At 39.5% G+C, this 60948-nt stretch overlaps 2 protein-coding genes across 2 annotated transcripts in view; both read left to right on the forward strand.

The window, feature by feature from the left end:
• The window catches only part of LOC117983918 (phospholipase A1-like), an 8131-nt gene extending 3949 nt beyond the window's left edge, over nt 1-4182 (forward strand). Inside the window, exons 2-4 of the mRNA XM_034970561.2 lie at nt 1385-1532; nt 2619-2759; nt 3360-4182. Coding sequence (XP_034826452.1) covers nt 1385-1532; nt 2619-2759; nt 3360-4038 — 968 coding nt within the window. The 3' untranslated portion in view covers nt 4039-4182. The remainder of the gene's footprint in view (nt 1-1384; nt 1533-2618; nt 2760-3359) is intronic.
• An 11646-nt stretch (nt 4183-15828) lies between these two features.
• LOC117983809 (uncharacterized) lies at nt 15829-60496 on the forward strand. Its single transcript, XM_069499822.1, has 25 exons — nt 15829-16427; nt 19439-19540; nt 22142-22298; nt 22627-22756; nt 23223-23443; nt 24143-24240; nt 24355-27951; nt 29163-29252; nt 30134-30255; nt 32733-32867; nt 33781-33862; nt 38050-38207; nt 38510-38606; nt 39121-39200; nt 40261-40380; nt 40939-41035; nt 41509-41705; nt 42002-42214; nt 42641-42811; nt 43772-43885; nt 44802-44946; nt 47233-47347; nt 48245-48367; nt 50194-50314; nt 51655-60496. Exons 1-24 carry the CDS (start codon nt 16391-16393, stop codon nt 50294-50296), a joined length of 6504 nt encoding a protein of 2167 aa, XP_069355923.1. The 5' UTR covers nt 15829-16390; the 3' UTR covers nt 50297-50314; nt 51655-60496.
• The last annotated feature ends 452 nt before the right edge of the window (nt 60497-60948 follow it).

A 60948-nucleotide genomic window follows, 5' to 3' on the forward strand; every position in this document is an offset into this window, starting at 1 on the left:
CGACATATATATATATATATATATATATATATATATATATATATATATATATATATATATATATATATATTTATGTATTTCTATTATGGATTGTATATATATTGATATTTATAATAGTTATGTATATGTATGATAGTTATGTATGTATTACTGAAATAGTTTATTATATTATATAATATTATACTACTTCATTTTTCTGTATTGCGTGTAAGTACTATCCTACACACCTAGTTTCTCCTTTCTCCAAAGGTTGCCTGGTAGAGATTGCTGTGAGCAATAAGGCCGCCTTTGCATACAATTATTTTTTAGTTTTAGTTTTTTGTAATAGTTATGTAATATTTTTGTGTGCAATAAAGTATTTCTATCTATCTATCTATCTAATGGTTACACCTATCACGTACAAGGTCGTAGTCAGGAATCGTAGTCAGTTTTATCAGTAGCCATAGTAAATTTAAGCGAACTATAGGTACTTCTTTACTTTCATAGGGGATTTTTTTTTGTTCATGGTTCCGGAACAATAGAATTTTATCTTTCAATATTTTAACAGTAAAGTAGAATAGCGAGCGAGCGTAATTTTTTTTATTTTGCAGAAAGCAAAACCTATGTTTCTGTATGTAGGTATATGTAAAATTCAAAGTCCTGACTGACTGACTTATATATATCAACGCACAGCCTAAACCGCTGGTCCTAAAGACATGGAGGGTGTATTCTTTGTAAAGAGTAGGTGTCCACTAAGAAAGGATTTTTCGAAATTCCACCCCTAAGTGGGTTAAATAAGGGTTTGAAATTTATGTAGTCCACGCGGACGAAGTCGCGAGCATAAGCTAAGTAGTTAATAATTGATAATATTTTTACAGAAACGTTTCGGGAAAATCTAAAGCAAGATAGCATAATTATTAAAAAACCGGCCAAATTGCGAGTCAGGCTCGCGCAACGTGGGTTCCGTACTACAATCGTATTTTTTCGACATTTCGCACGATAATTCAAAAACTGTGATGCATAAAAATAAATAAAAATCTGTTTTAGAATGCACAGGTAAAGCCCTTTCATATGATACCCCACTTGATATAGTTATCTTACTTTGAAAATTGAAAATACTAATTTTTAGTTCGTGACCACAATTTAAATTTTTTTGTGTGATTTAACCACAAATTCACGGTTTTCAGATTTTTCCCCAAATGTCAGCTATAAGATCTACCTACCTGCCAAATTTAATGATTCTAGGACAACGGGAAGTATCCTGTAGGTTTCTGGACCGACGTACAGAGAGGCAGACAGACAACAAAGTGATCCTATCAGGGTTCCGTTTTTCCTTTTGAGATACGAAACCCTAAAAAGAGCAATCCAAACTTCTGGAGGTAATTCATGACAATATTTCTTGTAGGTCCGGGATCAGAAAAGCCAGCCTCCATCCCGCGAAGCCAGCTACGGCACCTGTACTTTGTGGTGCAGGGCAAGGGCCGCAGCAGACAGAAGTATACCTACTGGGAGGCCAAGAACATCGCCACTGATCCTAGAGTTGACTTTCGTAGGTAAATATTACATAGAAAAACCGGCCAAGTGCGAGCCAGGCTCGCGCAACGAGGGTTCCGTGATTCAGTCGTATTTTTTCGACATTTTGCACGATAATTATAAAACTATGATGCGTAAAAATAAACAAAAATCTGTTTTAGAATGCACAGGTGAAGCCCTTTCATATGATACCCCATTTGATATAGTTATCTTATTAACCGACTTCAAAAAAAGGAGGAGGTTCTCAATTCGTCGGAAATTTTTTTTTTTTTTAATTTTTTTTTTTTTTTGAAAATTGAAACTACTAATTTGGTATTAGTTTATGACAACAATTTTTTTCTTGTGTGATGTAACCACAAATTCACGGTTTTTAGATTTTTCTCCTAATGCCAGCTATAAGACCTACCTACCTGCCAAATTTCATGATTCTAGATCAATGGGAAGTACCCTGTAGGTTTCTTGACAGACAGACAGACAGACAGACAGACAGACAGCCAGACAGACAGACAGACAGACAGACAAACAGACAGACAGACAACAAAGTGATCCTATAAGGGTTCCGTGTTTCCTTTTGAGGTACGGAACCCTAAAACTCATTACCATACCTACATGACTTGTTACAGACCTCTGCGTCTAAGGCCTCTTTATTAGCACGTCATGTTCTTAGTCATCATCATCATCATCATTATCAACCAATCGCCGGCTCACTTCAGAGCACGGGTCTCCTCTTAGCGTGAGAAGGGTTTTGGCCATAGTCTACCACGCTGGCCATGTGCGGATTGGTAGACACACCTTTGAGAACATTATGGAGAATTCTCGGGTATGCAGGTTTCCTCACGGTGTTTTTCTTCACCGTTAAAGCAAGTGATATTTAATTAATGAAAACGCACATAACTCCGAAAAGTTAGAGGTGCGTGCCCGAGATCGAACCCCCGACTTCCGAATGGAAGGCGCACGTCCTAACCACTAGGCTATCACAGCTTCATGTTCTGTCATGTTGGTCAGATCCATGCAATTCTCCACCGCTGCCTTCTCGATGTCATCGCGTCATCGTGCAGTGAGCGATTTGTCATTCATTTTTTCACACATTTCCTTCGATATTCCAGGAAGACCGTGGTGATCGCGATCGGCTACCTGGACAGCACCAGCTTCCCCATATCCGGGATGTTCGCCAACCAGTACGAGGCCAAGGACTACAACGTGATCCTCGTCGACAACCAACGGTTCGCCACCGTGCATTATTATCTGTAAGTTTTAGTCACTCTCCAGGGTCTTCAACTATACCCATGCTAATCCGTACCTCAGTTGCAGCGTGATTGAGGGAAAAACCAACAAATAAACTTTATAATATGGGTCGAGAGTTCATCCCAACGCTTCTCTTATTCTCGAACTAGCTGATACCCGCGACTTAGGCCACGTGGAATTAGGTTTTTTTAAAACTCCGTGGGAACCCTTTGATTTTCCGGGATAAAAACCTATGTCACTCTCAACGTCTTTATCTATACCTATTACCTACCCATGCAAAAAATCACCTCAATCCGTTGCATCGTTGCGACGTGATTGAAGTACAAACCAACAAACAAACATACTTTCGCATTTATAATAAGGGTACCACTACCTACTGATAAGGGTACCGATTCCCAAATTATTGTTTTGGAAATCTAACCCAAGGTCTTCCACTTATATATCAGACACAATACATGTTAGATGCTAAAGAAATTCATCGTTTTTCTTTCTGAAGACACTATCCTGCCTTAATATTCAAGAATCTTACCGGTATTCTATTACACAGGATCTAGTTAATACATCGTTAGTTTCATTATTGTTAAATAAAATTTTCATTACAGAGCATCGCGCCTGATGCGCCCTGTCGGCAAACACGTCGCGGAGGTCTTAGTACAACTTACTCGATCAGGCCTCGACCCTTGTACGACTGAACTCCTCGGCTTCAGTCTCGGAGGCCAGACCGTCAGCTACATAGCCAAGAACTACCAGCAGATGACCGGAAGAAACATCTCAAGGATATCTGCTCTAGAACCGGCTGGACCATGCTTTAGAACATTATCGCCTAAAGAACGGTTGGATGCTTCTGATGCTGATTTTGTTCAAGTCATCCACACAAATATAGACGGTTATGGTATGGCTACGCGTATGGGACACGTGGATTTCTACGTAAACGGAGGTGAATTCCAACCGACAGACTTAAATTTCCTCCCATGTAGTGCAACATGCAGCCATTTTAGAGTTCTAACCTACTGGTTATCAGCAATGAAGAACCCTGACCAATTTATTGGCATAAAATGTGGTAGCGTTCAAGAAGCGAGAGATGCTATATGCTACAATAAAGCTCTATCGATTAATGTAATGGGTATTCACGTAAACGTTCACAATCATGGGATATTTTATTTATCTACGAGCAAAACTTATCCGTACTATTTGGGGAAAAACGGCTTGAAACCCGAATACGTCTTTTGGAGGCAAATCAGCCAAGTGAATGATGGAAATCAAACAGAAGTGTATACGTGAAGATATTTAGTTTCATATTTATAAAAATGTATGGAAACATTAAAGTGTGGTACAGACGTAGCTCTTTCATGCCCTCTATCTTATTTAAAATATCCTTAGATTTCCCTGGGGACTCAAGTAATATAATAGACTGCATTTGGAATCCAGATACTAAGCTTTACCCCTCATGTCATGTACCAAAATGCAGTTCGGCCCTGGAAAGAACATGATGCTGATGATGATGATGGATGAAGCTTGTGGTTTTACCCAATCTTTAGCTATCTCTTAGCTCTCTAGTCTCTACCTATACCTAATTGCAATCCGAAATCCCAATATCGACTTTCTTTTGTTTGTCCTAGTCCCATAAAAATAGGTAGGTACCTAACTACCATAAAGTCCTAACTCCCATGTGTAATCTTTTTGTTATTCGTAGATAATATTATTATCAATCAAACTACACGAATCCAAATTACCAATCCATTTTTTTTAAAGTAAAAAAAAGTCGTAATGACAACACCGACAAAAGCTGTCAACAAGTGTCCGCCGGCGCCTGCGTCAATTGCGGATACCTCGAAAAGCCTTGGAAAAGCTGCATCATTCATCCAATAGTGAAGCGAGATTGTTGATGTCTGCCAATCAGAGGAAATGGAAATTGCGATCGTCACATCTGTCAAGTGTCAATGTCAATCATTTCCAAAAAGAATGTCACTCACAGGCACAGCTGTCGCCTGTCACTTGGAAAAACCTTGATGGTTTGTCGAACTCGAAGTCGAATGTCGATCTTTTCTCAATCTTTCAAAATGGTGCTTTATTCTCGCGGGTTTCTTGCTAAATTAAATGAACTATTGTGAAAATGAATTGAAATTCAAAATTCTCAAGTGCATTACAACTCTTCCGGAATCTCATAAATTGCCAGTGCCGTGTGTTACATAGTTGCGTGAGCGTGAAGAAAAATATCAGCCTGCAGCACCTCAATTAATTTTCGCCTGTGATGTTAAAAATCTAAATTGTTATTTAAAGCTTCTTACGTAAGTACAGCGCATTTTTTGTTATTAAACATGCTAATTTTCGACCGCAGTCGCCAAGTCTATGTCGCAGTTTGCATCAAATATTATTGATATTCCTGAAGCGATACATATTTTATTATGTTTTACTCGGTCGCGCGTGTGTTTATTATGTTGTAACTTGAAATTGTCGGTAATTATTTGGTCCGATAGCTGAACTAGCGCGTGGAACTGGTTTTCATCAAGGTTGTCGGTTCAATCTCATAGTATTACAACAAAATGTATGATATACTAATTTTTAACTCACTGCAATGCTTAGTATATCACTTTATTTATTTAATACATAAGTACTTGCATAATGTTGCTAAAGTTTTATTAAAATACTAGCTTATGTTCGCGACTTCGTCCGCGTGGACTACACAAATTTCAACCCCCTATTTCACCACTGTAGTGGTTGAATTTTCAAAAATCCTTTCTTGGCAGATGCCTACATCATAATAGCTATCTGCATGCCAAATTTCAGCCCGATTTGTCCAGTGGTTTGAGCTGTGCTTTGATAGATCCTTTTAGATAGACACCTTTTCCTTTTAGATATTTAGATTACTTAACTTGCTGATTTCAATCCAACAGTGTACTTAAAATAATAGGTATGTTAAATAAGTTAGTTTTAAGTAAGTAAAGAAACGTTTAAGTGTGGAAACCTGCCCGTAGAGCAGAAAAGTCTGAGCTAAGTCAAAGATCTATAGATCTCTCTTTAAAATCATTTCCTTTATCTTAGTAATTTGAAATAATCTTCTGTTTACATATTTATTTATATTTATATTGCAAGTGAAGCCACATACACCTGACAGTAATATATTAAGATAAGATAGTTTAGGTACTATATTTGCATAAAACAAGGATGTTGGTAATTATAAGAAGGAAAAAACCTTCATTTTCCTCATTTTCCTCCATGCAAAACAGAAATCAGTCTAACTAAAAATATAAAGAAATCAAGTGTCTAGGTACTACCTACTTACATCCTAACTAATATTTTAAAGTAGGTAATGGGGGCCGATTCTCTTGTACACAATCTCTTAACTAAACTAAATTAACAGGTCTAAATCTAGTGCTATCCTTTTCCGCAAGCAATATTATGAAAGGGATAGCAAAAGATATAGACGTGTCATTTTAGTTTAGAGATTGTGTACAACGGAATTAGCCACAATGCCTGCGACCTTGTACATTTAGGTTTTTGAAAAGCCAGTAGGAATTATTTTCTTATCTGGTTTAAAAAGTATTGGTTTAAATACTAATATTATAAATGCGAAAGTGTGTCTGTCTGTCTTCTAGCTTTTCACGGCTTAACCGTTCAACCGATTTTGACCAAATTTGGTGCAGAGATAGCTTGCATCCTGGGGAAGGACATATGCTACTTTTTATCCCGGAGAATCAATGAGGTCCAGAGGCATCATCTTGTGTGTCTAAAATTACTTAATTCAAAAAAGACAAAGTTTTGTTAATCAAATTATCTAGTCTCTTCTCTTATATATATATAAAAATGAATCGCTAAATGTGTTGCTGATCGCAAATCTCGAGAACAGCTGAACCGATATTGCTAATACTTTTTTTATAGTATTCGTTGAAGTACGAGGATGGTTCTTACAAAGAGAATTTTTTTTAAAAATTGTAAGTAATAAAAAAAATTAAAAAATAAAGAATCGATCGACTGTTAGGCGGTACGAAGTTCGCCGGGTCAGTTAGTTGTTAAATGAAACTGTGCGTCCAGTAGCACTGTTTTTTTAAACTGATGATGTAAAGTACTAGTTATGTCATTTATAAAGTGAATAGAAAGATATACAATTTTACCACTTCACAGAGTTGCAAAAAATACTCTCTTGCAAGAGTCATTATGAAAGTAAAGATATCACTTCTTTTCTATTTTAATAATATCTGGTGTTAGCTAAATATTATTCTTGGCTCAAACTCAAAATTATTAATACTAACTACAGCACTTATCTAATATTTTTACACACCTTTTTGGTGAAATTAAGTATACCAACGCAACCTGAATGCAATATATGATATACTAGCTTATGCCCGCGACTACGTCTGTATGGACTACGCAAATTTCAAATCCATATTTCACCACCGTAGGAGTTGAATTTCAAAAATCCTTTCTTAGCGGATTCCTACGTCATAAAAGCTATCTGCAAGCCAAATTTCAGCCTTATTCGTCCAGTAGTTTGAGCTGTGCGTTGATAGATCAGTCAGTCAGTCACCTTTTCCTTTTATATATTTAGTTTATATAGATTACTAGCTGATGCCCGCGACTTCAGTCGGGTGGAATTGGTTTTTTAAAAATCCCGTAGAAACTCTTTGATTTTCCGGGATAAAAAGTAGCCTATGTCACTCTCCAGGTCTTTATCTATACCCATGCGAAAAATCACGTCAATCCGTTGCATCTTTGCGACGTGATTGAAAAACAAACTAACAAACCAACAAACAAACACTTTCGCATTTATTATAAGGGTACTGATTCCTTGCATTAGCTCACCAACACATTCTAGGTAGGTATTAGGTATTGTGTACAAGTGTAAAGTAAAAACGCAAACAAAAACTAGAATCTCAGCCGTGCATTAGCTACGCACGGCACTTGCAAGGTTTTAGCTCCATGAATCAGGTGTGATGTCAGAATGACATCACTATGTGATAATTCTAGTATTGATGTTGTAAAACTGGCGATTTGGTATGCATAAGAATTATTGTATAAGGCTTAGTAATAGGGCCCCGTTGGCACCATCGGGCGCGGAACCGTTAAAAGAGGTTTTCAATTCAACGCGATTTTTTTTTTGGGTCCATTCCATTTGTGAATAACGTAAAAGTTTGAAATCCTAATCCTAATCCTACTAATATTATAAATGTGAAAGTATGGATGTTTGGATGTTTGTTACTTGTGAAATTTGGAATGGAGATGGATTATACCTTGGATTAACACATAGGCTATTTTTATCCCGGAAAATCAAAGAGTTCCCGCGGGATTTTGAAAAACGTAAATCCACGCGGACATCAGCTAGTGTTATAATAAAAAACCGGCCAAGCGCGAATCAGACTCGCACACGAAAGGTTCCGTACCATCGTTCAAGAAATAACACTTTTAGGGGTCCGTACAATCAAAAGGAAAAACGGAACCCTTATAGGATCACTTTGTTGTCTGTCTGTCAAGAAACCTACAGGGTACTTCCCGTTGACCTAGAATCATGAAATTTAGCAGGTACGTAGGTCTCATAGCAGACATTTCGGGGAAAAATCTGAAAACCGTGAATTTGTGGTTACATCACACAAAAAAAAAATTAAATTGTGGTCATATCAAGTGGGGTATCATACGAAAGGGCTTCACTTGTGCATTCTAAAACAGATTTTTATTTATTTTTATGCTTAATAGTTTTTGATTTATCGTGCAAAAAGTCGAAAAAATACGACTGCAATACGGAACCCTCAGTGCGCGAGTCTGACTTGCACTTGGCCGGTTTATTAATTTCCTAATCTCCTAGAAAAGAAGTTGCGCTTCGGTTGCACTTTGCGTATGCGTTGCGCTTTAGGATATAGCTAGGTAGGTACATAACATTTTATTGATAAGAGGCTTGTGATAAAAAATATCAAATCGCATTGAAATTGAAAAAAATTGGATTAAATGTTATCAAAGATTATTTCTTTACTCCATATTAGTCCATTACTGTCTATACCTGCTAGCTGTGATAGCCTAGTGGTTAGGACGTCCGGCTTCTAATCGGAGATCGGGGTTCGATCCCGGGCACGCACCTCTATTCTCTAAGTTTTCGAAGTTATGTGCGTTTTAATTAATAAAATATCACTTGCAGTGAAGGAAAACATCGTGAGGAAACCAGCATGTCTGAGAGTTCTCCATAATGTTCTCAAAGGTGTGTGAAGTCTACCAATCCGCACATGGCCAGCGTGGTAGACTATGTCCAAAATCCTTCTCACTCTGAGAGGAGACCGGTGCTCTATAGTGAGCCAGTGATGGGTTGATCATGATGATGTACTTCTACCTAAAGGAGACGTATTTGCCGTGCTGGTAAAATCATGAAGGGGGGGAGACAAGATCGAAAACTACCTGAGTACACCGACCCCAAAAAATATTATTATGGTACTATATTAACTCTTTTAAGTCATAATATATTCGGTAGTAAATTAAATTATTTTTTAATTTTTAGTGTTTGTGGCTAGGTATTGAAGTCGGTTTTAATTTTTTTTGTAAAAAAATTTTATTTTACAATTTTTAGTGGCCCCATGGTATTAAAATATGCTATGCCTGGTTAAAAATCTACTGTTTACTAAGCTATTACACTGATCGCGAGCAATTTACTCTTATCCGTTGAGGAGTTCCATTATATATCTTCGAAGTTGTTCATCAGATCTTCACCAAATTTATATGGGACCACCTTTGAAGTATACCCTTTCAAACAAAAAAAGAATTTTGAAAATCGGCCCAGGCGTCTTCGAGTAATCGGGGAACATACATAAAAAATAAAAAAAATAAAAAATCCGACGAATTGAGAACCTCCTCCTTTTATTGAAGTCGGTTAAAAACTACCTGAGTACACATCGAAATATTATATCCTTCTCCTTAGTCGATGTAACTCTGATTTTCAGGGATAAAAACTAGCCTTCAGTGGGGTGATTCTCTAACTCACTGTCTAACACTGAACGATAGCCACCGAGCTCATTTATTAATACCACCCATTGAAACAGCAATGTAGAACCAACCAACCTCGGTGGCTATCATTCTGTGTTAGACACTGAGTTAGCGAATCACCTAGCTGGTCTTTAACTGTATCCATGAAAATAATCGCGCCCAGTTGCTCGGTTGCGGCGTGATTGAAGGATAAATTAACAAACAAACACACTTTCGCCTTTATAATATGGGTAGTGATAAAACACGGATAAGCTAGCAACCTTACGGCGAGAGTCCTACCAGTAAAGAAGAGATCGAATAAAAGTTTAATGACGTCACAAAGGTCGGTGCTGATATACCTAACCCAAAACCTTCTATACTCACGCATTTTCACGACGCGCTCGATACTATGACGTCAGTCATCCGTATTTTCAGTACGTAATGTAGATAACGGGTACATACCACGGTTAATTTTTGTTTTTATTTGCCGATATTTCGACCCGGGTCGTTGTCACGACGGGACTGCGGTGCCGCGAGAGATGTAGTTTTTTTTTTTTTTTTTTTCAAAGAATATTAGCCATGTTAAATGACTAATATTCCCCTTTCCTCTCCAACTAAGCGTCAGGCTTGTGCTAGGAGTAGGTACGACAATAGTGCAACGGGCGGGGTTTGAACCGTCGACCTTTCGGTTTTCAGTCCACTCCTTTACCGGTTGAGCTATTGAGGCTCTAAAATACACTCACAACGTCACTGTTAACTTTCAATTTCGTTCGACGCTGTCTTGGTTTGCATATAAATTCTACCACTGGATTCCACATACTTGCTAGTTTAAAACTATCCTCCCGGAGTAATTTTAGAAGAATGACAAATAGTGGCAAGGGAATTGAGATAGTATACCTTGGATTAACAGATATATACCACTTTTAATCCCGTAAAAATCCACGGTTCCCGCGGGATTTTTAACCGACTTCAGAAAAAGGAGGAGGTTCTCAATTCGTCGGAATCTTTTTTTTTGAAACATACATCCACACGGAGAAGGCGCGAGCATCATTTAGTAATATTATAAGGTGGTTGATGAATAAATAATGATTGATACCTATTAGTTAAATTACCTACCACAATAATTAAGAAATTTTGCTTTTAAAACTGCGTATTGAATGCTTTAAAATATGATTATGAGTTACTTATGACTAATCCGGTACAAATCATCTTATCACACGATAACTTCTTATCTAGTAACGACCTCTCAGTTTTGTATTGACATCTCCACATGCGCTTGTGTTGAAAAATAACACAGGGTTTAAAAATACGCGGGTGTTTATGTTAAAAGTTCCCGAGAATACGCGCGTGTTTATGTTTAAAGTTCCCGAGAATTCGAGGGTGTTTACGTTAAAAGTTCCTGAGAATACAAGCGTGTTTATGTTAAAAGTTCCCGAGAATACGCGCGTGTTTATGTTTAAAGTTCCCGAGAATACGAGCGTGTTTACGTTAAAAGTTCCCGAGAATACAAGCGTGTTTATGTTAAAAGTTCCCGAGAATACGAGCGTGTTTATGTTAAAAGTTCCCGAGAATACGCGCGTGTTTATGTTAAAAGTTCCCGAGAATACGAGCGTGTTTATGTTAAAAGTTCCCGATGGAACTTTATGTTCCATAATAAGAACCTATTTGTTATGTGATAGTGTAATACTTGTGTAAACTGCTGGTGTTTTATTGACGTACAATATTTTAATCCATACTACCATACTAATATTATAAATGCGGAAGTGTGTCTGTCTGTCTGTCTGTCTGCTAGCTTTTCACGGCCCAACCGTTCAACCGATGAAATTTGGTACAGCGTTAGTCCCCGTAAAGGACATAGAATACTTTTTATCCCGGAAAATTGTGTATGGAGAGCGCTGGGGAGTGCTTCTCAGAGCCAAGTTTTAAGTAAGTAATGGTACTGCAAGGACAAATCGATGCGAAAATGCTTAGGCACGTTTTGACTCGCGAAATTAGGTCACTTCACAATAGGTATTCAGTAACTTGGCTATTGCTCTATTTTATTCCGATGTAGAATTTCTATAGGAACCAAGGCCATATAGCCAAAAGTTGATTTCAGGGGTGTTTTATCAGGGCCATTTAAGGGTTCCATATCCGAAGGGTTCAAACGGGAGCCTATTACTAAACCTCCGCTGTCCGTCCGTCCATCTGTCAGCGGGCTGTATGATGCTTCTCGTGAATCGGAATAAATAGAGGAGAGAGGAAATATTTCCAGAATATGTAGTTATATTGCCCCTATAACAACTAATAATAAAAAACCGGCCAAGTGCGAGTCAAACTCGCGCACTGAGGGTTCCGTACTACAGTCGTATTTTTTCGACATTTTGCAGGATAAATCAGAAACTATTATGCATAAAAATAAATAAAAATCTGTTTTAGAATGTATAGATAAAGCCCTTTTATATGATACCCCACTTGATATAGTTATCTTACTAAAAATTGAAAATATTAATTATTTGTTCATGAACACATTTTGTTTTTGTGATGTAACCACAAATTCACGGTTTTAGGATATTTTCTCTTATTTATGTAATAAGACCTACCTACCTGCCAAATTTCATGATTGTAGGTCAACGGGAAGTAGCCTGTAGGTTTCTTGACTGACACGACAGACAGACAACGAAGTGATCATATAAGGGTTCCTTTTTCCTTTCCGTACCTTAGTACGGAACCCTAACAAACTAACAATTAAACACATAAAAAACAATCAAACCTTATTGCACGGAGTAAGGATTATCAAATTCTGATTAGCCTAGCTCAGATTATTTAGTAGATACTTAATCATGTTGTCTTAAACCCAGAAATTATTTACTTACTTAATCTTATCTTAACTAAACTCGGAAAACGTAAAATATTATCTTAAATCTATATATATAAAAGGAAAAGGTGACTGACTGACTGACTGACTGACTGAATGACTGACTGACTGACTGACTGATCTATCAACGCACAGCTCAAACTACTGGACGGATCGGGCTGAAATTTGGCATGCAGATAGCTATTATGACGTAGGCATCCGCTAAGAAAGGATTTTTGAAAATTCAACCCCTAAGGGGGTGAAAGAGGGTTTTGAAATTTTGTAGTCCACGCGGATGAAGTCGCGAGCATAAGCTAGTCTAAATATATAAAAGGAAAAGGTGACTGACTGACTGATCTATCAACACACAGCTCAAACTACTGGACGGATCGGGCTGAAATTTGGTATGCAGATAGCTATTATGACGTACTCGTAGGCATCCGCTAAGAAAGGATTTTTGAAAATTCAACTCCTAAGGAGGTGAAATGCTGTGGCGCTGTGGTCTTATTAGTGGGAGGTCCTGGGTTCGATTCCTGGCAGGGGTTTGGAATTTTATAATTTCTAAATTTCTGGTCTGGTCTGGTGGGAGGCTTCGGCCGTGGCTTGTTACCGCCCTACCGGCAAAGCCGTGCCGCCAAGCGATTTAGCGTTCCGGTACGATGCCGTGTAGAAACCAAAGGGGTATGGGTTTAATAAAAACTGCCATACCCCTTCCAGGTTAGTCCGCTATCATCTTAGACTGCATCATCACTTACCACCAGGTGAGATTGCAGTCAAGGGCTAACTTGTATCTGAAAAAAAAAAAAAAAAAATCTTAAATCTAAATATATAAAAGGAAAAGGTGACTGACTGACTGATCTATCAACACACAGCTCAAACTACTGGACGGATCGGGCTGAAATTTGGTATGCAGATAGCTATTATGACGTACTCGTAGGCATCCGCTAAGAAAGGATTTTTGAAAATTCAACCCCTAAGGAGGTGAAATAGGGATTTGAAATTAGTAGTCCACGCGGACGAAGTCGCGAGCATAAGCTAGTCACATAAAATGTCGTGAAAATCGTAAACAATTTTATGCCGTCTCTTAATTTGTATTTAACGATTTCAAACTAAAATTGAATTGATTGTGGTTAACCGACAGGTACAATTATTTTACAAATTGCCCGGGTTTTATTTTGTGACCCAGTTTAACGCAACTCGTGTATCACAATTTTTAGGGTTTCGTACCTCATTAGGAAATACGGAACCCTTAAATAGGATCACCTTGTTGTCTGTCTGTCGGTCTGTCAAGAAACCAACGGGGTACTTCCCGTTGTCTTAGAATCACGAAATTTGGCAGGTAGGTAGGTTTTATAGCAGACATAAGAAGAAAAATCTGAAAACCGTGAATTTAGAGTAACTTACATCACACAAAAAAAAATTAAATTGTGGTCATGAACTAATAATTAGTATTTGCAATTTTCGAAGTAAGATACATAGTAGCCTATATGTCACTCTCCATGTCTTTAATTATATCCATGCAAAAATCACGTCGACCCGTTTTGTTCCGTTGCGACGTGTTTGAAGGACAAACCAACTAACCGATAAACAGACAAACAAACAACTTTAACACACTTTCGCATTTATAATATGGATAGTGATTACGTAAACCTTAATTGAAAATCCAGTCTCTTTTATTGTGAATGGGCAATAGTGCCATCGCTGGTAGATCAAGCCCTCGGGGAAAGTAAATGGGTCGCCGAATCCCATACAAAGGCTTTGTGCTCTAATATCCGTGCTCGACACGTGACCCTTGCTTGTCGTGTGCCAAATATGCCGAAAGGTTGTGCGGACCTCAATAGGCCAATACTAATCACAAAATATACCAACAAGCCAATACAGTGCGACAATCCTCTCTTGGCACTTGAATGACATTGACAGGGGGGCGCTGTCCACCATCGATGGTAGAATCAAGCCCTTGGGGAAAAGTAAATGGGTCGCCGAATCCCACACAAAGGCTTTGTGCTCTGTAATATCTGTGCTCGACACGTGACCCTTGCTTGTCGTGTGCCAAATATGCCGAAAGGTTGTGCGGACCTCAATAGGCCAATACTAATCACAAAATATACCAACAAGCCAATACAGTGCGACAATCCTCTCTTGGCACTTGAATGACATTGACAGGGGGGCGCTGTCCACCATCGATGGTAGAATCAAGCCCTTGGGGAAAAGTAAATGGGTCGCCGAATCCCACACAAAGGCTTTGTGCTCTAATATCCGTGCTCGACACGTGACCCTTGCTTGTCGTGTGCCAAATATGCCGAAAGGTTGTGCGGACCTCAATAGGCCAATACTAATCACAAAATATACCAACAAGCCAATACAGTGCGACAATCCTCTCTTGGCACTTGAATGACATTGACAGGGGGGCGCTGTCCACCATCGATGGTAGAATCAAGCCCTTGGGGAAAAGTAAATGGGTCGCCGAATCCCACACAAAGGCTTTGTGCTCTAATATCCGTGCTCGACACGTGACCCTTGCTTGTCGTGTGCCAAATATGCCGAAAGGTTGTGCGGACCTCAATAGGCCAATACTAATCACAAAATATACCAACAAGCCAATACAGTGCGACAATCCTCTCTTGGCACTTGAATGACATTGACAGGGGGGTGCTGTCCACCATCGATGGTAGATCAAGCCCTTGGGGAAAAGTAAATGGGTCGCCGAATCCCACACAAAGGCTTTGTGCTCTAATATCCGTGCTCGACACGTGACCCTTGCTTGTCGTGTGCCAAATATGCCAAAAGGTTGCTTGTGCAGACCCCAATAGGCCAATACTGGTCCCATAATGTAATGCCCGCCTCTAGGCTCAGTAAAGTTAGCGATTCATTTGCTCGTAATTCCATACGTTTCTATAATAAGCTTCCAGAAGACATATTGGAGATGTCTCTCAACAAGTTCAAAGTTTTCATAAAACGTAAACTAATTGAAAAATCCTATTACAATGTAAAGGATTATTTAAATGATAAGCAAGCTTGGGAATGAGTTGCTTAACGACTTTGTGATAGTTCTAATAAGTTTCAATAATTTTGTAAAGTGGTGATAATAAAAAGAATACCCGGCTGAGTTTGTTGTGGGCTCTTCTCAGACTTGGGCGCGTTTGGAACCCTCGTAGCTTTAGTTTTAAGTTTGCGTAATAATTATCACCACTATATCTTACAAATGTAACACCATACCAGACTATCAATACGAGTAATTTATTACCTATTTTGAATTAATCATTTGACTTTGACTTTGACTAATGTATACATCGATGCAACAAGCCAATAATTCTTGTGTCTTAGCTGAATTTTTTGACAATATTGGTGCCTCAGTTTGAATGATATTTATCTGACTAAGGGATGATTTATGCCAGCACGTGGCGGGCATCAGCTAGTGTTCTATACGGAGAATGAAATAAACTGAATTTGTGTGTGCAAAGTTCACGCATCACTGCATGTGTGAGTGACATATAATATACTAGATGATGCCCGCGACTTCGTCCGTGTGGATTTAGGTTTTTTTAAACCCTGTGGGAACTCTTCAATTTTCCGGGATAAAAAGTAGCCCCCGTCCCCGGGATATAAGCTAACTCTGTGCCAAATTTCGTCAAAATCAGTTGAACGGTTGGGCCGTGAAAAGCTAGCAGACAGACAGACAGACACACTTTGGCATTCATAATATTAGTATGGATTAGTTCTATATGTTCTATACAGAGAATAAAATAAAATGTATTTGTCTGTGCAATACTATGATGTTCACTCATCATACTATGTGTAATATGAGTGACATATATCATAACTATATGTGTAGAAGTGTGAATATTTAGCTGAGTTATCATGAAATTCAAGAATCCTATCACATGGTCGACTTTAGGTATGTATTTCCAATATTTTAATCTAGCTATATTTAAAAGCTGTGATAGCCTAGTGGTTAGGACGTCCGCCTTCTAATCGGAGGACGGGGGTTCGATCCCGGGCACGCACCTCTGACTTTTCGGAGTTATGTGCGTTTTAATTAATTAAATATCACTTGTTTTAACGGTGAAGGAAAACATCGTGAGGAAACCTGCATGCCTGAGAGTTCTCCATAATGTTTTCAAAGGTGTGTGAAGTCTACCAATCCGCACATGGCCAGCGTGGTAGACTATGGCCAAAACCCTTCTCACTCTGAGAGGAGACCCGTGCTCTGTAGTGAGCCGGCGATGGGTTGATCATGATGATGATATTTAAAAGCTGTGATAGCTACTATGTGATCCATACTAATATTATAAATGCGAAAGTGTGTCTGTCTGTCTGTCTGCCAGCTTTTCACGGCCCAACAGCTTAACCGTTTTTGATAGTATTTGGACCAGAGTTAGCTTACATCCCGGGGAAGGACATAGGCTACTTTTTCTCCCGGAAAATCAAAGAGTTCTCACGGGATTTAAAAAAACCAATTAAATCCATGCAGACGAAGTCAAAAAAGCTACCTATTTCCGCATTGATTACAAAGTTAGTATTTACAGTGATATTTTCACGTCGCGATCATATCTGATACAACACCCGCTCGTATTATCAGCTTTCATCGAACCAGCTGTTAACAATATCATTAGCTGGTGCCAAGATTGGAGACGACGTTACTGTATCAAATATGTGACGTTAACTATTCCGTTTTTCCCTCCCCTCCAATTTTAATATATAGGTACCTTCAAGTCAAGAGTGAATGGGCATCTTCTAGGCAAGCGCGCTCTATCTTAGGCTGCATCATCACTTGCCACACAAAAAACCGGCCAAGTGCGAGTCAGGCTCGCACAATGAGGGTTCCGTACTACAGTCATATTTTTTTCGACATTTTGCACGATAATTCACAAACTATGATGCATAATAATAAATAAAAATCTGTTTTAGAATGTACAAGTGAAGACCTTTGATATGATACCCCACTTGATATAGTCACTCACTTTGAAAGTTGAAAATACTAATTATTAGTTCATGACCACAATTTAATTTTTTTTGTGTGATCTAACCCAAAATTCACGGTTTTCAGATTTTTCCCCAAATGTCAGTTATAAGATGTACCTACCTGCCAAATTTCATGATTCTAGGTCAACGGGAAGTACCCTGTAGGTTTCTTGACAGACAGACAGACAACAAAGTGATCCTATAAGTGTTCCGTTTTTCCTTTTGAGGTACGGAACCCTAAAAATAGTCGATAGCTAGTCGCTTCCTCGTTGGCGGTAAAATAGCCGATAGCTACTAGCTAGTCGCTTCCTCATTGGCGGTGGAATTCACTTTCTCGCAATTCACGAAGGCGAGTGAACTTTACTTGTGGTTACATCGTATACACGGGCATTGCGTAAGTGTGCGTGCATTTCGGACCAATCAGTCGTGAGCAAGCGCTCGCAAACGCACACATTTAGAGCGATCACGCACTCATCCGATCCGAATCCGTGAAACAACGGATGTAAAAATATATGTCATAAGCGACCATACAAATGGTTATATGACAACATGAACAACTTCGGACCGTATTTTCACATATTCGGATCGGATGAGTGCGTATCCGCCCTTAGTGTACCTCGGATACGACTTAAACACAAGCATGAGCCACTCGCCCTTGTGAAATGCAAGAACTTATCTAAATATATAAAAGGAAAAGGTGACTGACTGACTGACTGACTGACTGACTGACTGACTGACTGATCTATCAACGCACAGCTCAAACTACTGGATGGATCTAGTTGAAATTTGGCATGAAGATAGCTATTATGACGTAGGCATCCGCTAAGGAAGGATTTTTGAAAATTCATCCCCTGAGGGGGTGAAATAAGGGTTTGAAATTTTTATAGTCCACGCGGACGAAGTCGCGAGCATAAGCTAGTACCTTATATTTAGTCCGTTCAGGCGTCCAGTAAACTGAAAGCCATACACCGCCGTCAAGTTACTGGACGCCGCTTCAAGTCCGCTGCAAACTTGACGGTAAACTTGATCGTGTATGGCCAGCATTAAGCGGATGTTGCCTTGTTACATCTACTGCAGTTGTAATAAATTATGCGACGCCATAACTGCAAGTGGGTCAATGGCGCACATAATTGCAGTTTTATTTCTTCTTATCTATGCAACGATTATGCGGCCATTAACATTCCATGAAAGTGAGGAATAAGGTATATTTACCTATATTTTTAGGGTTCCGTAGCCAAATGGCAAAAAACGGAACCCTTATAGATTCGTCATGTCCGTCCGTATGTCACAGCCACTTTTTTCCGAAACTACAAGAACTGTTGAAACTTGGTAAGTAGATGTATTCTGTGAACCGCATTAGGATTTTCACACAAAAATAGAAAGAAAACAATAAATTTTGGGGTTCCCCCATACTTAGGACTGAAACACAAATAATTTTTTTCATCAAACCCATACGTGTGGGCAGTGGCGTGCACAGTGTTTGAAGCCAGAGTAAGCATTAGTTAGCTAGGAACCTATTTACTGGCAGGTCATAATGAAAAATATGCATTGAGCCATTACAACTGGGGTAAGCAGTGTATTTATGCCTTTACGACCTGCACGCCACTGCGGGTGGGGTATCTATATGGGGGGATAGGTCTTCAAGAATGATATTGATGTTTCTAATATGAGTTTCTAAACTGCCCCCCAATTGTGTAAGAATAACCATTTCATGGCTATCGCAATCGTCAAGACTTCTGCCCTTTGATTGGCTGTGAAAAAATGTAAACATCGAATCAACCAATCATAGGGCAGAATTCAGAATAGTTTGCGCGAGAGACACTTCCGAAGTGGTAAAGTACAAGTTCTCCATAATGTTCTCAATGGAGTGTAAAGGCAAAGGATGGTGCTCGTCTGTGCAGGCCTTTGAAGTTACCCTATGTATGATTTTTGTGTTGGTTGCAGTGGACTTAAGATGGTTCCTGTCGGGCGGCTGTAGGGGGAAGACCATGTCACAGAGCGGTCTGAAGCATGCCCCTACCGAGCCCACACGCCTTGAGAGCAAACGTGAGTACCTACTCTACCTACCTATTTTTAACCGACTTCAAAAAAAGGAGGAGGTTCTCAATTCTCGACTTCTAAAAAAGGAGGAGGTTCTCAATTCGTCGGAATCTTTTTTTTTTATGTATGTTCCCCGATTACTCGAAGACGCCTGGACCGATTTTGAAAATTCTTTTTTTGTTTGAAAGGGTATACTTCAAAGTTGGTCCCATTTAAATTTGGTGAAGATCTGATGAACATCTTCGAAGATAGATACTGGAACTCCTCAACGGATAAGAGTAAATTGCTCGCGATCAGTGTAATAGCTTAGTAAACAGTAGATTTTTAACCAGTCATAGCATAATTCCATGGGACCACTAAAAATTGTGAAATAATTTTTTATTTACAAAAAAAATAAAAACCGACTTCGATACACAAACACTAAAAATTGAAAAATAATTTAATTTATTACCGAATATATTATGTATACAAGAGTTAATATAGTTCCATAATAATATTTTTTGGGGTCGGTGCCAATGAGGTGCCATTGTGGAGTCTCATAAAAATATGAAGTCTAGACGATTCGCGCAGCTAAAGCTAATTGGCACCGGCACCAAAAAGTATTATTATGGAACTATATTAACTCTTGTATACATAATATATTCGGTAATAAATTAAATTATTTTTCAATTTTTAGTGTTTGTGTATCGAAGTCGGTTTTTATTTTTTTTGTAAAAAAAATTTTACAAGCTACATAGAACAGTCATGGGCAGTCTGTGATCTATAGAGCGCACTTTGACTTTGCTTAGACAGTGGTCCGACCGCCGACGATGACCGAGAAACGAGTAGAACTAGAAACTTAAACGAGTTGGCGATCAGCGGGAAGCGAGTGTGTAGTTTCGATAGTTTTGTCGCCGAGCTATAAGCGAGTGTGCAAGTGCGACGAGCGATTACTCGCGCCATTCGCTCGGGGCTGCTCAGTCCTGTGCAAACCTGCGCGCGCGTTACACGTGTTCAAGCGAGCGAGCATCGCTGAACGAATATCGCTGAGCGAGTTTATTTTCGAAAACTCGTCGCTTAGTTTAACTTAGTAAAGCGAGTTGTCGCCGGCAGTGTGAACAGTCAGAGAGCAACTTTTGATATATGTATCTCTTTCGTTTACACGGAATGTACATTTAATGTGCGTTTCTTGAGAGACAAAACGCCGACCACTGCCTGTTTGATGCAGATTTTACGAAATCTACCTAGAGGTTGAACCGCCATATTGGTACTTAAAGATACAATGGTAGAGCCATAGACCTATAAATACTGATAGAGGGTAGTAAATCCATCAACAGGGCAAAATCACATTATAGAGGGCGCTCGCACGAGGCGGCTAGCTCTGATACCCAATTATGGGACGGCCGTGATTTACTCACTACCTTAAAGGTAGTGTAGGCGTGCCGCGTGACTTCAAAACGTGTAGCTTCAAAAGCTATTATGCCCCCCGCTCTTCAGGGGAGTGCGAATCGCGCCGCGAAAGCCTCTGAACGACGCGAACAATATTTTTCAGTATGCAGTTTAAAAAAAAACATTTCCACATTATACGTGAACAAAATTTTCTTAGTAAGTACTATTTATTACAGTTTTGCTTTAAGCATAATAAACCGTCCGTCCGTCCGTCTATCTGTCTGTCAGCGGGCTCTCGTGAATCGTAATGAGCAATTAAAATTTCACAGAATGTGTATTCTCTATTGCCGCGTGTGTTATTTCTAGTACCTACGATGGTACGAAACCCTTTGTGAGCGAGTCCGACTCGCACGTGGAATTTTTTAGCACTACCCAGTTACAAACCCCCCTGTGCAGACCTTTCTTTATGTTGTTATATGATTTATCATAGGTATAGTATATGTCGTGATCGCGCGTCGCACAGGAAGTAAGCTCGCAAACATCTGTTAGCGCTTGTCTTAACGCTAGACGTGTCAGGCATGTATGTCGGGCGCGAGTGACGTCCTTTTGTTTACTATAAATAATGTTGTTACGTGCTAACCTATTACTAACACTTGCTCGCTTCTTACGACAAAATATGTGGTTACAGTACGCGGCAGAAAGTAATGTACATCGGCCTTTAGAATGACATTTCGGCTTTGTAGAGCGTTGTCTCTGTCACTCATACCTATATGACGTTTTGTCGGTCTTAACGACAGACAACGCTCCACAAATCTGCTATCTCCTTCTAAAGGTCGATATACATTATTTTAAGGTCAACCCCACCACTTCCCATGGCCCCACCAACCTCGCGGTTATACGCGGTTATAAACGCAGGAGGGCGCCCGTTCGGTCCTTGGCATGTTTCCTTGTTCCTACCAATTAGTTCCTCTAGGTACTTCTTTGCCCTTTCTGAGGCAGACGTCACGGTTATAGGAGATTCCCGCAGCCTGACGTAGTGTCTCCTGTTATCACCTTCCTCTTCTGAATCCTCCTCGTTAGCTGTGGTCCCGCTCTCGCTCTTTCGCACTCGTCTCATCTTCCTCCTCTTTTCCGTCATCCTCGCCGTACGTCTGAGCTACTCCTTGTCTTGTGCCACGCGTGCGCGAACTCCCGTAGTGTAAGAGAACTAGAGTCTAGTGCTAATTCCTGATCGCACAGGGGAGAGACGGCGCGGCGCTGCAGGCAGGGCGGCGGCGCTGCGCCGGGCGCCGTCGGACTCGGACTGCTCTGGCGAGACGGCATCTCTGTCCGCTGACAGCGGGGACCGCTCCGTGAGACCCGCACCGCCGCCGCCCAGAAGCGGCAAGACTAGAAGGTAACCATCATCGTCACATGCTGGAGTTTGAGTCACAGGGGAGAGACGGCGTGGTGCTGCAGGTTGACTAGAAGATAAAGACCGTTATAAATTATTTTTCTAGCCCTCAAATACTTCGATTCGACTGGGGAACGAGGTCAAATCTGGTAGAAATCAATTTTTTCAAATTAAAAAAAAATCAGAGGGATTCGTAACATGATCCCCATGAATAATAATCCTGTCAGCGACCATTTTTTATGCGACCGTTCGAGTATCAGAGATTTACTGCCACACCGGAAATTTTGAGTCTTAGAACAAATGAGTATATCACGATCATGTCTCTCCACAGCCGTCGACGTGGCAGCGAATGGGAAGTCCTAGAAGGGTTGAAGGACGGCCAACGATTCGAGAAACGTCCAGAAGTGTTCAACGGGTACCTCCACAAAAAGCGCAAATGGCCGCTAAAAGGGTGGCACAAGGTAAGAGTAGAACATTCATAGAGACATGCAATAATTTTTCTACCAGTAATGTGACCTGATATAAGATTTATTTATTAAAACCTAGAAGAGGGAGTCCATTAAAGTATACTTTAAAATACAGTCTCTCATGGAACCATGTCAAGGCAGTAGCTTAAGACAGGAATAAGCATGCTTTGTGTGAAAATATCGGTTTGTGCTTGGCGACAATCGTGGGTAATAAAAAGCAGTGATACGGTTTGGAGCGCGCTTGCCTAAAAGACGCAAAACTGTGATTGCTGCAGCGCTATATTCCTCGAGGAAATAAAAGAACTGAATCATCATCTGCGTTTTAATAGTCATTTTTACTATAGAATTTGTTTCCTAACCACATTGGACAAACCCCAAACAAAAAAAAACGTTTTTCATGTCGATCGAAAGTCTGGCTTAATTCTATTTGTTTCTTAACCTAAAAATTGTATTTCCACAGCGTTTCTTCGTAGTAGACGGTGGTATATTAGTCTACGCTCGCTCCCCCACGGACGTGGCACGAGGAAGATTACACGGCTCCGTGGACGTGGGGCTATCCGTCATATCAGCAAAAGCCCGACGACGACGGATAGACATAGACGCGGACGAGTTTATATACCACTTGAGGGCCAAGACGCCGGACGTCTTCAGAACGTGGCTGAACGTACTAAAAGCTCATAGGTAATTGTAGACAACTCTTCTATAAAATGTGCAGACGTGATGTTTGAAATTGATGAGGTAGTTTTTGGTTAGGCGACGTTGGATAAATATAGACGCGGACGAGTTTATATACCACTTGAGGGCCAAGACGCCGGATGTCTTCAGAACGTGGCTGAACGTACTAAAAGCTCATAGGTAATTGTAGACAACTCTTCTATAAAATGTGCAGACGTGATGTTTGAAATTGATGAGGTAGTCTTTGGTTAGGCGACGTTGGATAGATATAGACGCGGACGAGGTTATATACCACTTGAGAGCAAAAACGCCAGACGTCTTCAGAACATGGCTGAATGTGCTAAAAGCTCATTGGTAATTTGTAGCCAACTCTTCTATAAAATGTGCTGAGGTGATGTTTGAAATTGACGAGGTACTTTGGTTAGGTGACGTTGGATAGATATAGACGCGGACGAGTTTATGTACGACGCCGGATTTCTTCAGAATGTTGCTGAATGTGTTGAAAGCACACAGGTAAGTGTTTAACTGTAGCGCACACCAGCAGGCATATTCTGGTTTCTCTGCGTGATCAAATTAGGCTGAGTAGTGTAGAGAGTCCTCTAAAGAAGGCTATCTTGACTATGAATTCCAGTATTAATTTGCTTGTCAATCGAATCGTTTAGTCATTAGTCATATGATTAAACAGTACTTAATAACTCTTTGCAGGTTATATCGACAGCATTTGCTGACATTTGGTGCGCGAGAATCAGTCCCTAAAATCCATGCCCCTCTCGAAGATCAGCCCCCTACGGATACATCGTCACGTAAGTATTGTAATATTTACAACCTGCTGGATTGCTCCCTGTAATCGTTAGTGACTGTAGTTCGGTTCCCATTTTTAAAACCTTATTGCCTAATCCTAATTTCGATTTCCGTAGATGATTCCGATTTAAGCACCTTGGAAAGCTCTTTGGAAATCATTCAAAATCATTGGGAAGTACCAGAGACGCTGGCCTATCCACTTTTCACTTTTCCTCCTAACGTGTATGACTTTGCCTCTAAATGTAACTATCTTCCTAATATGAATGAAGCACAAACCCCTATAAAAGCTTGGATTTATAATACCAAAGACAATCAACTTATTCCTATGTCATACAATCCTTTTGAAGATCAATATTTTACAAGTAAAACTCACAAAAGTTTGTGCTCAATGAATTATGCCCAAGAAACATACAAAGAAATTGTTATGAAAAATATTGTTAATAAACCACTGGACGCATCTCCTGGAACTACTGATGCTGAAAAACAAATGCATAGCACCGACCTAGAATTCAATTTTAATTCGTCTGATCATAAGTCCTCTTTGTTGAGCAAATATTCTCTGAACTCATCTGAGCTTAAGACAGATATGGAATTTAAAAATATAAAAAATGATAACGAGAAAGAATCACAAGTAATTGAAAATACCCAAACAGTTTTCTTTTTCTCTCACAAGAATCGAGCAATAGGTAATCCAGGTATCAGAAAAAGTAAAAAGTCTACTAATCTTGTCAAATACAAGAATTTACGAGATGAACCGCCACTTGATAAGACATTAAATAAATTTATGATATTGGGAAAGTATAAAGGACCTAGAGCGATTGAAATAGAAAATATAAGTGAATATGAAGCTCCAATAAAACATATGAACATTCAAGTTAAAGTAGATAATACGGAACATAAAGGACTGCAAAATACATTGACTGCTGCAGAATACGACGCTATTGCAGAAAAACTTATGGTTTCAATTTTCGAAAACTTTAGAAACAGTAATGAATTAAATAGAAACGTTAATATAAAAACCTACTTAAACCAAATAGTGAAAGAGCTTCATGATATTAAATTAGATCGCTTTAATGTTCATCCAGTTAAGAATTTATTTAGATGTTTATTAGAGTATTGGTTAAACAATACTTCATCTGCAAACTTTAAACAAATTAATAAAAAAACTAAATCGATAGCAAGACAATCAAATGATTTTTTTACCAAAGATGAAACAACGTCTAAATCCGTGATGGCGAGTGTCACGAAAGGTGTTCAATTTTATGGCATCAGTAACATGACCAAAGAAAAAGCGAACAAAGTTGATGATAAAGAATATAAAGGCAAGAAATATAAACTACCCCACAAAGTAAATAACAGTTTCGAAATGGAAAGACGCATCCAAGAACTTGAAAGAATCTTGAAAAACACCGTGTACGTGTGTGAAACTGTGCGTAGTAGCCACAATAGAGAAGATGACATTAAAATAACTAAAACGCTTCTTGAGAATCTTGATAAAATATCTAATGAAAAAACAGCAGAGCAACCAAATGAAGGAAGAAAACCCTTTGAAGATTCGAATTCATCTAGTGAATTACCAAAGATGCAAGAAACAATCAATCATCTCATTAGTGAAACATCCATACCTCCTGATTTCGCTAAAGAATTTTTAGCTGCATATTTAGATCTGCTACATGAGAATGAAAATGATTGCTGTAGTGATTCGACTACAGAAGAAGAGCAGGTAGATGAATGTGGACCGAAATGTGACGTTCAAGCTGAATCTGTACAAAAGAAAGTATCAATTAGCATATCAACGAAAGATAATACTATGAATAAAAATGACAAACAGAATACGAAGCAGATGGTTGACCCTGGTCAATTATATTTAAAAAACGTTCTAGACCAAATAACTGCTAATTTTTCTACAGAAAGCAAAAATAAAACAACTAATCAAAAGACCGTTTGCATGGTCAAGAAATGGGATGGTTTGAAACTTCCTAAAACTTCACTAGATGAGTTAGGAAATATTAGAACTTGTAATTGTAATGAAAATTCTGTTATTATTGACATGTCCAAATATAATTTAGAACACATTTCAATGACAAATAACTCGGCTGACAAAGAAATTGCATCAATTACAATGAAATTAAAGGAAACCCCACCAAACGCTGGTGAACATAAACCGATCAATCTGAATTTAAAATTTGCGTATAAAAATCCTAATGTAGAACTAAATATTGATGACAGTGTAACTGATTCTAATGAAATATTTAATTCATATGCTTTTGGCCCGTGTCCTGATGTTCAAAATCCTTTCATTTACATTGATAATTACGTAATAAACGATGAAATAGAATTACGTCCATATAAAAGTAGCATAGATAGTTGTGATGACAATATTCACTTTCACCAAATTGAGTTGAATCCATCTTTAAGTGATGCTACGTCTAAAGCATATCGTCCAGATATACCTTTTATAGACACTACAGCATTCAACGACGATGTGAACTTTGGGCAAATAGGTCAAAATACAATGCAAAATGACGTTTCTAATTCATTAAATAATAATAAGGTCGTTGATGAAGATCCCAAATCAGTTTATATTATGACCTTAAAAAGAGCTGCACTGGCATCTAGATTTCAATCTACCAAAAAGAATGTAAAAGAGTGTAAAAAGAATGTCAGTACAGCTCAATCACCGGAAGAAGAACCTAGTTGTTCTTCACCTAGAGGATATCAAGAAGATATATCCATTTTGGAAAAGATTCCTAAATTAATAGATGAACAATTCATATTACAACTTTTAGAAAATGTGTGTGCACTGTCCAAAAACCTGCCCACTTTACACAAAGATATCAACAATTTATATTTAAAATTGCGCAGGAAACACGACAAACTTATTATGAGTTGCAAAAAAGTTCAGGGTGTAGGCCTTTTAGGTAAAATTTACAATGACGATACAAATATGAAGAGTACAGTAGACAACAAGACACAATTTGATGATAACATCTGCCCTGTAATGATTGCAAATGCAGAGAATAACACTACTAACTTTGAAAGGAATTCCATTGGTATAGGTGTAAGAAGAAGTGCTGTGACAAATAAATTTTTGGATAAATGCACACAAATTGACTTAAGTTCAAATATTAAAGGCAAAGCAAACACTGTAGATCTAGTAAAGGCGTTTGATCAAATTAATTATACAAAAAGTACCCCAAACGACACATTTTCTAGTCTTTACAGCGAAGCAGTAATTAGAAAAATAGAAAGGGCAACTTCGCACTGCGAAAATACAAGAGATTGTGCAGTAGGCACAGAATCAGCAGTTAAAAGCATTTTTGACAAAATCAGTTGGAGTTCAGACAACCAAAACAGAGTAATAAAGATGATAAATCTTGAGAAAGAGATTCAAGTTGATCCGATCAGTAAAAAAGCTAAAAAGGAAAGAAAACATCCGCCTAAAGTTAGGCAGGAATTGATTAAAGAAATGACACTCCTGTCGTCGCCTTTCAATGTGAGCACTCAATCTGAGAATGACAAGAAACGGCGTTGGGTGAAAGACAAGATGGGGCATAAAGATTACAATATATATCCGTCGTTCGTGGAAAAGAACTATTATAAACCTAAAAGATCTTATTCGGTACAAAACGCTACATCTTCCTTGAAGCTGGAAAACAGTGACGATCTTAGAACTATATTCAGATGTTCTAGCGATCCTTCCTATTGCTCCGGTTAGTTTATGCTCTTCCTTCACTCATAAGACCGAGTATTGAAACGCAAGTTAATTGCTAAGTGCACCTCAAATAGCAAGTAGACATAGACTTTCTGACGTTGTCAAATGTTAGCTGAGTTTCCTTCTCTCTCGCACATTCTACCATTCTATGATTGTGAAAGAATCGCTTAAACAATAAAATAACGTTAATTTAAGACGTATTTTTATTGTAATATCGGTAATGTTTCGGTATCGGTAAAACTAGGTATATTACGATTAAAATATGTCTAAAATGAACGTTACTTAATTGTTTAAGACTTGGCCGAGCCGAGCCACATTTGTTAAAAGTGTACTGATTCTTTGACAATTCTTAAAAATTTTAGAATGTGCGAGAGAGAAATAAACTTAGCTAATCACAGCGCCTTCAGCTTCAACAAGCGTTTCAATACTTGGGATTTGTTTATAAAGCATGTCTTCCATTATAGGTACCCAACTGTACTAAACTGATTTATCTGTTTGTTTTTTTCTTGACAACAAAATTAGCATGTATATTAATGAATAGATTGAATTGACTAGTTTGCTAGATAATCCCCCTGTAGTTAATTAGATTAAAATTTAGATGTCTGTCTAGAAATTTCTGGTTTAACCCTTAACCCTTTCCATGAAAAATTTTCAAGTGTCATGGTTGATAAAGATTCTGTTTTCAGTTTTAAATGTGGGCGTGATTCTTTCTCTTTGAAAAGAATTGCCAAATTTTAATAATCTGTATTTAATACTTCAAGCCCTGTTATCAATCATGATATCTTCTTCTATTACTCATGCACAATTTTTTCTTCCTTGGTGAAATTGAGAAATAAGGACTATAAAATATTGATAGATGGTAGGTACTTCAAATTCCAAATATCTTCGTTGCCACTACCTTAGGCCTAAGGCTGAGATCTGTAGAGCGCACTTTGACTTTGCTCAGACTTAAGATTGACTTAAAACGAGACAGATTTATGTGAGAGATATAGCTCTGTCCCGTTTTAACTCTGTCTTACGTCTAAGCAAAGTCAGAGTGCGCTCTATATATCTCACCTTAAGTGCCACGCACACTACAACGATGTGTACGTGTGCACACACAAGCATAGCCAAGCGATCTCGTGAAATAGAGCAATACTTAGCAACAGAATGGTCAGTTGAACCAAAAGTCGGTCCTTATTTGTCAACCCTCCCTGTTGTACCCTATAGGGCTCATGAGCCCCACAACGCCGCTGCGCGGGCCTCAGGCGGGATTCGTATCCGGCACGCCGGGAGGACGGCTAGCGGGATGGAGGATAGGTATTACATTTTATCTAAATATATAAAAGGTGACTAACTGACTGACTGATCTATCAACGCACAGCTCAAACTACTGGACGGATCGGGCTGAAATTTGGCATGGCAAATAGCTATTATGACGTAGGTATCCGCTAAGAAAGGATTTTTGAGAATTCAACCCCTAAGAGGGTGAAATAGGGGTTTGAAATTTGTGTAGTCCACGCGGACGAAGTCGCGAGCATAAGCTCGTTTATTTATAAGCTAATGCCCGAGACTTCATCCGCGTGGACTCAGACTTTGAAAATCCCGTGGAAACAGATTTTTCGGGAAAAAAAATCCTTTTACAATGCAAATGATTATTTAAATGATAAGAAAGCTTGGGAATGAGTTGCTTAACGGCTTTGTGTTAGTTCTATTAAGTTTAAGTGATTATTTAAAGTGGTGATGTTGATAATAAAAATAATACCCGGTTCACTGAGTTTGTTGTGGGCTCTTCTCAGACCTGGGCGCGTTTGAAACCCTCGTAGCTTTAGTTTTAAGTTCGCGTAAAAATTATCACCACTATATCATCATCTTACAAATGCAACAACCGATCATCAAAAACTGTAATTTATTACCTACTAGATGATGCCCAAGACTTCGTGTAAAAGTAGCCTAAAAATGTCCTACTTTGGGACACTTTGTCCTACTTTCTAAGCTATCTCTGTACCAAATTTCGTCAAAATCAGTTGAACGGTTGAGTCGTGAAAAGCTAGCAGACAGACAGATAGAGAGACACACTTTTACATTTATAATATTAGTATGGATTTTGAATAAACCTTTTTGACTTTGACTTTGACTATTGTAAACTACGCCTCGATATATGCAATGAAAACTCTTATGACGTACTCTGTATGCGACAGAATCTGGCGGCCCCCTGGACAGCGTGTCGCGCGAGCTGGGGCAAGCGCAGCTGTCTCTGCAGCAGCTGCAGGGGTATATTGACGCGCTGGAGCTGCATCAGCAGACGCACCATGATACTGACGTGAGTATCATTTGAGATTTTTCTTCTAGGTATCAATATTTCGTCCAATTTCATCTTCGGACTTCAAAGCAAAAACAGTTCGCAAACAAGATAAACTTGAAATCTAAAAGCAGACTACGATTGTCTTAAAAAACGCTGAAATATTGTAGTAAATTGGGTTTCTGTCGCTTGGTATATTTTAATAGTATACTAATTACTATATTTATATTTATGAATACTCGATGCAATAGCAAAAAAAAATTTTAAAGATCCTCACTTTTCTGGATGTAACATCCGTCAGATCGATTTTGGTCGTATAATATGTCTTCGCTTCCGGTATTCTACGCGTCTGCTACTAGTCTCGCGATACCCACCTTGTACGAATCTCGGCAAAATGGCGGATCCGCAGTTTGACATTCACACAAGAAGAATTCTTTGTTTTTAGTAGCATAATGTACGAAACTCGAGTAGTGAACATGTATTCTACTGGCATGCGACTGCGGTATCGTCTCTTGCGAGTATCGTAACGTATGAAGGGCCTAAGCTCTAAAGTTAATATATCGGCGCAAAGTTGCCTGTCTACGGGATATATTTCGCAGAATGTGCTAAGAAACTATTTGATTTAGTTCCCCCTCGCCAATCTACTATGAATTATGATAGATGGTAATTTGTGGTCTTATAAGGCGGAGGTTCAATTTGGTAATCATACTTAATATCTAAATTGCCGGCAAAGCAGTGTCATCGAGCTATTTAACGTTTCGATGCGATGCCGCGTGAGAACGACACCTCGAGCACCTCGAGCACTTTGCACGTGTTATTGTTTTTTCTTCCACTTGCTCGTAATTTGCTACTTTACTGAAGAAAGGATGTCACTACAGCAGGGCTAGCATGGGCGGGGATATAATTTTCTCCCCGGGGAAAGGATAAAATCTTTATCCCCTCCGACAGCTTTATCCACTCTCCGAGCATGGGCTCACGGGTGGATATAATTATCCACAGTGAATAAAACGGGGGACTTTTCGGTTTTTGGATCTTTTCCTTTACCTTTATTGGGTTAATGGTAATTGGTATTTGGGACCTATGTTGGGTTTATGTTGGGGTTCCCAACCATATTCCAAACATAACCCAAACACAACCCAAACATAACACAAACATAACCCAAACACAACCCAAACATAACCTAAACCCAACAGGTACCGCGAGACATGTTTTGATTTTTTAAGTTCTATGAGAATAAACTTAAACCCACGTCTAATGTCGAGGATAAAATTGTCCCCGAATTAGGGATAAACTTCTCCTCTCCCCTGTTGCCGTGCTTTGAGAGGTGGACAAGTAAATTTTATCCCTCGTCAGTGGATATAATTGGGGGATAAAATTTTTGTCTCCTGCCCATGCTAGGGGGGCAGAGGACTGCTATCAGGTCTTTACTGGCCGCACGCCAACAATTCCAAGAGGACTGTAATGGAAATTGCTGGACAGTTTCATACTGACGACGAGGTTCTTTATGGTGTAGACTAAAATAAATTAAGTTTTTTGGGTACTCGATTTTATTACTATTTTGACTTGTGACTAGGTACCTAGTTTTTAATTTTTAATTATTTTTTTGTAATTTTTTAATTATATTTGATCATAGTTTTTTTAATTTTTGTAATGACTTTTTACTCTTATTTTTTGTATTTTTTATTTTGTAAATGTTTTTCTTACTTTTTTTTAAATTTATAACTTTCTTTTAATTTTTTTAACTATTTTTTACTAGTAGATACAATAGGCACACACACTCACATGTATATATACGTAAATCCGTTTAAAATCATAAATAAGTATCTAGAAAAAATACATTTTATAATAATATTGCTTACAGATGAATAAAATAACAAAAGTTGAAGTTGATGCGTTATAATATTTCTTTCTTTCAAAACAACGAAGATGACTCTGTATTTCTGGTAACAAACTTATAATTTTATTTTTCTGTTCTTAAAAATAGTAAAAAATATATATATATTTTTGCGATATAAGCTTGCGCTTGACGAAAAATCATGCTTAATAAAAATGCTGAGGTGTAGGTTAGAACGTGCTTAGAAGATGCCTATTCACTCTGCCTTGAAGGTACTAGGTTAGGTTAGGAAACACTCCCCTGTGGAGGGTCCGCCTCGGTCGACGTCGCTGGCTGGGCGCGGTAGAAATGCTTCGGTGTTCCTGTGACCCAGTCACGCCGTTGGGTTTTAGTGGGTATTCCGGTCGCCGCTCGGCTGGCGAGTCCCACATTTCTTGCTCGTTCACGAGAGGCATGCGTAAATGCATTTCCCAACGCTAAAAAAAAGGTCAGGAAACACGGACCCCGGAAGGGCATTCTACGCCTTAGCAGTTTGTATTAGAAACGTTTAGAAAAAACCTTTCATGCGAGTAGATTGGATGTTGTTGTATATTGTTAATGTATGTAATGTTTTGAATATACGTACCAAATAAAGTGGTTTATTGGTACTTCTTTTTCTGCATAGGTATCACTGGAGGGCGCGTCTCCGAACGTCAAGAAAGACCGCCGCAAGTTCGGCCTGCGCAAGAAGAAGTCCAGCAACAAGTGTGCTTCAGCAGAACTCGCGCCGCCTCATATGGACCCTTCCAACTCTCATATGGTAAGAACATCTACACATGCATCACACAGGAAGGTGCATCTCATAATATGGTAAGAACATTTCTCCACAGGCACAGGAAGGTGCATCTCATATAGTAAGAACATTTCTACACAGGTATCACACAGAAAAGTGCATGCTCATATGGTAAGAACATTTATCCACAGGCATCACACAGAGAGGTGCGTCTCATATGGTAAGAACATTTCTCCACAGGCATCACACAGGAAGGTGCGTCTCATATGATAAGAACATTTCTCCACAGGCATCACACAGAAAGGTGCATCTCATATGATAAGAACATTTCTCCACTGGTATCACACAGGAAGGTGCGTCTCATATGATAAGAACATTTCTACACAGGTATCACACAGGAGGGTGCATCTCATATGGTAAGAACATTTTCACGATATCTTGATCCAATTTAGGTATGATGGCGGTGGATGATAAATAATGCAGAATTCAAAATATTATCTTTATTGAAGCATCATAATTACTAACAAATTATGATCGTGTTTTATGGTCGAGTTAAAGGATTTTTTATTTTATTTTTTATAATTTCATTAAAATGAGTAGGTACTTAGTGCATCAAAAGAATAATTCGATTTTACTTTTCTCGGTAGGAAAGGCATTCCGAACCAGTGGTAGATGCATCCGACGATTCAAAAGTGCCTGTAAAAGTTTAGTTGAATAAAAAATAATTTCATTTCAATACTTTTTCTTGAATTTATTTGTTTTGTTTATTGTTTCCTCGCAAATGACAGAAAAGTACTATACAAGTCTCGGCCGAAATAGCAAATAACGGCCCCGTTTACTTCACTTGGGAAGTGCTCGGCTTCGTCTCGTCCTTCCAATATTACTCGGGCGTAAATTGCTTTATTTCAGGCCTGGACAGTAATGTACTATTTCGTTTCAGGCTCTCTCCGCCCTAACAGCACCGCCGTCCCCGGGGGGCGGGTCGTCATCCATGCCCGCCTCCGCAGCCTCGCTCCCTATTGGTGAGTTTTATTGTCTCTTTCACACACCTCGCCTTCCTTGTCTATATTCCTTATTAATGCTCGTGTTGCCTGCTCATTACAGTGCGACAAAGCTATCTTGGCGCGTGGCGAAAATTGGAACTAACGTTACCGTTAAGTGTCCCCTTTGTTCTTGTTTGAATATTTTAAGCCTTTGTTCTCCAACAGCGCCCCCCTGTCGCACGGCACGTCAATGTCATTCAAGTGCCGAGAGAGCCTTGTCAGACTGTATTTGTATATTTGTAACTGTAAAATGTACGTTCAGTTCAATACGAGATAATTGAGGTCTCAAAATGGATGACATAATGGCAAATCTGAAAAATAAAATAATAGCTACTATATTAGATCATATTAATGATCAAGTTTCAATATTACTAGAAGTACAAAGCTGTTCGCCATTTTAATATATAACATTACGAAGTACCTTTGTGATTGGACATTATTATTTAAAAACCTCTGCTCGTATTGTACTTTTTGTACATAATAATATTGACTTTACGCATTTGTTTCTAGTGCAAAAGAACCCCGAATATGAGAATACAATGCACTGCATAGAATTTACTACCCACACTGAATGTTCAAAAATCTATTTACAAGAATATTGTCCAAGTTAATAATTTGTATATTTAAAATCATGTTAAATTATTATTGTTATTTTATATTTTTGTGTTGAAATAATATTCTTTGATAACCAAAGATCGTTTTGATTTGAGTGGGTAACTTTTAAACATGTCTAAAATATGTCTACTCAAGGATTCTACGAGATCGGTAAGTCGGCCATTTTGATTTAATGTCATCACAAAATGGCGACTGTTGCACGAAAAGCTATGCAATTCAATCGTGCTAACCGCTTTAATAAACAGATATGCTGCTTTCATGTAACTAAAGTTAAATGAAATAAGATAATTATGTAATAGAAAGATGTCGTATCGGCCATTTTGATTTCATGCGATTACACAAAATGGCTTCGAAAGATTGCACGAAAAGCTATGAAATGAAATCATGCTAAACAGCTGATTTGCCATATCATGCAACTAAAGATAAGATATTTAAATTAGTGTAGGTATGTTGGCGGCCATTTTGATTTCATTTAATCATACAAAATGGCGTCGAATTATGCACGAAAAGGTATGCCAATCAATCAAGGCTTACGCAGCAGATTTTTTTTTTTTAAAAACAATAGAAATTCGATCACATTATAATTGCTAATTAAATTATAAAAAAAAGGAAAATGCATTTTTCTAACAAGCTTTTTCTTCTTTTTAACTTTCCAGTGTTTCTATCCAACTTTCTGGCCTCCACTTTAGTTTGTAAGATTTTATTTTTATTTTTGATTTATTTTTGGTTCTTGAATTTTATCCTTTCTTCATATACCCTACCCTTTTTACATTTTGTGCGGTCACTTAGAAGGTGCATGCAAAAATTCAGCATTGAATTTTACATTATAAGTCCCGCAAATTGCTAATGCGCGTGGCCGCCACTTTAATGACGTCAGCACTAGACTGAAGTTTCGAGCTGATGGTATATTTTACTGAAATATACGTCAAATGACGTCATTTCTGTGTTAATGAGACATGGTTCCAGCGCAATAGCAATTTTCGGTACTTATAGTACTTAATTCATTGAACGAATATTACGATTTTTAGTTTTAGCCTTTCTGCATTATCTGAACTAGATATAGAAAGACTCGAAATTTAAAATTTCCAGCAATTTGCACTTCAACGTGCATTATGTGATAATACGACCTTGTCATAGTTATCACAAACTTTCCAGGTTATCTGAGATAAGGCGAGTCTGTTGATTATCTCATAGAACCATTGTCTCGTAAGATTCCAAACAATAGTCTGTGATTATTACGTGTAGCACGATTCGATTTTTTTTTAATAGAGATCGGCGGCGTGACGGCACCAGAGGAACCGCCCGATGCGTTACCGGCCTTTTAGGAATTAGTTGGTCCGCCCCTTGAATAACCCCATATTGTAATCTAGTGGGAACACCGCCGATGGGAGTTGGTTCCACAGTTTGCACGTGCGTGGAAAGAAGGATCTCGCACATTGGACGGTCGAAGTGCACCAGACACCCAGGTTGTGAGGGTGAAATTCATATAGAAAACGGTTAAACAAATACATAGACTGCTAAAAACATAACCATTCCTCCATTAACGGACTCCCTTGAAAAAGGACCCCGTATGGGTTCGAAACTAGTCGGGCTTACGTCGCCTAAACACGTGAGTACAGCCGGGACAGATATTATTTAGAATAACCATTCCTTTTGGCTTCGCCGTAGTCGGGTAAAAAGAAAGATGCACTAAAATCCCTTTACATTTTTATCGGAACTTAATTTTAAAAAATTGCATTGGCAATCAGTGAGGACTGCTAAAAGAATTGAAAACAAAACTATGAAATAACAGTGTTTTTTTAATTTTCAAATGAATATCTAAAATCAAAATTTCATAATTTGTAAATTCAAAATCATTAACATTAGATTAGTGTTTATTCCAAACGTTAAATTCTTGAAAAGACGGCAGATTCGTGGTTCCTCTGGTGCTGCAAATGATAATGGGGCTGTTATCACTTAACAACAGATGACTGACCTGCTCATTTGCTTGCTATTTTTATTTAAAAAATATATATTTAGTATAAACAACTAAAAATCAATACTAATCCTAAAATGTCTAGTGACAGTGGTGGATTTATTGTGCCAATCGGAAGAATGCTGTGTTTTTACATGTTGAGAATATTGAGGGAATGTCAGGAGCAATCTAAAAGTGAGTTATCTAAAATGTAGCTTAAGGCGCTATTCCGTGCCAAGCGGCAGACGGCAGACGGCATCACTTTACAGTATTAATAGGGTCTTGGACTGTAGTAATAAAATGACGTGATTTTTTGTATAGTGGTAGTTTATGGGGCTAGAATTCATTATTAAATAGAAAAATTATAAAAAAAGCGATTAATTACGTCACATGGCGTAAACGACCAATATTTTTTAATATTTTAAATAATATTTTCCCGCAGAAATTACACTACTTTTATGTTAAAAAGGTTTACGGATTTTGACGTTCATGTTAAAAATAAATAAAAATCATGACTTAAAAAAAATCGAAATTATTTTATTAATATATAACCACATCATTTTAATTGTACTACAGTCCAAGACCCTATTCCGACATACAACTGCAACGCGACAGGTTTTGACGCAAAGCGGCAGTTGCAGTCATATGTTGGAATCGTTCTCATACATTAATAAATACTGTAAAGTTAAACCGTCTGTCGTCGCGACACCATGTTGTCGCCGTCTGCCGCGTGGCCCGAAACCGCACCTTTAGTCGAAGATATAGTTAGAATATGACTAAAATTGTTATGCATAATTTTGTTGATGAACATACTGCATTAGATTAGAATTGGTATTCTATTGATTTGATACGGATTTGAATCACTATTCATCATTACATTCTTGTACTCGCAAAATAAGAAATTTGTAGTTGAATCTTTCGTACCGACGCATGTATCCCAAGATATTATTAGATATACGTATCTATAGATTGCATCTTGCATATCGTTCCTTTTAAATAAGTCAGTAGCGTCATCCTTTTTAGGGTTCCGTACCTCAAAAGGAAAAACGGAACCCTTATAGGATCACTTTGTTGTCTGTCTATCTGTCTGTCTGTCGGTCTGTCAAGAAACCTACAGGGTACCTACTTCCCGTTGATCTAGAATCATGAAATTTGGCAGGTAGGTAGGTCTTCTAGCTTACATTCGGGGAAAAATCTGAAAACCGTGAATTTGTGGTTACATCGCACAAAAAAATTAAATTGTGGTCAGGAACTAATAGTTGGTATTTTCAATTTTCGAAGTAAGACAACTATATCAAGAGGGGTATCACATGAAAGGGCTTCGCCTGTGCATTCTAAAACAGTTTTGTATTTATTTTTATCCGTCATAGTTTTTGAATTATAGTGCAAAATGTCAAAAAAATACGACTAGTACGGAACCCTTGCTGCGCGAGCCTGACTCGCACTTCGCCGGTGATTTCATTGTTTTCCCCCTGTGAATAAGGGCAGGATTATTTGGATTATTTTAGATTTTTACGTACTATGAGGAATGATGACGCAAAACGTTTCGTGCGTGTAGATAAATGATTACAATACCAGAAGATGCCATTGTTTCTAGCATGTGCCGCCACCAGACCTCAGTCGTTGCCAAACGCGGAAGCCCTCAACGCGCCCTCCAGTCTGTGTAGCATGACTCCCGACCAGCAGTTGAGGGAGGACTTCACAGTGCTCGCTAAAGACCTGGTCTGCAGTCTCAAGAATGTTGTGGCAACACTGGTAAGACCTCAATCATTGCCGAACGCGGAAGCCCCTCAACGCGCCCTCCAGTCTCAAATTGAGCCCCTAGCTACTGCTAGGGGCTGCTATAATGAGTTTGACATTATTTTGACTAATTTCTTAAACTGGACACTTTCAAGTAAAGATTTTTATATAAACCTGTGAAGATGATATTGTTAGGGGCAAAATATGAATGTCATAAGTCTTATTTGTCGCATAAGTTTACAAATTGTGAAAAACCAAATTAAATTTGAATTTCGCGGGCAGACCCGTGTCTTGGGCCTTAAGATAGTATTTTGCAGGTGCGGGAACGCGGGCGGGCGCGGGCGGAGTCCGAGGGTACTCCGCTGTTGACGGCGCTACGCACGGATCTCTCCTCCGCACTACAGCAGAACTCCGGTGAGCCACTCACGTTACAGTGTGACAAGGCTGTCTTGGCACTTAAATGACATTGACAGGGGGGCGCTGTTGGAGAACAAAGACTTGGAATATTCAAACAAGAACAAAGGGGGTCTTGACGGCAACGTTAGTTCCAATTTTCGCCACGCGCCAAGATAGCCTTGTCGCACTGTACTTTGGTATACCATCTTTGGCATGTAAGGCTAGCTTGTATTTACAAATCTAATCAAATCAAAAAATTTTTTGGAACAGTTTCGATTTCAATTTGAATATTTGCAAGGGGTCACTGCAATACGGCAATAATATCATACGTCAAAACGCGCGCTTAGTTAAAAGTCGCGGGCATCAGCTAGTCCGTATTATAAAAGCGAAAGTGTGTCTGTTTGCTACCTTTTCACTTAACAACATTGTTACTAAAGATGAAGTTTTATATTCTTGTCTCTCTAAATCTTGCCATAAGTCTCGTGAGTACGCAAATAAATATGTCAATAACAAGTGTTAGTGTGTCACGCAGAGTTGCGCTCGCGCCTCACGCGCATCCACGACGCCTCCGACCTCGCAGAGCTCTCTTCCATGGGACACAACTCTCCACCGGTTAGTATCTATGTACGTACGTAATTTTTTTTATTCATCATAGGTAAACGCTTGACCAACAATCACACCTGATGGAAAGTCCTGATGTGGCCTAAGATGGGACGCGTTTACCTAGAAGATGCCTATTCACTCTTGTTTTAAAGATATCCACACGTATCATTACTATTCACGTATTATTTATATTCATGTACAAAGGTAGGAAACACAGATCGTGGAAGAGTATTCCAAACCTTAGCCATGCGTATGAGGAATGATGACGCAAAACGTTTCGTGCGTGTAGATGGGATGTCGACGACATAAGGATGGAAACTCGCGTCTTGCGGTTCGGTGGTAAAATGGTAAACGTAATTTATTATACACGACCTCCCTGGAGTCACTCAGCGGGCGATGGAGAGAGCTATGCTTGGAGTTTCTCTACGTGATCAAATCAGAAATGAGGAGATCCGTAGGAGAACTAGAGTAACCGACATAGCTCAACGGATTGCGAAGCTGAAGTGGCAATGGGCAGGGCACATAGTTTGTACAACCGATAGACGTTGGGGTCCCAAGGTGCTGGAATCGCGACCTCGCACCGGAAAACGCAGTGTTGGAAGACCCCCCACTAGGTGGACGGACGACATCAGACGAGTCGCAGGGAGCCGCTGGATTCAGGCAGCGCAAGACTATGTATGTCTTTTTTAGCGTTTAAACTACCGTGAGTGATTTCCATTATAAATACTATCTGTCCCGGCTTACTCACGTGTGTAGTCGACGTTAGCACGACTAGTTTCGAACCCATCCACACGTGAGTAAGCCGGGACAGATAGTATTTACTATGTATGTCCAGTAGTGGATGTCTATCTATTGATGATGATGATGATGATGACCTCCCTGGAGCAGTGGTAAGCCCTGTGGTCTTATTGGGAGGTCCCGGGTCCGATTCCCGGCAGGGACTTGATTTGATTTGATACATAACTTGTATGAAAATGTCAAAACGATATTGAAAAATTACTACTTTAAGCGGTGGTAGTACGGCCTCTGATCACGGCCAATAACCAAACTTCGCACAAATGTTTGACAGAATCGTCCATTCCAACATTCCCTAAGCTACAGTTCGTCGTGCGTGTCCGCTTCAGAGTTCTTCGACGCGGAGGAGCACGAGGAGAACCACAAGCAGAACCAGATCCTTGACGCTGATGAGGTGAGGACACAGACCACCACCTAAAGTCGCTCAATCGCTAAGCTTAGGCAGTTGCTTAGCATAAAGGTCGGCTCACGCCCGTTCGGTACTCTCATTCCGCACATTGTCTTCATTACGTGACTTTTGAGTCCACCACACAACAAAGCATTCTCCCCTGTCCCCCGCCAACATTTTACGATTTTGTTTTCATGCAAAACCTTGTATATGCGTAGGTAAATGGTAGGCAGAGTTTGAATTATATGTGGGTGAGTATTCTGAGCTTTTTATTTTAAAAAATGGAAATGACATATCAGTTTGATATGTAATTTTCATGTAACTGATATTTTTGAATATTGTTATATTATAAATGCAAAAGCGTGTCTGTCTGTATACCCATATAATCCCAGGGAAGGACATAGGCTACATTATATCCCGGAAAATTAAAGAGTTCCCACGGGATTTAAAAAAACCTAAATCGACGCGGATGAAGTCGCGGGCATCATTTAGTACTATTTAAATGGACTTTTTAAGTAAATCTGCTAGTGTCAAAATGTTTCTAGTTGTATGTTTGTATCATAGGCAGGCGTGATAGAACTAGATGGGGACTCTACGTCCGAAGCTGGATCTCTCAGCAGTGAAGATGGTTCCGCGAGCTCAGACAATTCCGATGCAGCGAGTAAGTATACATTTTTTTACCATTTTGTAATATTTCAAATTTCAATATATAATATTTCTTTGAAAGTTTTACTAGATATAGTAATAGTCAGATTCGGATATCCAAAAGATATTGTTACAGATAAAGGTTTGCAATTCATCTTAAGATCATCTTTTTAAAACGGGTATGTGTCTTCGTTATAATAGCTACATTGTATGCCAAATTTTAGCCCGATCTATCCAGTAGTTTGCGCTATGCGTTGATAGTTCAGTCTGTCAATCACTTTTTCCTTTTATATATTTAGATTGTAAAATCAGCCCTTAGTTAGCTGGCGGTTCCCGCGACAGAGGCATGAAACAGAGACGTTTGTATGACATGTATATGTCTATCATCTCAGTTTCGGCGTAGAGTTGATCCCCGCATGTTTCTGTCGCTCGTCTCTGTCTCCGGTCTCGTGGAACGAACTGCCAGCTAGATAGCAATAACACTATTAGCGGTAATAGCAGAGCAGTCCACGCTGCGGCTGAACGAGCACGGGCCGCACACGTGGGTGCGGCGCACGCGGCTGCCGCACCCGCGGCCGTCTCCTGGCGGCCCCAGCCTGTGGAACCTGCTCTACAAGAACATCGGCAAGGACCTCAGCCAGATCTCCATGCCCGTCACCATCAACGAGCCGCTCAACATGCTGCAGGTGAGTGTGTGCCTTATTTCTGTACAATCATAACTTTCTGTCTAGTGATAACCTGCTGTCTGAACCGTTATAAACTACATGGAGGCTTACCGCCGGAATTAACAAAGTGATAGTGTAACGATCGCAATCACAATATTGTAAAAGATATTTATTTATTATTCAGATCGAAATTAATATGTCATGTTTTTTTAATAGACAGAAACGTTTTTTCTGTGATTTCGAATTATCTTGGAATAGATTTGTAAATACAATACAGGATTAGCGCTGATTTTCCATTTTTGTAAATTGGTTTTCAGAGGCTATGCGAAGAGCTGGAATACTCAGAATTATTAGACGCGGCATCCAAAAGTGTAGACGCCGTGGAGCGATGTGCGTTAGTGGCGGCGTTCGCAGTCAGCGCGTACGCGGCCGCGGCGAATCGTGCGGCATCCAAGCCCTTCAATCCGCTACTGGCTGAGACGTACGAGTGCATGCGAGCTGACAGGGCGTTTCGATTCATTGCTGAACAGGTGTGTTTCACAATACACAACCGCACACATATTCACATACCCTTACATAAATAGGCTATATAAAGATTTTGTACTATCGAACCGCGAAGCATCGATGCTATTTTGTGTGATTGCAGTCAAGCACACGCCTATATAGTTAACAAAATTAAAAGAGCTAGAATACTCGAAAGTTAATAACAGCAGAAACTTACCTGCTTACTAGATCGTTAAAAACAACTATGGATGCCCCAAAGATTTTGTTACAGATAACGGACATCAATTTACTATTTTACAATACTCATCATTATAAACGCTTTATTGTTTTTCCAAGAAAAGAAATGTGAAGATTACTCTACAAACTTTGGTACCCAAAAATTTAATTTAACTTAAGAATTTAATATAAACAATAAATTTAATTTTTCTCAATGAAAATATTTTCTTGCGCAGGTATCGCATCACCCGCCCATATCAGCGTGTCACGCTGAATCCCCTCGCTGGGTGTTCTGGCAGGAGGCGCGCATCAAAACTAAATTCTGGGGCAAATCCATGGAGTTCCAGCCCGCGGGACGCGTCCATGTCAAAATGTTGACCACAGGCGACCATTACAGTTGGAACAAGGTAAGCAAAATGTTTCACACCCGGTTCATCTTTTGAGATAGTATCAGAAACTTTGTGATTTTTGCTCTGAATATAGGTGCCAGTAAAGCCCATCCGCCAGCTATAATATTGGTACTTATATTTAAAAAAAACGGCCAAGTGCGAGTCAGGCTCGCGCAACGAGGGTTCCTAACTACAGTCGTATTTTTTCGACATTTTGCACGATGATTCAAAAACTATAATGCATAAAAATAGATAAAAACCTGTTTTAGAATGCACAGGTGAAGACCTTTCATATGATACCCCACTTGATATAGTTATCTTATTTCGAAAATTTAAAATACTAATTATTAGTTTATGACCACAATTTAAAAAAAATTGTGTTATGTAATCACAAATTCACGGTTTTCAGATTTTTCCCCGAATGTCTGCTATGAGACCTACCTACCTGCCAAATTTCATGATTCTAGGTCAACGGGAAGTACGGAATTCTTGACAGACCGACGAAGAAAGTGATTCTATAAGGGTTCCGTTTTTCCTTTTGAGGTAAGGAACCCTAAAAAAGGGCGAATTGACAGCAGAATTGATAAGCAGGCGCATTCCACCTTAGGCTGCATGATCACTTATTATTTGACGTGATTGCAGTCAAGGCAAACCATGTAGTTAAAACAAACTGTGCAGACGATACTGCCCAGGGATCTAATCACTACGCCTATTATAAATTTGAAAGTGTGTTTGTTTGTTGGTTTGTGCTTCAATCACGTCGTAACGGAGCACGGGATCGACGTGATTTTTTGCATGGGTATAGTTTAAGACTTGGAGAGTGACATAGGCTACTTTTTATCCCGGAAAATCAAGGAGTTACCACGGGATTTTTAAAACCTAAATCCACGCGTGCGAAGTCGCGGGCATCAGCTAGTTTCCTATAGATTTGTCTTTAGCCTCAGTTTTTTATATAAGGGTTATTGTAATTATTTGAAGGTGACGACGTGCGTACACAACTTGTTCGGCGGGCAGCGCTGGGTGGACCAGTACGGCGACATGCTCATCACGTGCCACGGAACCGACATCGGATGCAAGCTTAACTTTATCAAGGTAAGCTGTTATGAGAGCTAAAGTGTAGCCCATATTGACAACAGTTTTATACTTACCAGAAATTCCTAAACTAAAAACTTAAATCCAAAAAATTTGAAAAGGTAGTTAATGTATGAAATTTTTTCTAAAACATTCTGAAAATCCAGATATATAAACAGACTTCCATTAGCGTCCTGTCTTGACTAAGGATCTTTGGTAAGGTTAAGACTTATTGCCAGATACCTGTCCTACAATACCTGTCTAGATATTGACTAGCTGACCTGCATGCATTTCAACTATCCCGCCCTCCTACTAGACCTATGCGGTCGTGTGTCTCAAAAAATCCTCTCGTCACTCCCCGTTGTAACACAGTCTTCTATAACAAATCTTTCACCGTACTAGCTACCCAACTTTGGAACTCACTTACTGAAAATGTCAGAGAGAACTGCCACTCAGTACACTCATTCAAATACAGAGTGAAGCAGTATTACCTATCATTAATATTGAGTATTTTATATATTATATGTATTTATATTTTTCATATATTATGTATATAATTATTTATGATAAGTATTATTATTGTATATAAGTTGATTTGGGTATTTATTATAAGATATTTATGTAGTTTATTAGATTCTAGTACCGTAGACCTATTCCACTTCTTGATACGCCTTACTCACAACCTTGAATGGGAAGCTGGAAGAAATCTCTGTTTAGAGATAAGCATTTCCGATGTAACTTAATTTATTATTACTTTGTAACTACAATTTTTGGTACATGAATAATAAAAATAAAATAAATAAATGCTTCGTTCGGGTGGAATTTCTGAAAATCCTTTGTTTTGGGACACATGCAAAGTTTTAAGTTTCAAGACTTAGCGTGGTGTGACAGTACTTAATATATAAAACCCTTACAGTATAAAGTCACACTATTTCAGGCAAGCTCGTGGTCGAGCAGTAGACACGAGGTTCGGGGCGCGGTGACGGAAGGTGGAAGCGGCACGCGGTTGCGATTGGCGGGGCGGTGGTCTGAAGCTCTATATGCGGGAGACCCGCCCGCCGCCCGGTGTTTATGGAGGCCTGGTACGTGTATGACTACATCACACTATTTCTGGCAAATTCTTGGTCTAGCAGTAGACACGAGGTTCGGGGCGCGGTGACGGAAGGTGGAAGCGGCACGCGGTTGCGATTGGCGGGGCGGTGGTCTGAAGCTCTATATGCGGGAGACCCGCCCGCCGCCCGGTGTTTATGGAGGCCTGGTACGTGTATGACTACATCACACTATTTCTGGCAAATTCTTGGTCTAGCAGTAGACACGAGGTTCGGGGCGCGGTGACGGAAGGTGGAAGCGGCACGCGGTTGCGATTGGCGGGGCGGTGGTCTGAAGCTCTATATGCGGGAGACCCGCCCGCCGCCCGGTGTTTATGGAGGCCTGGTACGTGTATGACTACATCACACTATTTCTGGCAAGTTCTTGGTCGAGCAGTAGACACGAGGTTCGGGGCGCGGTGACGGAAGGTGGAAGCGGCACGCGGTTGCGATTGGCGGGGCGGTGGTCTGAAGCTCTATATGCGGGAGACCCGCCCGCCGCCCGGTGTTTATGGAGGCCTGGTACGTGTATGACTACATCACACTATTTCTGGCAAATTCTTGGTCTAGCAGTAGACACGAGGTTCGGGGCGCGGTGACGGAAGGTGGAAGCGGCACGCGGTTGCGATTGGCGGGGCGGTGGTCTGAAGCTCTATATGCGGGAGACCCGCCCGCCGCCCGGTGTTTATGGAGGCCTGGTACGTGTATGACTACATCACACTATTTCTGGCAAATTCTTGGTCTAGCAGTAGACACGAGGTTCGGGGCGCGGTGACGGAAGGTGGAAGCGGCACGCGGTTGCGATTGGCGGGGCGGTGGTCTGAAGCACTATATGCGGGAGACCCGCCCGCCGCCCGGTGTTTATGGAGGCCTGGTACGTGTATGACTACATCACACTATTTCTGGCAAATTCTTGGTCTAGCAGTAGACACGAGGTTCGGGGCGCGGTGACGGAAGGTGGAAGCGGCACGCGGTTGCGATTGGCGGGGCGGTGGTCTGAAGCTCTATATGCGGGAGACCCGCCCGCCGCCCGGTGTTTATGGAGGCCTGGTACGTGTATGACTACATCACACTATTTCTGGCAAATTCTTGGTCTAGCAGTAGACACGAGGTTCGGGGCGCGGTGACGGAAGGTGGAAGCGGCACGCGGTTGCGATTGGCGGGGCGGTGGTCTGAAGCTCTATATGCGGGAGACCCGCCCGCCGCCCGGTGTTTATGGAGGCCTGGTACGTGTATGACTACATCACACTATTTCTGGCAAATTCTTGGTCTAGCAGTAGACACGAGGTTCGGGGCGCGGTGACGGAAGGTGGAAGCGGCACGCGGTTGCGATTGGCGGGGCGGTGGTCTGAAGCACTATATGCGGGAGACCCGCCCGCCGCCCGGTGTTTATGGAGGCCTGGTACGTGTGTTAGCTTATTGAAGGTAGTTTAATGAATTAGACAGATTAGAAGGCGGACGTCCTAACCACTAGGCTGTTATATTATTATTATTATTATTTATTTATTTATTATTTAATTAGAACGGCCATAAAGCCAATTTCACTAATTAAACTACGAGTACAAACTATTTTAGCGTTCAAACTACCGTGAGTGATTTCCATTATAAATACTATCTGTCCCGGCTTACTCACGTGTGTAGTCGACGTTAGCACGACTAGTTTCAACCGTTACCCCACCCAGTACAAACTAACATAAACATACATACAAAAATTGTTAAAATTATAAATTTTAAAAAACATAATTATAACTTTTCACAAAAGTGCAAAATCTGACCCATGAGGTCAGCCCATTTGTCAGCAAATATGTCACAGCGAGGGGACTCCTTCAGCAGCGCGTTGAGCGCAGCCAAAGTGCGCGGTATGGGTGACCACTGACTGGAGCGCGCTACCGTGCGACTAAACGGACTTACGAAAAATTTGGAGCGGTGGCGGAGATAGCTGTAATTAGAGGGTGCATAAACGCAGCAGAGCTTGTTGTGTAGTTCAGAGCAGTCGATCACACCCCTAAGAATCTTGCAAATTGTACCAATTTGGTCGCAGTCTCTTCGGGTTTTGAGCGAGTGGAAACCCAAGTGCCCTTGGAGAAATTTTGTGGGATACATAAATGGGTAATACCCGTGCAATTTTTTATATAAATACCTTAGAAAGGCTTTTTGAACCTTTTCAAGTAGCAAGGTGTAAGTGCTTTCATATGGATTCCAAATACAAGCGCTGGTTTCTAGCTTGGCGCGAACCAAAGCGTCAAATAGCAGTAAATAAATACAATATATTGTTCTCAGGTGCAATGCCTCCAGAACACGAGCTCTACTACGGCTTCACTCGGTTCGCGATGGAGCTGAACGAGATGGAACCCGGCATGAGGGACGTGTTGCCTCACACCGACACCAGACTCAGGTAAAAAGTGAACAATGGTACCCAACAGGCATTGGCGTGCAGGTCATAGAGGCATAAATGCACTGCTTACCCCAGTTGTAATATCTCAATGCATAATTTTCATTATGACCTGCAAGTAAACAGGTTCCTACCTAACTAATGCCTACCCTGGCTTCAAACCCTGTGCACGCCACTGCCAACAGGGGTGTTACGGATATATACGGATACGGATATGCAGGGTGTAACCAGAACGCTAGCAAAAACTTTGCGTTATTGTTATACTACCAATACCAATAACCATTTGTTTCATTTTGTAGTTTTAGTGATTTACTATTTTTCAAACTCGCAATGTATAGCATGCAAAACTCGGGTCAATGCCACGCCTACGACGCGGCATTGACTCCAAATGACCTAGTTATACCACGTTCGTTAACCTCTAGCGGCAGTCAGATGTTTATTTGCAATATATCGTAAACTTTTACGAAAGGATTGTAGGATTTTTAATACATTTTTTTTGCGTTAGTTTTGTTGTATCATATCAGTAATCATCAGTACTATCACCTATTTTCGTTTTTGCTAGCGTTCTGGTTACACCCTGTATATGTGACAAATGCGAAACATTCACATTCATTCAGACATCTGCATCCGCGGATGTGAACTTCTAATAATCCGCATCCGTATCCGCGGATGTCAAAATATTGGCATCCGCAACAACCAGTGGCGTGCACAGGAGTTCAAGCCAGGGTATGCATTTAGGTATGAACTTATTTTATATCAGGTTATAATAAAACATAAGCATTGATTTATTACAATGAGGGTAAGCAGTGCGTTTATGCCTCTACGAGCTGCACGCCACTGGCAACAACCCTGGATCGTGTATTTTACATGGTGTCAAATACCCTATTGTGATGTTCGCAGGCCGGACCAACGCGCGTTGGAAGAGGGCGACGTGGAATCCGCGGAGCAGTTCAAGCATCAGCTCGAGCAGTCGCAGCGGGAGAGGAGGCGGGACTGCCTCGACCACACGCCCGCCTGGTTCCGGTCAGTATCATCATCATCATCAACAACAATAACAACCCATCGCCGGCTTATTAATCTCGTCTAAAGATGAGAAGGGGTTTGGCAAACAGTCTACAACACTGGCCAAGTGCGAATTGGCATACTTCACAAATATTATGTAGAACTCTCAGGTACAAGTTTCTTCACGGTGTTATCTTTCACCGTTAAAGATTTAGGGCCGGTTGTTTCAACAAACTTTGACGGACACGTAACCTTTAAATATGGCGCTAACGAACGTAAGTAAAGAAAAAGCGTTGATTCAGCATCTATTAGCGCTAACGTTCGTTAAAAAGTAACGTTTACGTTAACCGGTGCTGGCGCCATTGGTGATCGTCAAATCAGTTCGTAACTTCATACTTCTTACAAACGGAATATTTTATTTACAAATTACAATGGAATCAATTTTCAAAGCTTTTAATGGTAGTTTTTTTGAAGATGAAAGAGAATTTGTAAGAAAGAAAAAGTGTTTAAAATTCGAAGTAGCAATATTAATAACTATGTATATAATTTAATATACTTAAAATGAAATAAAAAAAGGATACGGAGAAGTAAGTTAATTTTTAGGGGGTTAGTTTCGCAACCAAAATAACAATGACGAACAGTTTTTTGTGCAATGGAGCAACGCACTTAAATTAACAGATGTTAAAGTTCATCTACGTCTGTTAAATTTTAACGAACGTATCTTACGAAGACCAATGGTTTGAAACAACCGGCCCTGAGTTGCCCCACCGGTCTCTCGCCTGTCCAGTTTGGTGACGGGCGAGGGAGATGGTGAGCATGGGGAACGTGGAGAGGGTATGGCCCTCCCCGCGAGCCCTTAGCCCTCGTGAGGATCTGTGGATAATGGACACGGTGTGGTCCTCGGGTTGGTTGGCGTGCTGTGGTTCCGGCATGCCTCTAACGGTGATTGGGGACACGTAGTGCCACAGTGGTGGGTCTGCTACGGCGGACATCCGCTGGCGGAGTAACGAGGCGTTGTTGGTCCCTTGTGCTCCGTCGTTAGCGGTGGGGTGGAACTTAGTGAGGCTTAGTCGGTAGGAGTCCGACACAACCACTGTGCTCCCCCGTAGCCAGTGGTATCCATGATGGATTTTCCTCACGAAAAAAAAGGGGACCGAAATTCCGACCTTTGAATAGAAGGCTCATGTATTAACCGCCGCTCCAAGTTAATATGTATAAATGAATCAGTAATTGCTAAAAGATTTTTGTCTATTTGTTCCCCATGTGCCCGCCCACATGGTGAAAAAATAGGCAAAAATCTTTTTTTTCGTTTTTGAATGTATTTTCCTATTATACATTATCTCTGGATGTGGATGTGGAAGGCTGAGAACCGGGTGTGGTGGCGCTCTTTAGGGAAGGCCAATGTCCAACAGTGGACGTCCACAGGCTGATGATGATGAGTTTGTTGTGGGCTTCTCAGACCTGGGCGCGTTTGGAACCCTCGTAGCTTTAGTTTTAAGTTTGCGAAATAATTATCACCACTATATCTTAGAAATCCAACATCTGACCTTCAAAAAGAGTTTTATATATATTACCTATCTTGAATAAATCATTTGACTTTGACTTTGACTTTGACTTTGATGACATTATCTCTGCAAAAAGGGGCTCTCATGTAACTTACCAATACGCAGATATCGGAATGCAAATTACGCAGTTTATCGCAGAAAGGGCCCATATGATAGGAAAATACATGCAATAACGAAAAAAAAGGTTTCTGCGTATTTGTTCACCGTGTGCCCGTTTAGCAATTAGTGATTCAAATACTTTAGCATGGAGAAGCAATCAAGAAGTGTAACCTCAACTTGCAGGAAGGTTCTAGAAGGCAGCGAGGAGATGTGGTCGTTCACGGGCGAGTACTGGAAAGCGCGCGAGGCCGGCTTCCCCGCTCTGCAGGCGCCGCGCCTGTGGTGACTGCGCCCCCTATTGCACGTAAGATGGATTAACGACTAGCTTATGCTCGCGACTTCGTCCGCGCGGACTACATAAATTTCAAACCCCCATTTGGGGGTGGAATTTCGAAAAATCCTTTCTTTCCTACTCTTTACAAAGAACACACCCTCCAAATTTTATATCTCTAGGACCGGCAGTTTAGGCTGTGCGTTGATATATAAGTCAGTCAGTCAGTCAGATTTTATATATATAGATAACTAGCTGACCCGGCAAACTTCGTACCGCCCAACAGACGAAATTTTCTCTCTGTAAGAACCATCCTAGTACTTCAAGGAATATTATAAAAAAAGAATTAGCGAAATCGGTTCAGCTGTTCATTCATTTTTATATTATAGATAATCTAAATATATAAAAGGAAAAGGTGACTGACTGACTGACTGACTGACTGACTGACTGATCTATCAACGCACAGCGCAAACTACTGGACGGATCGGGCTGAAATTTGGCATGCAGATAGCTATTATGTCGTAGGCATCCGCTAAGAAAGGATTTTTGAAAATTCAACCCCTAAGGGGGTGAAATAGGGGTTTGAAATTTGTGTAGTCCACGCGAACAAAGTCGCGAGCATAAGCTAGTTCATACTATTATTAAAACCGACCAAGCGCGAGTCTAAACTCGCGCACCGAGAGTTTCGTACTACAATCGTATTTTTTCGACATTGTGCACGATATATCAAAAACTCTTATGCATAAAAATAAATAAAGATCTGTTTTAGAATGTACAGGTAAAGTCCTTTCATATGATACCCCACTTGATATAGTTATCTCACGTTGAAAGTTGAAAATACTAATTATTTGTTCATGAACACAATTTAATTTTTTTTGTCTGATGTAACCACAAATTCACGGTTTTCATATTATTCCCCTTGTGTGTGCTATAAGACTACCTACCTGCCAAATTTCATGATTCTAGGTCAACGGGAAGTACCCTGCAGGTTTCTTGACAGACAGACAGACAACAAAGTGATCCTATAAGGGTTCCGTTTTTCCTTTTGAGGTACGGAACCCTAAAAATGACGTCTTATTTGAGCTGAAAGGGCTACTGCCTCAGCATGATGCTGCAGTATTTGACTCCTGCAGTGCTGATTTTCAGGCAGAGCCCTAGTGGGATATTAGTTTCAAATTAAAAACCCACTTGTACTTTATGCTACCTGGCGAGTGAGACATTCTCCTTACTGGAATTGTTCTTACCTCTTCAGAGACCTTGGGCTGGAGCTTGCTTGAACTCTAAAAACGAATTCCACTAAACGAACACACACTACAACAGACACTGTGTACAACAGAATTAGCACATTAATTCCATGTTTTCTCTATTGGCAGCCGATCCCGCAGCGCGAGGTGCTGTGCTAGGTTGTGCTTCGCTTAGCGTTGTAGCTTTACATGAACCGTTCTAGCCTTCACTCCATACTCGTCACGCACGCGAAACGTACGGAACTGCGAGAGGTCACAAGTCACTGGTATATAAGCCGACCGAAATATCTGTGAACCTGGCTTAGTGACGTCATGCAACGCGCTCGCGTCGGCACCGGTATAGTTCGTTCAATCGAGCCTCAATAGCTCAACAGGTTAAGGAGTGGGCTGAGAACCGAAAGGTTGATTGTCGTACCTACTCCTAGCACAAGCTTGACGCTTAGTTGGAGAGGAAAGGGGAATATTAGCCGTTTAACATGGCTAATATTCTTTAAAAAAAAAACAGCCAAGTGCGAGTCAGGCTCGCACACTGAGGGCTCCGTACTACAGTCGTATTTTTTCGACATTTTGCACGATAATTCAAAAACTCTGATGCATAAAAATAAATAAAATTATGTTTTAGAATGCACAGGTAAAGCCCTTTCATATGATACCCCACTTGGTATAGTTATCTTACTTGAATATTGAAAATACTAATTATTAGTTCATGAATTTAAAATTTTTTTGTGATCTAACCCTAAATTCACGGTTTTAAGATTTTTCCCCAAATGTCAGCTATAAGATCTACCTACCTGCCAAATTTCATGATTCTAGGTCAGCGGGAAGTACCCTGTAGGTTTCTTGACAGACAGACAGCCAGACAACAAAGTGATCCTATAAGGGTTCCGTTTTTCCTTTTGAGGTACGGAACCCTAAAAAAAAACCACGAAGACGCGCCCCACTATTTTACGTGCGGGGAAACCACGGGTGCGGAGTGTCTTTACCTAATTTATCTTCTTGTGCGTGTGCCCGCATCGCTGATCAGTGCGTTACGACTTACGATAGAACTCTAACAGTACATAGCACATTTTGCATTGCAACCGATTGGAACAAATCATGGATTGAACTGTCTATACTGGATAGACGAAAACAGGCGAGTTGCGGGAAAGCGCATTCCAGCGAGGTTCGTAGATATTTCCGCCACGTTATACGTATGTGAAATTTGGAAAAGTTGAAATTTATTTTTGCGAGTTACGTTTTAGGAAAAAAATCAATTTGTAGTTTAAACACGGCAATTTTCAAATGAATTCATTTTATACCATATTTGGTTAAAAGAGAAATGTTTTTATATTTTTTATAGAAATATGGCTGTGAAATTGTTTCCATGCATAGTATTGTATATTATATTATGTTGATTTTTGCTTGTTTTTTCTGGATTTATTGTTTTATCTGTACATAATATTATTAGAAGTGTCGGTGTCTGTGTATTGTTCAAAGGTAATAAATTTCGTAACGGAATAGAACGGTATGCCTATCTAAATGTGTTATGGCCACAGAATTCAAAATCGGTATAGAAGTGGTAGTGAGGCTGTCGCCGCACAGATGACTAGTGAAACATCGGTGTGAGTTATTGTAAAAACAGACGTATTTGCATTGCCTATATTTGTAACAATAATTGTATGTTGTTTTATATGTTATATGTATGTTTGCGGATGCAAAGCTCAAGTGTATACGGTATTTGAAATGAGATATTAAAGCACTCAGTGGTAAGCGCTGCGGTCTTATTAGTGGGAGGTTCCGAGTTCAATTCCCGGCATGTGTTTGGAATTTTATAATTTCTAAATCTCTGGTCTGGTGGAAGGCTTCGGCCGTGGCTACTTACCACCGTACCGGCAAAGCCGTGCCGCCAAGCGATTAAGCGTTCCGTTACGATGCCGTGTAGAAACCAAAGAGGTGTGTGTTAAATTTGAACGGCCATACCCCTTCTAGGTGAGATATTGCACTCAAAGGGCTAACTTGTACATGAAAAAAAAAGATGCCATTTCTATTACCTTATATAGAATTCCGTGGTTTTAATATTTGTATTAACTAAAAGCGGACGTAGTCGCGGGCAGTTCCTAGTATTTGACTTGGTATAAATTGTCAATTGGAGTCACATTAGAGTGGAGTGCACAAATGTATTCCCAGAGTCGGTGGAAAGTTGATGTGGTTAAAGTAAAATAGACTTTGTATCTCTCTACTTTAGGATCGATTCGGAATGTAACGCTTATTTCTACTTGACGTGGGCAACGAAATATGCCTCAGATTTACTCTGTCACTCAAATCACTATTACTATAGTTTTTGCATTTCACGAAGGCCACTGACTCATGTTTGTGTTAAAGTCGTAAGGTAGTACACTAAATGTGTGCGTTTGACAGCGCTTGCTTGCGACCGATTGGTCCGACATGCACGCACACCTACGCAATGGCCATGTTAACGACGTTACCACAAGTAAAGTTCACTAGCCTTCGTGAATTGCAAGAACTGTACTAAGAGTAAAATTTCACATAAATCTCAAGTGTAACTTTGCCTAAGCGAAATTGTAGATATAAATAAATAATAATAATAAACTGCAAAGGAATATTTCGCTGCCTGCATAGTTTTATCTCTTCTATATTAATTGTCTATTTCTATTAAAAGTATATCGATGTTATTGGTACTTAGACATTTGGCTCACAAATATAATATTACGCCTTACTCAATGGCTATTGTCATTAATATACATTTTAGTAAGATTCTAATAAAGCTTCTAATATCACGCTAACCAACGCGTTGCTCAAGCATAGCTCACATCATTAAAATGTGAGCTAGGGTGACCAATCAACATTGAGCTATGTTGCGCTAAGTAGAGGAGTACCTAGTGTCACAAAAATCAATCATTATAAACGAACTGACTCCCTTGAAAAAGGACCCCGGATGGGTTCGAAACTAGTCGGGCTAACGTCGACTAAACACGTGAGTACAGCCGGGACAGATATTATTTACATTATATATTCAAAGTCAAGTCAAAGTCAAAGTCAAATGATTTATTCAAAATAGGTAATTAATAACGCTTTTTGATGGTCAGATGTTGGATTACATATTACAATTATATTATGTATTTGTAACAAAAACCGGCCCAGTGCGAGTCAGGCTCGCGCATCGAGGGTTCCGTTATACAGTCTTATTTTTTTCGACATTTTCCACGATAAATCAAAAACCATGGTGCATAAAAATAAATAAAAAATCTTTTTTAGAATGCACAGGTGAAGCCCTTTGATATGATACCCCACTTGATATAGTTATCTTACTTTGAAAGTTGAAAATACTAATTATTAGTTCATGACCACAAATTTTTCCCTTATACAGTCTTATTTTTTTCGACATTTTGCACGATAAATCAAAAACCATGGTGCATAAAAATAAATAAAAAATCTTTTTATAGAATGCACAGGTGAAGGAGACCCTTTCATATGATACCCCACTTGATATAGTTATCTTACTTTGAAAGTTGAAAATACTAATTATTAGTTCATGACCACAAATTTTTTTGTGTGATGTAACCACGAATTCACGGTTTTTAGATTTTTCCCCTTATATCGGGAAGTACCCTGTAGGTTTCTTGAAGGATCTTCAAGGATTACTTTGGACTTGTGCTATTGATTTGGTGTGATATTGTTATTTAGAGCGTGTTACTATAGAGTATATGTATAGGACGAGCTTAGGTTGTATATTGTGATGCTTTTGTACTGTGCGTATCCTAGCCATGGTTGAAGTACAATTAATATTTTAAGTATGACTACCCCCGTTTTACTGAACTCTGATGATTTCTGTTTCCAATTGGCTGACTCCATTAGCTCAGGTTCATCGTCGTTGAAAAAAACTGGCCAAGTGCGAGTCAGACTCGCGCAATGAGGGTTCCTACTACAGTCGTATTTTTTCGACATTTTGCACAATAATTCAAAAACTATCATGTATAAAAATAAATAAAAATCTGTTTTAGAATGTACAAGTGAAGACCTTTCATATGATACCCCACTTGATATAGTCACTCACTTCGAAAGTTGAAAATACTAATTATTAGTTCATGACCACAATTTAATTTTTTTTGTGTAATCTAACCCTAAATTCACGGTTTTCAGATTTTTCCCCAAATGTCAGCTATAAGATCTACCTACCTGCCAAATTTTATGATTCTAGGTCAACGGGAAGTACCCTGTATAGGTTTCTTGACAGACAGACAGACAACAAAGTGATCCTATAAGGGTTCCGTTTTTCCTTTTGAGGTACGGAACCCTAAAAAACGGAAGTCTACAATATATTCACTACAGTGCGACAAAGCTATCTTGGCGCGTGGCAAAAATCGGAACTAACGTTGCCGTCAAGTGTCCCCCTTTGTTCTTGTTTGAATATTTTAAGCCTTTGTTCTGCAACAGCGCCCCCCTGTCAATGTCATTCAAGTGCCAAGAGAGCCTTGTCGCACTGTAACACCAGTCGCTATTCAGTTGTGACAAAGTTCAACACAGTTAGAGCACTTCTAACAAAATGTCCTACAGTCGTCATCATCATCATGATCAACCCATCGCCGGCTCACTACAGAGCACGGGTCTCCTCTCAGAGTGAGAGGGGTTCACCTACAGTGGCAGGCGTCAAATGTTATCTATAGTACGCGACAGATTGTAATAGCAATCAGGATCGCAATGAAACCATCAGAGGTTTCGTAATACAGGGGCTATTGTCGCCGATAATAATGAGCTAAGGTCCGATTCCATAGAACTTGTCATCTATGACATGAATGATAAAAATATTATATACATTTTGCAAGTTCTATAAAATCAGACCCCATTTAGCATTATTCCACTCAAAATAATTACCATTTATTGTGATAAATTGCAAGAGATTTATGAAAAATGAAAACCTAATAGTTATACATTAATAAAATTAATGCAATAAAATGTTAAGTGTAATATTCTATTTAAATAACAATTAAAAGTATAAACAATAAACGCAATAAGAACTACATTCACTAAATATATTTTCTAAAATAATACAGATTCCGATTCCATTCAAAAATGACGCTTAAAGGTTGTCACCGACTTTACCGCACCGCACCAGCGCATCAAAGGAGAAATATACATTTGCATGTTCATTCAAAGATAGATATAGCACACTGAATGAACAAGCAAACCACACGTGCTGTGCTGAAGCAGTTCGGTCTTTCCAATCAGTTACAACTTACAACCTTTAATCCATTTTATCCTTAAGAAAATAACATCTCTGTTTTGTTTCTGTGAAAATTCGTCCTCATCGGTCGTCACGGATTTTTTTATTTGATAAAACATTCATCGTAATTTGTTACGGATATCCATATTTTTGTGTAGAGATAAATGAATTACCTTGTTCTAATTAACATGAAGTTTTCCAAAAGAAATATTTTTTATGTGTAAGGTGTTATAATTTGTTTTAACATTATTTCGACTATGGGTGACGGCATTTTTCCTGTGTTTGAATAATCCTGTAGGTAATTATTGTTATGATAACATTTAAAAAAAGTATTGTTTGTTGTTTTAAAATCACCTCCGATATACGCTGCACCGCTCAAGCAAAGCTCACAGCTCGGTCTAAAGCACATATTATTCAAATGTTGCTCAAGCGGTGCGGCGTAAGTCAGTGACGGCCTTTACTGAGCATTACACCTAAAAGTCGATCCACACCTACGCTCGCACACGAACCGTGCTTACAACGCGCATCGAACGCCTATGGGAGCATTACTTTGCGCTCGTGCATGTCGCGAACATGTCATTTAATGTAAATTCAATGTGCACGCCGTCACTTGTACGACATGCACGCGAACTGGTCGTAACCAGTCGTGAACACGTCCATATTAAGTTCTTACTAGCTGATGCCCGCGACTTCATCCGCTTGGATTTACATTTTTCAAAATCCCGCGGGAACTCTTTGGTTTTCCGGGATAAAAAGTAGCCTATGTGTTAATCCAGGGTATTATCTATCTCCATTCTAAATTTAATCCAAATTCGTTCAGCCGTTTTGCGTGATTGAGTAACAAACATCCACACTTTCACATTTTTAATATTATTAGGATTAGGATATTAGGATGATGCGCGTTATGTGCACGGTTCGTGCGCGTGCGCAGGCGTAGATCAGCCTTGACGTAATGTCAGCCACCTACTGTGAACAAGCTCACTATGAGCCTGTGTAAACGTGAATTCAAACTTAATTTTTCGTTCACTCAGTGCTGACAATACAGTACCTGGTAGGAAATATTGCACGTCGAACTTTAGAAAGAGATAACGCTTTCGTAGAGTTGAGCAGTCTCTGTCGTGGAGACCGATAAAAGATCATATATGTATGAGTGACAGAGAAGACGCTCTATGAAGCCGAAATCTCTTTCTAAAATTGGATGTGCAATATTTCCTGCTAGGTAATGTACGCTATAGCTATATAGCCAATCTGGGTTCACGATGCGTATAGCATAGTGGCGTACTATAACAATCAGCGTCTACGCATAGCGTAATAGTGTATTGTCGGTTTGGTATGAACGAAATGTTGAATATGTATGAAGAACAGTAGCCCAGTCGGCGGCTGACAATACGTCAGGTGTGAACGCGCGCTTACTCGTAAATATTACATGATAGCTAGTATTACAAGGTACCTAATTTAGATTAGATATTTAGTTTGTTCCTTCGATACGGGTGTATAAGGTTGTTTTTTATGAGTGCCGATTTTTCAATCGCCAAAATAATGTTTAACTGAGGAATAGACGCGTGGACGCTCCCGCATCCCGCGTTCGTGACGCGCAGGTGTGGCCGTAGCTTTACTTGGCGATTGAAAAATCAGTCCCAAATGAAACTGAAAACGCATGACATAATAATATGGTCACATTTTTTTTTAAATAATTATAAATACATACTACCATTATACTATAGAATAACTTAAAGCGATTTCATCATATTCAAGGAAGGTCCTGAGACCCCAGTTTATCTACCGTCTATTTTTTCTCCTTAATCCGATGGATACATGGAAATGTTCCAAACGTTGTACACATAATAAAGTTCTGAATATAGTGCTATCCTTTTCCGCAGGGAACAACGTGAAAGGGATAGCACCACATCTAGACCTGCCATTTTAGTTAAGAGATTGTGTACAGCGGAATAACAAAGAAAATTAATAGTAATACATTGCCAAGCCAGCTTTGTAAGACAATTATGTATTAAATAACACTCGCGACCTCAATATAAAATTACGCACCTCGCCTTATGGGCCGAGAGCTTGTGGGAAAATTTTAGAAGATGCTTAATAAAGGCTGTAAAATGGTTACAATAAATAGCAACTTTACTTGATAACTAATTGTTAATTTAAAATGTTCAACCGCTTAAGCCCAACTTGTTCCACTATTGTCATATTTACTCTCAGCACTAGCTTTTAAAAAAATATGCTTGGCTGGAATCAGACCTGCTGGCAAGTGATGTTGCAGCCTAAGATGGAGTGCACTTATCTAGAAGATGCCTATTCACTCTTAACGATATAACTTTTATAATCATTCTCCTCCACTGACCAGCTGGCAGGTAAGGTCATCACTTATATTATTCTGTGGTTTCCATACTCAGTAACTGACACAACCCACATATTCTATATATTATATTAAATAAAATTATACCAAGGCTGACAGACAATGCACAGCCTAAACCAGTGGAGTTAGATATTTGAGAAAAATATTCCCTGAGTAGGTACCCTAAGATATAAAATACAAACATAAGATACAAGAGTATAAAAGATTATTTCTTGATTTATTTTAGGGTGCTATGGATGGATTTTTTGAAATTCAAACAGGGTTTTTAAAATAACCGTAAGTAAATCCCAGGAATGAGCTAATTTACAAATATTCGCTTTAATCAAGCACCTTCTCCAAATTTGCCACCAGCCCTTCAGCTATTATCAAAGTGTCATTTAAAGAATTGACAATAAGATAGATTCGCGTATAGATTTACTGTTATCGATGTGCTATTATTTAGAAAAGGAACTATAAAAAATTTATTTCTCTCTTGGTATTTTATTCACTTACTTTAAGGGCCTGCGCAGACGACTGACTATCGTCCGCAGGGACAAAAGTCTCTCATCTTTTACTGGCGGTTAAAGCTTATAGCTCATTAGAGCCACACGGCACCCGACCTGCACCGATTCGCCTCGCGCGGTTAGTATTCGTTATATGTACTAATATGGACATACGCTCACTACATCAACTCCGTAATGTCAGCGGATCGCCTCGCTCAGAATTGTTTTTTTTTTTAATTTATTTGGACCAAATAATAAATGTACATTTCTCAACTTAACATTCTGAAACTCTCTTTGAGTTTATGTGGATGTTGCACATTCCTCATAAATATCTAAGATACCTACCTACTAGAGATAGATAGAATAATAACCGCGCTAGTCGAGGCGGTGCACGTCGGGTGCCGGATGGTTCTAATTAGCTATGACCTTTACTCCTCCCCCCCGGTCCCACTTGTCGTTTGTCGGGCTCGGATTTGAATCGGATGTTCCACTGGCAGATCATTTTATATGAAGCTTTTCATACTTGTCGGGAACCGATTTTGTGTCAAAATGTACTGCCACTAACGACAAGTGGGAACGGAGAGTTAGGTTTACTATTAGTCGATCGTGTGCGCTAGGCGATGCAGTTCTAAGTGATCCATATATTTTGTCCTCCGTGGACATCATAGTCCCTCGTCTGAGCAGGCTGTTAAATTTTTAATTATACTTACTTGTGTACCTATAGGTTTACATATAAATATTATATCGTTTTGTAAATAGTTAAGTTTGTGTTGAACTGTTATTATTTGTATGATATTGAGAGGTAACTTTGACATTATGTAATAATGTTTGTACTTTTAATCGTGATTCCAGTTTTTAATGTAATTAAAATTATATTGAAATAAATCACTAACAGGTTTATTAATATTGGTTTTCTTTTTCCCGCGTTAATGGCGCACTTCCAACTTTCCAATACAATACAAGTGAACTGATTTAATTACCGATTACTACTACCGGAACACCGGCCTGTCTGCATATTAAAAGTAACTATTTACTGAAAATGCAAAAAAAAAATAACGAACTCCAAGCTAAAGGTTAGGAAGCATTTCGTTGTATTTTCAAATCGTCGTTGCTTTAGTCCGGATGACGCTAGAAAGTAAAATTTTCAAAATAAGATGTCCTCTGCGGAATCAATTAGTTATATTTATAAGAAGTAAGAATCCAAAATCATTCTAAACTTAGATATAAATGACTGGTCGATCGTTCGCTACTTCGTCGTCATATTATTTTTAATTTTCATTAAAGTTATTCAAGACAAGTAGGTATAGTTTTGTTTTCCAAAAAACATTTTTATTTAGTTATGTTAAAAAGTT

This window comes from Maniola hyperantus, chromosome 7 (assembly GCF_902806685.2).
Source record: "Maniola hyperantus chromosome 7, iAphHyp1.2, whole genome shotgun sequence".
Lineage (NCBI taxonomy): Eukaryota > Metazoa > Arthropoda > Insecta > Lepidoptera > Nymphalidae > Maniola > Maniola hyperantus.

Coding starts and splice junctions, on each gene's coding strand:
- LOC117983809 (XM_069499822.1), top strand. CDS start 16,391: ATGAAATTCAAGAATCCTATCACATGGTCGACTTTAG. Junction 16,428..19,438: donor TATCACATGGTCGACTTTAG/GTATGTATTTCC, acceptor TGTTGGTTGCAG/TGGACTTAAGATGGTTCCTG. Junction 19,541..22,141: donor CACACGCCTTGAGAGCAAAC/GTGAGTACCTAC, acceptor CTGATCGCACAG/GGGAGAGACGGCGCGGCGCT.